This window comes from Dendropsophus ebraccatus, chromosome 4, assembly GCF_027789765.1.
Source record: "Dendropsophus ebraccatus isolate aDenEbr1 chromosome 4, aDenEbr1.pat, whole genome shotgun sequence".
NCBI classification, from domain to species: Eukaryota; Metazoa; Chordata; class Amphibia; order Anura; family Hylidae; genus Dendropsophus; species Dendropsophus ebraccatus.
Window position 1 is genome coordinate 110245704 of NC_091457.1, and position 58460 is coordinate 110304163.

The 58460-nt window shown below is 42.1% G+C and overlaps 2 protein-coding genes across 7 annotated transcripts; one reads left to right on the plus strand and one right to left on the minus strand.

Moving 5' to 3' along the window:
- The first annotated feature begins 4408 nt into the window (after window positions 1-4408).
- ALDH1L1 (aldehyde dehydrogenase 1 family member L1) lies at window positions 4409-26976 on the plus strand. 2 transcript variants are annotated; one of them, XM_069966717.1, is made up of 23 exons: window positions 4409-4483; window positions 12863-13013; window positions 13270-13504; window positions 13932-14097; window positions 14409-14510; window positions 14840-14929; window positions 15048-15185; window positions 15714-15839; window positions 15927-16018; window positions 16406-16553; window positions 16727-16846; window positions 17270-17397; window positions 18229-18379; window positions 18661-18731; window positions 19001-19106; window positions 20372-20459; window positions 20609-20702; window positions 21440-21539; window positions 21742-21840; window positions 22488-22653; window positions 25503-25608; window positions 26312-26511; window positions 26903-26976. In XM_069966717.1, exons 2-23 carry the CDS (start codon window positions 12884-12886, stop codon window positions 26956-26958), a joined length of 2712 nt encoding a protein of 903 aa, XP_069822818.1. In that variant the 5' UTR covers window positions 4409-4483; window positions 12863-12883; the 3' UTR covers window positions 26959-26976. The 2 variants fall into 2 exon arrangements, with proteins under 2 accessions (XP_069822818.1, XP_069822819.1); XM_069966718.1 differs by lacking the exon at window positions 4409-4483 and adding an exon at window positions 7937-7997.
- A 1462-nt stretch (window positions 26977-28438) lies between these two features.
- SLC41A3 (solute carrier family 41 member 3) lies at window positions 28439-55238 on the minus strand. Of its 5 annotated transcripts, none has more exons than XM_069966719.1 (11): window positions 55132-55238; window positions 43232-43560; window positions 34092-34199; window positions 33941-34012; window positions 31553-31697; window positions 31324-31470; window positions 31087-31231; window positions 30630-30709; window positions 30412-30546; window positions 30114-30262; window positions 28439-28647 (listed from the first exon to the last, which is right to left on the minus strand). In XM_069966719.1, exons 2-11 carry the CDS (start codon window positions 43526-43528, stop codon window positions 28462-28464), a joined length of 1464 nt encoding a protein of 487 aa, XP_069822820.1. In that variant the 5' UTR covers window positions 43529-43560; window positions 55132-55238; the 3' UTR covers window positions 28439-28461. The 5 variants fall into 5 exon arrangements, with proteins under 5 accessions (XP_069822820.1, XP_069822824.1, XP_069822821.1 ...); XM_069966723.1 differs by lacking the exon at window positions 55132-55238 and adding an exon at window positions 45244-45384; XM_069966720.1 differs by lacking the exon at window positions 55132-55238 and adding an exon at window positions 45231-45384.
- Between the last annotated feature and the right edge of the window lie 3222 nt (window positions 55239-58460).

The following is a 58460-nucleotide window of genomic DNA, read 5'->3' on the forward strand; positions in this document are numbered from 1 at the left end:
TTATACTCTTATTCTATTTATTAACCTCCCAAGGGGCTTGAACCCATGACTTCAGCTAGGCTCATTGGTCATAGGCCAGACACTTACCACTAGACCATTTAGACATTCTGCCTCCTGCAGCTGATATTGGTAATGATCTATGTTCAGCACTATAAAGCCATATGGGATAGAGATAGTGATCTTATAAGTCTGGAAAACAGCAGAGAAGCATTTCCACTAAATGTAAAGAACGCTTTTTATGAGGATGTGTATTTTTATTTTATTTTATTCAATCTCCGGTTGAAAGATATGTGTTTTTAGCCAAATGTTTGTTAGTATCAGTGTAATGTGGGATGATGATGTCAGAGGTCACTAGAGAGCAGAAAGCACTTCCGGGTCATCCATTACTGTTTTACTATAAAAGATTGTTGTTTGTTACCTGTATTATGCCTGATGAAGAGGGGATTGCACCCTCGAAACGCGTTGCATCAAATAAAAGCCTGAATTTGACTGTTGGTATGTAGTTATATATGCAATGTTCACTGCTGGTATATAGTTGTGTTTGCGGGGGAAGGGGCGCAGTTTCAATTTTCGCCTCAGGCAGCATAGAACCTAGAATCGGCCCTGTCCATAGCCCCGTTCATACAAGGGAGAAAGACATTGACACACAGAGAAGCTAATTGCTCATCACTCCTTTGTCTGTCAGAGTCAGTGTTTCACAGTCAGTTCAGAGAGCAGAGGGGCCCCCTATGAGTCATGGGCCCACGGGCAGCTGCCTAACCTGCTCAATGGAAAAGAAGGCTCTGCCCTATCCTTCTGTATTTAACCGATCTCCCAATCTCTTTGATCACCTCACAGAAGGTTGCAAACAGGACAGGGTTGCAATTATGAGGGAGGTTCCTGTGGCAGTGTGGGTAAGAAAAAGGGCAAACCATGGTAAATCAAGGTTCTTGCACACATTGAACACTACTACTCCACTACTGCAACATGTAAAGCCATGGTTTTACACAGCCATATAACAGACAACACATTTTTGTGTCTGGATTAGGGCTGCAAGTCCTGGCCTGATGGTTGGTCTGATGACCCAAAGTGACAGCAGTCATTTCAGGACATCAGACCTGTAGTCGTATACCCAAGTGAAACCGACTCCTTTCACTGCACCACCAACATACAGTTCCCTGTAAATAGCGTAACCTTCCCTCCTGTCAGGCTCGCCAACATACAGATCCATGTAATACAGTCCCATGTAAATAGCATCACCTTCCCTTCCTTAAGGCTCCAAAACATACAGTCCCATGTAAATAACTTTACTTCTCTCCCTATATGGTCCCAAACATACAGACCCATGGAAAAATATCATCACTTACTCTCCCTTCAGGGTCCTCTTGTGGTGTGTCCCAGCGCTGCTATTGCGGAGGTACGGCCGGTCACTTGCCAGATAGTAGAGAGTGACGCCACTCCTGTGGTGGTTGGTCGAGATGTAGCCAGACCCTAGGATGTTATGTCGTGACTCCAGTGTCGGTTGGGCACATAGGTATGATGGCACACCTGCTTTTATATTAAAGGGCCGGTTACACCATGTTCTCCTGTGGTTAGTGACCTGCCAGGCTGCTGAGGGGCCCTTGGGCTGTTATCTCTGAACACCGCAGATCAATGCAGCAGTGCAATCTGTGAGGCCCTATTCCTGATGTCATATTTACCAGGAGCTCCTACAGAGGACCTAATGGTGAGTGATCTTCCTTCTCAGCTGATCTGAGTGCAGGCCTTCCCTGAACATTAATTCATAAAGAAAACTCCAGACCACATATTCTATTTGCAATGATTTTCTTTGTTAAATAATAACAGAATTCCAGTAAATAATAAAGCAGTCACATCACCACAGTGCCGACACTACACAGAATCCGGTCTTCGCGCCAGAGCAGCGGTGCTCGTCAGCTCCTAGTGTCCATAGGAGGCTCTCACCCTCAGGAGACTGAATCAGAACGTGCTACGTCGCAACGTTTCAGGGATCCTACCCCTTTCTCAAGCGAGTGAACAGTGGCATATGTTTCACTTCCCTGAACATTGCAATTTCTGTACTACTCCGACAGAGAGACTGGCCCATCTGGCACTTGCCAGAAATGCCAGGTGGCTAGTCCAGCCCTGATATCAACTGTATATAATGTAGAGCTTGCTGGGAACTGACCACCTCAAAGCCAAAAGACAGGAAGAAAGGAGATCCTGCTTTAATTAGGAAGTGGAGGCTCTGTATCTTCTTCCTTTATTCAAAGGATAAAACAAACCACATAGCTTATCTCACTTTAGTACACTACCTGGTACCTAACTGCAGACTTAGAAGACACTAGGTGCAGTGAAACGTAGAACCTGAGCTCTGTGCTTTTCACTGCTGGATGAGCTGCCTTGGCCTCGGATAGGTGGAAGACTCTGGTTCTGATCATGATAATGATTACATAATTTTGCTTACTGTTTTTTTTTTTTTTTGGAGTGAGATGTAATATAGATTAATGTATAGCATCTTCTGTATACCTAGTGTATAATTCTTTAGTTATGTTGCAACTCACTTATACTATATAAATGGAAACAACACCACTTGGTATTTAAGGGTTTCATAGTTTTCTGTTTGTATTCTGCTCAATATCAAGTAGATTTTTTCATTTGAGCCACTATCTTAGGCATAGCTGACTCTGACAAATTATGTAACAGAGAAAGTTTAGTGACAATACCATCTGGATGAACACCAGCTGGTTTCAAAGGGGTATTATTTTTGAGACCAGAGATAAAAGCTCATTTGGCCTAAATATAAGCCCCAAAATTATTTTGTATCAAAGGGAAGGGATTGCACCTAAGGGAGTACACAGTGACATATAGACTGCAAATGCTAAGATATATGCATAATATAGATATTTATAAATTGCAATAATGCTATAGAAAAAAATGAGATTCTTAGCATACGATTTGATTAAATAGTGTGTAGCATCCCAGCATGGTAAGATGACCTTAGAAATGGGACAGACCCTACACTTTAGATATACCTCTCATGGGCTAGCACTAAGCCTACAAATTTTGGACATGTAGGATCCAGCTTTTCCCAGCTTAAATCACCCATAGAATATGGGTGGAGTACAAGATCCAAATGGGAACAGCCACTCCCCCACATTTGGATGTGCTGACCAATTTTCTATATTTCTATATTATATGTGGGGGATTGGCTAGTCCAATTTGGATTTTGCACTCCACTCCACAAGAAAAAAAAACATAATGAAGAAGTCATACCTACCCATCCCTGTGCCCTCTCAGTACAGTGTCACTGCTTACTACCTCCTGTAGCTCCTGGTCCTGCCACATCACGGCCCAGCTTAGAAATGCCTGCTCAGCCAGTGACTGAGAGACAGAACATCTTTGCAGTTACTGACTGGCTGAGCAGATACTTCCTGCTTCTCACGACACAAGAACATGAGAGGAACTGCAGACAGGAGGCTGAGATCAAGCTGGGAATGCTGCGTTGCAGGAGTGATAGAGATATATAAGTATAGCTTCTTTATTATGTTCTGACCGCCCCATGCCGACCCTGGATTTTTACTTTTCACTAGAGTGTTCCTTTAAGACCTCCTAGTGGGGTCATGGCATAAGGCAGGACTCCTGGCACAGATTTCATCCTACTCTTGCATCCTTCTCCAGGCACTTGCCAAACCCAAACATTTGGCAAGTTTGCTTAACACTAGCTGGAAGTCCAGAGTAATTCTTTAAGGCTAGGTTCCCATGGAAGATATTTTATTCTCTTGGAAAAAGTCTACTTGGAAATATTTACATAGAATATGTGAGAAAACTCAGATGCATACTCTCATGGTTTGGGGCGTGGATTAGCCCTATTCACAAGTCCAATCTACATTTTGGCAGCTCTATGCATTTGCCTACACAAAAAATGCATTAATCACATCTCACTTATTTTTCACCCTATTCATTTCAAATCCATGGTGGAAGGAATCTACAGTAAAAAGCATTGACAACAATAGATTTTGTATTACACAGAGAATATGCTTTGGAATATAGGTGAAAAAGAAGTAATGGGAGGATGTTGATCAGTGCTAGTGCCGCTGACCAATGGTGGCTTTGGTTGAATAGGCCAATCCTAGAGGCAAGGAACTGGAATTGCCCCCCCCCCCCCATGTTTAGGGTACCCCTTGTGTGCAGCAGCACCACTACTACTACTACTACTACTACTACAGCAGCTATTCTTATACTTTTCCATTTCTCTTCCTGATCTGTCAGTTCTATATATCTCCAACAAACCTTGCAGCCTTGAGTCATGAATATAGAGCCTGGTGCTCTGACCTCTCCATGCACTGCCCTGTGTGTTACAGTAATTATCAGTAAAACATCCCTGGATCTTGTCCTGCTACTAGACTCCTCCTCTGCTTCTCCACCTACTGCCTCTAAAAAATAGCTCCAAACTCTGCACTGAGAGTCTTAGCCTGCCAGAATCTTTGCTGTGTCCTGTCTCCAGGTAAGTTCTATGGGGGTCACCTGCCTAATTCTACATGGCTTCTACTTATGTGGGCTTTATTCTTATCCTTTGTGAATAGATTTCCGTTCTTATGTAAATAAAGCATAATCATTGTATAATGGAAAGTTCTGAAACTTTGTTATATTTTTTTGTATCTCTTCCTTATACTTTTTATGAGCTCTGCCTGTTGTCAGTAAATAGGAACTATCTTGTTTATACACACACAAGGCTGAAATCCAGACCTAGGACTGGTTTTACATGGCAGTATTTAGCGAAGTATTTTGCATTAGTACTTGTCAGCCAAAAACTAGACCTGGCTCCAAAACACAGAAGATTGTGGTATATATATATATATATATATATATATATATATATATATATATATATATATATATTGTATATATATACTGAGCCAAATACTGCTGTGTTAAACCTCTATTCAATGCATCCACCACAGAGTCTGTTCACTGAGCTGGATGGTCCATTGCACAACGGGCCCCCCATTGACTATAATGGCATTTGTCTAATTAGCTGGGGAACCAATTAGCTGATTTGGTTCCCTGCAGCACAGTAGAAATCTTCTGTGCAACTCGCCTGTAAAAGGTAGATGACTACCTGCCTGCCTCTGCCTACAGCGCGCCAGCGGATTAAAACCTAATTTTCTCCGGTTTAAAACTTCTGCTGCAGCCGCGTCCAGTACATGCCCCGAACTGCACGGAAGCTTTATACTGGGCTCCAGGGAAGCAAATTCAGACCAATTGGGCTGACTGATTCCCTTTAAGCAGAAAAAAATACTACTTGCAGCTTTTCTTTTGTCCGCTCAGGTCCTCTCCAAACAGAGATCCAATGCAGTTGTGAATTTGGGCGGGGTATGTTTGGCACCAGAGGGCGGAGCCTGGTGGTCAGTTCATTAATGGATGTTAACTGATACAGACCAATACCCAAGAGATCCCATTGACTTTAATGGGGTCCATCGGGTTTCCGTCTGGTGTCCATTTATTTTTCAGGATTTAAACAAACAAAAAATTACTGCTTGCGGTGTCAGTACAGTAGCACAAAGATTTAAACAGTTTTGGAGCTCCCAACATCATAATGATACAAGATACGGGGAGTACTAACAATGTACCTATTTCACAGACGATTGTAATGGCCAGATGCAATTGTAACAAATTCTCAGCTTAAGGCTGGGTTCACACTACGTATATTTCAGTCAGTATTGTGGTCCTCATATTGCAACCAAAACCAGGAGTGGATTAAAAACACAGAAAGGATCTGTTCACACAATGGTGAAATTGAGTGGATGGCCGCCATATAACAGTAAATAACTGCCATTATTTCAATATAACAGCCGTTGTTTTAAAATAACAGCAAATATTTGCCATTAAATGGCGGCCATCCACTCAATTTCAACATTGTGTGGACAGAGCCTTTCTGTGTTTTTAATCCACTCCTGGTTTTGGTTGCAATATGAGGACCACAATAATGACTGAAATATACTGTGTGTGAACCCAGCCTCAAGAAGTAATGGGTGTTTACAGGCTTTTAGACCCCCTCCCAAATATTAAATACAAAGGTTTCTATTCACTGACAGCAAGCCAGTATCAAATGATGCAGATACAGAAATTGAAGACTATGAGAAAGTTTCACAACTTTTTATTTTACAGTGATCAAGCTTTATATAAATTTTAGATTTGCAATTTCCTCACATAGACGCCTTCTGTAGCTCTGCACGTAACAAGTGAATAAGATATGTTCAGTTAATAAAGGTCAGCGAGTAAGAAGCTGCCAAACCTCACACAGAGCAGTCAGGGCAGAGCTAAGAGTAGGTGGTGCAAAAGACACTGTGGGTAAATGCACCTTAACTTGCACCTGTGCCTTCCTCCTATTTGTTTGCACAGTCATTGGGTTTCAAGTGCAAATAATTAGACACAACAAGCTAAAGTTTCTCAAACTTTAGAGAGATTTGTCATTTTGCATTAACTATAGGTTCTACTTAAAGGAGAAGTCCGGCGAAATTTTTTATTAAAGTGTTGTATGGCCCCCCCAAAAGTTATACAAATCACCAATATACACTTATTACGGGAAATGCTTATAAAGTGCTTTTTTCTCTGCACTTACTACTGCATCAAGGCTTCACTTCCTGGATAAAATGGTGATGTCACGACCCGACTCCCAGAGCTGTGAGGGCTGTGGCTGCTGGAGAGGATGATGGCAGGGGGATGCTCAGTGTCGCTCCAGTGCCCTGTGTCCCTCAGTGTCCCCCTGCCATTATCCTCTCCAGCAACCAAGCCCGCACAGCTCTGGGAGTCGGGTCGTGACATCACCATTTTATCCAGGAAGTGAAGCCTTGATGCAGTAGTAAGTGCAGGGGAAAAAAGCTGTAATTTCTGTAATAAGTGTATATTGGTGATTTGTATAACTTTTGGGGGGCAATACAGACTTCTCCTTTAAGGTTCTTGGGCAGAGAAAATGTTATACTATTTGTATGAATTATTGACTACTGCCAATGTCAATGTCTGTAAATGTCTGTAAATGTCAGGATCATTAACCGGGAGTAACCGGAGGTGTATTTACATGCTGGTCACTGATTGGGCAAGCCTCTCAGGAGGCTGGGATGGATCTCTCATCTGATTGGTGAACACAAGACAGCGCCCTGAACCACACGCCTCTGCAAATATCCTGTATGCAACATATTACCTGTATACAGTACTGCATCACTCCTGTAACAGAGAGAGGGGAAAGAGTTTTAGCCATTAATCCTTAGCTTTTTGGATTTGCTCTGAAAAAAAGCCAAAGACTGTGGTGTTGTACTGAAGGGATTGTACTTGATCTTAGCTAATATAAGTGAATTGGGCCAAGATGAGACTCACAAATGGCTGTGAAATCAGTACAGAAAACATCTCTATCAGGTCACAGTCACTTCTGAATGGCAACACAACCTCATTTAGTAAGATTAGCTGGGATGCTTGCAGTGTGACACAGCCATCCTTGGACATGTGGTCCATGTCACCGCTACAGTAACCCTAATGTTTTCCTGGGAGTGCAAGTCCATAGATGTGTGCAGGTCACCTATATAGCCTTGGTTTATTCCTTAATACTGCTGGTGCCTCATGTCTTATGGTAAAAGAGGACTGAAAGGTTTCTTTCTGATGTTTTGGTTGCACGTGTCTCCTAGGACAAGTAAGCTTCCAGCAGAAATCTCCAGGGCAGATGTAAATGAGACTGCTGTGCAGGAGACACATTTTTCCATCTTGGAATCCGCCCTTACCAACAGACATCACGGTTTCTATAGTGCTACCAGAGCCGTCCTATTTAGAAGAGGCCCCTCCAGCTACTCCCCATGTCTCATTGGAGACATCACATCTGACACTTGCTATACGCTGCTGATTTATTTCTGCATGGTGGCCATGTTCTCATGTAGCTGTGTCACATTATGTTGTGATTTTTAGCAAAGTGAGTAGAAAAAAGGCACAGCAGCTGAAACAATCTCCTGTGGATACTCTTGGGAGCGCAGGTTAGTGTAAGTGTAAATTTTGGCACAATGGGGGTGCTGGCCTCAATATGAAATCCCATTTATGACTATGTAGAGAACCTGTATGCAAGTGCTGATCTAGCGGCCTGCTTAAGTTGACCATATACATTAGATAGCAAATTATTCAGCCGGACAGATAATAATAATATTTATTTCTATAGCGCCAACAGATTCTGTAGTGCTTTTTTTTTTTTTTTTTTTACAGGGGTTTAAATACATGACAGCAAATATTATTGGTCGGGTGTCCATCCACTGAAGCCCCCCTTCCCCAACCACACACACACACACACACACACACAAAAATCTTTAAAATGGACACCCTAGTTTCTCCTTCTGGGAATTTATCTGTACAGAACAGGAAACAGGAAGTCGCAGCTTAGTTTTGAAGTGAACCAATCAGCACATTAAAGGGAACCAAGCGCACAGGGACACTGCACAGATCTTTTAGAAAGGTCTCATGTCAAGGGTTGCTCGCTCTGTAGCTTTACATTATGGTAAAACGTTGTGTAATCCGGCACAGGGGGAGAGCCATGAGCTAGTCATCTGGCTGGTGTCTGAGGCTCTAACAGGCCTCTTTGCCTGTTAATCACCCCTGTTAGTCACTAGTCATGGCCCGGACACTGCTCAGATCACCAGTTCACAGCTCTCCCTATATACCTGCTGGATTGAACAACATTTTACCGGAATATACTGAACAAGCAATACCAGACATGGTAGGAGACTTGCAAGATGTGTGTAGCGTCCCTGTGAGCGTAAACAGCACAGATGTGTTGGTTGGCTCCCTTTAAGCCCAATGGACAACAATAAAAACAGCAAGAATTGTTTTATGATCTAGATGGTAAAATGGAACATTTAAAAAATTAGCAAAAAATATGTATAAGATTGGGTTCACACTGGGTTTTTGCAATGTTTTTTTTCCCAACCATTTCATGCAATAAAAGGATTAAAAACTGATGCATTTGTGTGTATCCGTTTTTAATCCCTTTTTACATAGACTTAATTATATATATAAAATAAAAAGGATCAAAACACAGTGTACACAAAAACATGGTAGTTTTTTTATCCTCTTTTTTTAGTGGAGGTTAGTTTTTTCATGTTTATTCATCATTTTTGTTTTTGCATGAAACACAAGAAAAAACCATTGCAAAAACGCAGTGTGAATACAACCTTACATGATATCTTGATTCAACCCCTTCCCCCATCACACATTCTGACCTTAAAGGGGAACTCTAGGTAGAGGTTAAAAAAAAATGAAACTTCCGCAGAAGTATAACGCATTACTTACCTATCCCAGTTTTGAAACTACCAAAAATCCATTTTTTTTTGTAGGGGGAGGGGGGGGGGGTTGCTCTGTTTTGTGTTTCTGTTCTTCCTGGTTTGGCATTTCCCAGAATGCAATGCTTTCCCTCATGTGATCATCACAGCCCCCACCCCATTACAATCAGTAAAATTAGTGCAGCAGAAGTCCGTAGAAATTTTTTATTATTTAAGTATTGTATTGCCCCCCAAAAGTTATACAAATCACCAATACACACTTATTATGGGAAATGCTTATATAGTGCTATTTTCCCTGCACTTACTACTTCATCAAAGCTTTACTTCCTGGATAAAATGGTGATGTCACGACCCGACTCCCAGAGCTGTGCGGGCTGTGGCTGCTGGACAGGATGATGACAAGGGGACACTGAGGGACACAGGGCACTGTAGGGACACTGAGCATGCCCCTGCCATCATCCTCTCCAGCAGATGTGGACAGGTTTCATCCTTTGACTATTTTCACACAATATATCTTTTCTATTAATCGCGGTCATTGTTGCAAATTGCAACAACGGCCATTATTAATAGAAAAGATACATTGCATTGACGTCAGAGGGAATCCCGGACGGAGTGTATACACATAGTATACACTCCGACAAGGATTCCAAGCGGCTGCAGGAAAAGCTGACATGTCAGTTTACTACGGTGGCTATTTATTGAATAGCAGCTGCACAACACTGACAGTTCACAGAATGGAAAGTGTAGCTCCGACCACACTTTCCATTGTGTGCTATGGTTAACTGGGATGCGGGCGCACATGAATGCGCTCACATCCCAATTCAACAGAAATGAAGTTCATCCGGCCGGTACGACATTACCGGCCAGGATGAACCTCACTGACACCGGCCGTTCTTTGACTCACAGAATGGCCAGTGTTATACAGCGTGTGAATCCTTTTAGTGTATATGACTATGCTTCCTGTGAAGCACAACAGTATAAGTCTACATGCACACGGAGCAAATTAAACCAAATTTAGCTTGAGCATTACTCTTTATTAGGGGTGAGCAGACTTGCCGAAAGCATCCAACTTCTCCAGATGCTGGGAGTCAATTGCAGCGTGTTATGGTTCAGGCGAACACTGCCAAACCCAAACGTTCGGCAAGTTAGCTTATCACTAGCCAAGTGGACTTTTTCTGTGTGTCTCTAGGAAATATTGTCATATTGTTATTGAAGTTAACTGTTCAAAAAAAAAAAAAAAAACTCACACAACTGTTTCTAGGCATGTCATGTTGTTAATAAAGTCATGTCTAAAAAAAAAAAAAGCAAAGAAAAAAGCCCTCTGAGGAGACAAGGATGTATGTGCTGGTTCTCTAGAGACACTGCTAGACATGGTACTGAGGCACTGCTGTGGATAGGTTTAGTGCTGCTCCTCAATAAACTCTTACTTACCTGTTAGCTGGATTATGTTACCTGAATACCAGGTCACATGATGTGTATGGTGGGTCACATGACTCACCATGTTTAGTCTCTTCTGCTAGGCTAGTTTGTTACTGGAGCTAGCCATATACCCAGCTGGGAAGTGTCTGATGTTTTTGGTGCTAACCCAGGTCTTCTACTTGGTCTGTTTCTGTTTTGTTTTTTTTCTTTATAATTCTACTTTTTTATGCTTTTTTGTCTGTTCTTTCAGCTAAAAAGTGTTTTTTCCTTTACAGCTCAAAAATGCACCAAAATACTGTGTGTGAACATAGCCCTAGGGTTCCCAAGTCTTATGCTTTCACTATGCTGTAGACTAGTGGTAATGGATGCCGTGTTCACCTGTTTTCATCAATTTGTGCAAACAGTTTGTGAACATGGCCTTATTGTTTTGTATGGGGATCAGAACATGCACGGAAGGGATTTGTGCCCAGCTGTGCGGTATGGTGCTCCCAGCTCTGGTGCCCGGGAAGGCCCTGGGGCTGATTTCTGGCTTCATGTGTTTGTTGCTGAACATTCTAAGACACATAAGGGGAGATTTATCAAACATGGTGTAAAGTGAAACTGGCTCAGTTGCCCCTAGCAACCAATCAGATTCCACTTTTCATTCCTCACAGACTCTTTGGAAAATGAAAGGTGGAATCTGATTGGTCGCTAGGGGGCAACAGCCAGTTTCACTTTACACTATGTTTGATAAATCTCCCCCCTTGTTCCTTAACCATGTTGAGCAATCCTCTTTACTTGAGGTTTCCTGTAAAGGTTCCCATACACTGTAGACCAGGGGCTACATTTGAGGTAAATATTGGGATACTGGCCACAAAAGTAATTCCATGGTGGGACCTTTCACTTTAATACAGTGCTTCTCAAATTGTGAGGCGGGCCTCACCATTGCGGCGCCCCCTAGTTGCTGGTGAGGCCCAGTTGGGGAGGCAGTTCTCACAAAATGACTATGAGTTGCACAGTCCTTTCCCTGACTGCATCAATTTCTGCTTTAGGAACATTATTGACATAGTTTGTACTTTTTTATGTTATACAGAGATAAGGAGACAAATGGAGGGTATACTGAGCAATAGTTTCTATATTTGCATGGAGTTCTATCATAGATGGTGAGGCCCCAGCATCCTCCTGGTCAGTCTGGTGAGGCCCAGGCATCATTTTGTCTGCTGGGTGAGGCTCCAGTAGAAAAAGTTTGAGAAGCGCTGCTTTAATAGACCAATTAACTATTGATTATGATCGGTCTATATGTCAGCATACCTTTTTTTCTGTTATCCAGTTTACCTCTAAAAATAATTAAAAAAAAAAAAAGCCACTAAGTGTGATGTACATACTGTTCTGCTGTTGTTGTTTCACTTTATTGGTTCTGCTCCACAGGGAAAGGAGGCATTTGGATTGCTATTCCTTTACCACTCACGCATGTACCATGTTACCAGCAATCGGCAGTAAAAATAATAGTTTCAGTACTGGCTGGTTTACCCTAGTCATAGTCAATGGGCCAGAGGCTCTAATACTACAGTGTAAGCCTAGACCAGACCATCTAACAGTGAGCCAGACTTATTACAGTGGCTGGTTGATACATTTGTTGCACCAGAGTTTTATTAAACAGTGTTGCATTGTAATCCACTCCCCTCTTTCTGCTTAATCCAGGCTCTCTCACCAAAGTCACCCCCTTCCTTATTGGATGTGGAGTAAAACATAGTATAAATGTTAATTTGCATCTGTTGTTTGTGCAAATTTTGCCAGACTTCTGGTGCAATCGTAGTAGAAAATCTGCCTAAATGTTGACATATTATCAGCCAGGGGTGCATTTTAGGCAGTGGACTTATGTGTGCCTGTCACAGTGAGTCCATATATACAGTTATCCAGACATTTACTGGAGTTGAGTGTTAATGCCAACAGTTAGTCAAACAAAGTGCAGGGGTAGGGAGAAACGGGTAGGGGGGTTTGCATACATACTTTCTTTGTCTCAGATGTTGATACTGTATGCCTTATTGCGGACGGTCTGCGCACTTCCACTCACTGCAATGTGTTTTATATTGGTAAAATAATAATAAGTTTGAAAAAAAGAAAATGCAGGAAACTCCTAATAATATGTATTTTCGGTAATTTATTTTCCTCAGTCTGTCTCACCAGCTTCAGTCATGCGGATAGCAGTCATTGGGCAGAGTGTTTTTGGGAAAGAAGTATATAAGGAGCTTGTGAAAGAGGGACATCAAGTGGTGGGAGTATTCACTATTCCTGATAAAGCAGGAGGCAAGCCGGATCCACTAGGTAAGTGTTTCATCATCACCATCATCGTCATGTACTTTGTTTACTAAATAAACATGACTAGGATTAATTATCAGAAGGTTTCATTTGATGGGGTGAATGGTTTTATCCTGCTATGGGTTTTAGTCCTACTATCCATGGAGATCTCAATTGAGATCCCAAAACATTCAGGAATTAATATGAATTGTCCCTTTAACACTTTCACAGTCCTGGAGATTCTTCAGTCAAGTGAAACCTCAATCTTCCTTTGTACCTGTAGGAGCAGAAGCAGAGAACGATGGTGTACCTGTCTTCAAATTCTCACGATGGAGAGTAAAGGGTCAGGCTCTCCCGGAGGTTGTAGAGCAATACAAATCAGTGGGGGCCGAGCTAAATGTTCTTCCCTTCTGCTCTCAGTTTATCCCTATGGAAGTCATTGATGCTCCAAAACATGGATCTATTATCTATCATCCTTCCATCCTGCCACTACACAGGGGAGCCTCTGCCATTAACTGGTAAGTATTTGAGACTTAAAATTTTATAACATTGTATAGGTCAAACTTACATTCAGTGTAACTTTAGATACTTTGTATAACTTTGGTTGATGGTAACTTTAGTAACCTCCAGAGCTGCATTGAGAATTATGCTCACTTGGGAAAGGCAAATCTATAGGAGGGAGCAAACGCTACTGGGCACCAATGCAATTACACAAATAATCCATACACATTGGAAAGCAGGATTGAAAGATAGTTGTACAATAATGTAATTGTGCTATTATATACAAATTATTATACTTTATTATGTTATATAATGCGTATAGGTTTTATGTATTGACTGCCCTTGGTATGTTTGTGTAGGAAGACAGAAGGCCTAGGTATAGCCCAGGTATCCAAGCCAGCCCCTGAATTTACCTTTCATATCCACAAAAATTTCCTCTTGCAGGACACTGATGCAGGGAGACAAGAAAGGCGGCTTTACTATATTCTGGGCAGATGATGGTCTGGATACGGGAGACATTCTGCTTCAGAAGGAGTGTGAGGTCCTTCCAGATGACACAGTCAATTCAATATACAACAGATTTCTCTTTCCTGAGGGAGTTAAAGGCATGGTCAGTATATAATGTTTTAATTAAATTTCCAATATTAGAAATACATCGCTGCCTTACAGATCAGCTCATTTGCTGTGTAACCTTACATATAATGTGCGTAATTTTACAAATACCTTGATTTACTGACTTTGCACTGATCTTGAGTCCTTCCATGTTCCAATTTGGCTTGGAAGGCAGACATACTAAAACACAAAGTATATTAGAACATTAAAAAATATATTACTATACAACAGTGAATTTTATTACCTGGACCTACATTAATCATCCTTGCTCATTCCTTCTCTGTAGCTAATGAAAGGTGTCTCTTGCAGGTGGAAGCTGTCCGGCTCATTGCACAAGGCTCAGCTCCGAGAATCCCCCAACCAACTGAAGGAGCCTCATATGATCCAATACAAAAGAAGGAAAATGCAAAGGTCTGTAGAATGATCTGTTATCCTGGTTCTGCTCATTCTTGGTATGATCCACTATAGTGATGCAGAAACAAAGATTCTCCTATACAGATGAAATTGTTGAAATACCCTAACCTTGCAAAAAAAATTTGACCACAGACATATCGAAGCCACATTATCATGGAGCTGCAGCCTAATTTTATTCCAGTAGAAAGGACAGGCATATAGTGGAGTGCAGACCATGTCATTAAAGACCTATCCTTGAGATAGGTTATTTAGGGAAATGTAGCTATGACCAATTAGGTAATAGAATAGCTGGTCCTTACTCTGGTATTCTCTGTCCAAATGTGCAGATTAATTGGGATCAACCAGCCGAAGCAATTCACAATTTTATCAGAGGGAACGACAAGGTGCCCGGAGCCTGGACTGAGGTCAATGGAAATGTAAGTGCAAATCTATAACCCCCCAAAAAAAATATATATATATGTTGGTCGTGCAGTAAAATAATAATTCTTCAACCACACTGCATGTTATATCCCTACATTTTTTTCCCTCACCCAGAAATTTACCTTTTTTGGTTCCACCTTTACTTCTAATGGACCAAATCCTGATGGAGAACCTCTGGAAATTCCCGGGGTATCAAAACCGGCTGTGGTGACAAAGAATGGCCTGGTGCTTTATGGAAATGATGGGAAAACGGTGAGTGTGTTTCTTATTTTTATTTTGTATGCATTTTTTCTATAGTATTATAGTAAATAAATATATTGCTCCACTGTATCTTACCAAACTATAACAAGCCCCACAGCTGTGTCAGTCATACAGTTTTCTAAGTTACGTTGTGTAACAATTCCTTGTGGTTTGTCATGAGATGATCATACAGATGTATAACTCAAAGGCATGGCCTAAGCAGCAACATCTGATGTTTGCTGCTCTTTAGTAATGGTTGTGTCTGCAGACCATGTGGGGCCCAGGAAAAAGTTATACACAATATCCAGCATGATAAGCTAAACCATTTTCCACACACATTGTTATGGCTATGGTCAGTGTCCTTTATCCATTCACCAATGTTGCTTGTGATAGGTATATGTCTCTGCCGCACACTGGATCACATACACTGGGCTAGATGGCCTAACTTTTGCTCCAGTCTGTTCATAGACCCCTTGCCACTAGAGGACACACTGCTCTACCACAGGCCCATGTCTCACAGGTCTCTGTATTTGACCACAGCTGACTGTGAAGAACATTCAGTTTGAAGATGGTAAAATGATTCCAGCATCTCAGTACTTTAAGTCATCAGACAACACATCCCTACAGCTGTCAAAGGAGGAGCAAGCAATAGCGGATGAAATAAGGGTACGTCAATCCATTACCTTCTGACATGAATCTCCTATAGACCATTAAATAAACAGTATCTTAACCAATTTTATGCTTGTATCTCAGGCTGCATGGAAACGCATCCTCACTAATGTCCCTGAGATTGAAGACTCAACTGATTTCTTTAAGGCCGGTGCAGCATCTATGGATGTAGTAAGGTTGGTTGATGATGACAACATGTATATACTAAATTAGACATCCATATAACCTAGGATTGGTTATGGACTAACACTGGTATTATGTAGGCACTGTGGCCAGTAATAAATACTGTCTGGCCTTCAGCTAGTATAATATATGCACTATGATGTTAACTACACAGTATGGCTGGTATTATAAGTGGTAGGACAACATATGCGCTACAGTTGTCATTATATAAACTCTATTTATAATAATAATAATTATATATATAAATATATATATCATTATTTGTACACCTTAAAATCTCTCTTGGGGTAGGGAATGTTTTGACTTTTGCAATCGGGCCTTGTGATTTCTATGTACACCCCTGATGATCAGCTATACTCTTTGTGCTGTCATATCTCCAGGCTGGTGGAAGAAGTAAAGCTGAAGTGCAATGGGCTACAGCTTCAGAATGAAGAAGTCTACATGGCCACCAAGTTTGAGGAGTTCATTCAGCTGCTTGTGAGGAGGCTGAGAGGGGAAGGCGCAGAAGAGCAGTTAATCATAGATTATGTAAGGCACCATATCCAAGAAATAGTCAAATACTTAGTCAATATTTAATAAGAATTTTTGTAGCTTTCCTCAGTACCCATTCCCTCAATGGCCGTGAATCATGAAGCTGACATATAGGGAGCTGTCTGTTTCAGTCTTTACTTTCTGAAGCTGTTTTATCTGTCCCTGTACAGGTGGAAATGGACATTAATAACATGAAGATCAAGATTCCTCATCAACTTTTTACCAATGGACAATTTGTAGATGCTGAAGGGGGGAAAACCTATGAAACCATTAACCCCACAGATGGCAATGTAAGTGTTAATTAAAAACAGTAAGGCTGGGTTCACACTGTGTTATTGCAATCCTGCATTAGTGTGCATCCGTTTGGATCAAAACGAATCTGTTTTTTTACCGGACACAAAAGTAGTGTCAGCTACGTTTTTGTGTCCGACAAAAAAAACGGATCCGTTTCTTTTTACAATGGAAGTCAATGGAAAAACGGATCAAAATGGATGCACACAAATGCATCAGTTTTTTGCAAAAAACGGATAAAAAAAACGGATTGCAAAAACGCAGTGTGAACCCAGCCTTACTTAAAAACTTTCCTTCTTCCTCACTAAACTGCCTTTCCCACAATTATTACGCTGCTCTTTAATATGGAGCATCCTCCTATTTCAGAATAGTTGTCAGGAGTGGAACTCTCCCTGCATTCATCCATATTACCTTTTTCACAGGCTATTTGCAAAGTGTCTCTGGCCCAGGTGTCGGACATCGATAAAGCTGTTGCGGCTGCTAAGGAAGCCTTTGAAAATGGTGAATGGGGCAAAATGAATGCGAGAGATCGAGGCCGTTTGATATACAGGTACTCTGCCATATTCCTGTTATTACTTCTAGGAAATCAGGGCAGGTTTATTGACTATGTGCATGAGTCTTAGATTACACAGGTCACATCAGCTGCTACTGCTGATGGCAGCCCCATAGGTTACACTCATAGCCTGGGAACACTATAAGGCTGGGTTCACACACAGTATATTTCAGGCAGTATTTGGTCCTCATGTCAGGTCCTCATAGCAACCAAAACCAGGAGTGGATTAAAAACACAGGCTATGTTCACACACAGTTGAAATTGAGTGGATGACCTTATTATCTTAGGATAGATATATGTCTATCCCATAACATCCCTATAACAGCAAATATTTGCAGCAAACAGCAAATATAACAAAAATATAATAGCAAATATTTGCCATTAAATGACGGCCATCCACTCAATTACAACATTATGTGAACAGATCCTTTCTGTGTTTTTAATCCACTCCTGGTTTTGGTTGCTATGAGGACCAAATACTGCCTGAAATATACTGTATGTGAACCCAGCCTAAATCTTATAATAATTGTATGGCAGTATTATGTAGACTGTGTACGTCTCTATTATTTGACTACTTTAAGAACAGAGATGTTATTTGGTATGGTATGGTGGTATTTGGACACTGCATGTTTTCTGAGCACTGTACAGTATACTAATATTTTTGCAGTGTAAGGAAATAGCAGTGGCAGTCATGTGTAGCAGTAATAACTGGGCCCTTTATAGCATGATCTTTTTTTTTTTTTTTTTTTTCAAATACTGTAAATGGAGGAAGCTAACAAAAGAGATTACCCATACCCCATAATTTCTGATTTATTTGTCTTTTTCTAGGCTTGCAGACCTTATGGAGGAACACCAGGAAGAGCTGGCTACTATTGAATCCATAGACTCTGGCGCTGTGTATACTTTGGCTTTAAAGACTCATGTGGGGATGTCCATACAGACATTCCGATACTTTGCTGGCTGGTGCGATAAAATTCAGGTGATTGTCAGATGTCCCTAAAGCCTTGACCCTAAAACTACTAATATTGAGTATGTGTCAGCGAACTTGACTTGTAACATCTATAAACCATTGCCAATGTCAATATTGTGCAAACAGAAAATCGGGTAACAAAAGTGCAACCTATGAAGTCTTCTCAGTGTAAGTGATCAAAATATGCTTTAGTGATGCTTTTATCATAGAAAGCGCTATTCTTTCCCTGTTCTGATGCACAGAACTTTGGTTTCATGGAAACTAGAATAATATATGTATACGTCTTACAGGGCTGCACCATTCCAATAAACCAGGCTCGACCAAATCGGAATTTGACCTTTACCAAGAGAGAACCTATTGGGTAAGTGTTACATAAAGAGGTGAATTTAGTGCCCAAGCAAATCAAACACAAGGCTATTACAAGAAAAAACTTTCCTCGCTTGCATGTAGCTGAGGTGGTTAGAAGGTTGTGCTTTAGCATTTTGGCTCCTCAGTGAGTGGCCTTAATGTTTTCCAAATGGTATAGCAACTATATGTACACATATATTAGCATTATTAAACCACCATATTTCAGCCTGTGGGTTGGCATAATACAGAAAGTAACAACTGATGGTAACATTTTCAATTCAGAGTATGTGGTATTGTCATCCCCTGGAACTATCCACTCATGATGTTGGCGTGGAAAACAGCAGCTTGTCTTGCAGCAGGTAACACAGTGGTGCTGAAGCCGGCTCAGGTAAGATATATCTCACATTTCTCCCACAATGCTCAGTTCTGTGAGAACAGGATCAGGCTAAGGGTACATGCACACTACGGATTCCCAACAAAACATCCTTTGTGGATTCCGCAGCTTGCTGCCGCAGCTCGCAGCCAAGCACATTTCCGCCTGTGCCATAGACTCCATTCTATGCACACGCGGATTCTGCTGTCTGTCCAAAGAATAAACAGGTTCGTTCTTTGGATGGACAGCGAAATCTGCCCAACCATAGAATGGAGTCTATGGTTTTCCGTTGGGATTCCGTAGTGTGCATGTACCCTAAGAGAGCATATTGAGAGTTGCAGTTAATATGGAGCAATGACTGAAGTAACCTCAGCAAGAGCTTCATAGGTTGGCTTCTGTAGATGAGCAGCCGCAGCCTGGGATCACTATGTTCAATGCCAAGAGGTGGCCAGAATGGTGCAATGTGCAGCATAATCAGACACTCACTTTCTGGGTTGTTAAATTGTGCTTGTTGTAAGATGTATGGAGAGGAATAATACCTGTGGTATCTTAATATGTTAAATTAATATACATGAAAAATTTATTCACTTTGTAAACACTTTGCATTACTTTTATTGATCTTCAGTTCCAGCTGAAATATTGACTCTCTGCTGAAATATTGACTCACCAGCCTAGCCCCCCAAACCATTGGTACCGTTCTAATGCTGACAGTAAATCCATCCCGGCCATGTGACTCAAAATCTTCCTGGTGCCATGGTTGGGTTGAAAAATGTTCTTTTATTCATGAGCAGAGGCGTCAATAAGGCATGGCCTAGGGCATCCATGCCCTAGTCCTGAAACGCCTCCACTCCTCCCCTAGTCTTTAGTTCTGCCCCCGGCTGTATTTCTTCTATTCAGATCTAGTTATAATACTGCTCATGTGCCCGAACAATCGTAAGAGGCACAGGCGCACAAATCCAGACCAAGCTTCTTGTTCTAGGCTACCATGTCTATTGCGCCTGCACTGTCTTTAATAGCGTTCGGGATCTGTCATTTGTGAGGTGCAAGTGGAGCCTGTACCTCTCACAGTACTTGTGCGGCACAAATGACAGATCCTGAACACTAGTGAGAAGGGGGCTCAGGCAACGCAAGCTCAGTCCAGGATCAATAATGCAACATATTGTTGTGGGTTATAGCATTTTTACCATGTGTGATCATGAAGGACTGCTTTCTAATGCAGATACTATAGTGTCCTATGTATAAGCAATGAATTTAGATTTTATAGTTGTCATATTCTGCAGGTGACCCCATTAACAGCTCTGAAGTTTGCTGAATTAACAGTAAAGGCCGGATTTCCTAAAGGAGTTGTTAATATCCTGCCTGGAGCTGGTAGGTACACTAGTGAAATTTGCCACCCTGCCGACAACCCTCATCCCTAAAATAATAAAAATAACAAGACAAGTTGGGATTCTCCTTTCAAGGAGTATGTAGTAAGCAAGTTACAGGTCACAAGTTCAGTTTTTTTATGTTTTACATAGGATCTCTTATTGGACAACGTCTGTCTGATCATCCTGATGTCAGGAAAATAGGATTTACAGGATCCACACCCATAGGAAAGCATATTATGAAAAGGTAAATTGGTCGGATTCACACACTGCAATGTTTTAGCCATTTTAGTCTATTGCAGGTCAAAGAAACAGCATTAAAAACGTCTGTGTGCACATAGGAGGCAGTATTATACTAGATAGTCGTATTTTACGACTATAGTAGTATATACTACTATATTAGTTACTGTATATTCTTGCACTCAGGACCAGTGTTATGGTAGCTTTACTCATTGAAATAGGTGGTATTTTTTATAGTGGTCATATTCTTGTAATAGTAATTATAGTATTTTTAATTTTCTTTTAAGATGGTAGTAGCTTATCCATCCTTAACAGTAAAGCTACATTAACACGTCCAAAGTGCTGACCATAATTGTGCATCCATAGTTGTTCTCAAAGCACTGACCTTTTCATTAAAGTGTCACTGTTGTTATAACTTTCAAAATCTAAATCAGCAGTAGATGAGAAATAAAGCAAGGTTGCAATATACATTCATTATTTTTTGTTATCATGCTGTAAAACAAAGCTGAACTTGCCAGAAATCCAGGTCCAGTCTCCTGAAGGCAGATTTTCTGCTGATTAAAAAAATAGACTAAACACAGGAATTCCGGCCAGTACAGAGAGTCACCGCTCAATGTGTCCATCAGTCACATGACTGCCTTCTCTCTGTGAGCGCTCAGATGGCCTGGGATACACAGGACTTCCTGTTTTCTGACTGTTTCCTGTTTTTTGAGAAAAAAAGTCCTTTCCTGCTTTCTCTTGTAGTTGTGCACTGAGTAATGTAAAGAAGGTGTCATTGGAGCTGGGTGGCAAATCTCCTCTCATCATCTTTAAAGACTGTGACCTTGACAAAGCTGTACGGATGGTAAGCCTAATAATACAAATTAAAGGAACAAGGAGGAGCTAATAAAGTCAATGTAGTAGTGGTCTGATTATTCTACCTTTAGATAACTAGGCGAGCTCCTGAGTTTTATTGTGCAGCTTCCATTTTATTGCACTGGGATAAATGAGCAGGTGTGTTTTGATACGATGACATACTGCAGGTATATTTTTTTCTTGTCATGTAGGGGATGAGTGCAGTGTTCTTTAATAAAGGTGAAAACTGCATTGCTGCTGGGCGGCTGTTTGTGGAGGACTCCATTCATGATGAGTTTGTGAAGAGAGTGGTAAGTGACCAAATAAAGTGCATGAAGAGTTACGCCTTGTTGCCACATAGCAAATGAAGACATACTGTCGAAACAATATCAGGTGTGCATCATAGTGTGGCCAATGGTTTTGGTTTCATGCTTTTAGCACTATGTGGGATTGTGCACCTTTTGAAGCCCAAAACAGGTGTGGGTCATAATGAATAAAATAATATAAAGAACAGATGCTACTAGGAACACGTTCTCACATTTGCGGCCCTGAATATGACAACATTGTGCAGCTATTGGTGAAGAGATGGGGGTATAGTTTTGCCCCCCATTTGGACCGCAGCGTGATACTGACACTCCTTAAGTGGAATGGACTCAAAAATTTAAAAAAAAGTAGAGGTATATGAACACATTGGGGCATGTAACAATGTGTTTGCCCGTTTTTTTTTTTTTTTTCCTTTTTTTGTCTAATACTGAGTTTTTGCAGTGTTTCTTGCGCCAGGACAGGGCATGGTTTCAGATTAGCTACCTTTCTGGGCTGATTTATTATTATTATATATATATATATATATATATATATATATATATGTGATTTTTGTGCCAAATATTGAGCATGAATTATTAATGTATTTGTACAATAGTAAATTTTATCTCTAATGACCAAATTTTCTATTGTACAGGTGGAAGAGGTAAAAAAGATGAAGATAGGGGACCCACTTGACAGGTCCACAGATCATGGACCCCAGAACCACAAGGCCCACCTAGATAAACTAATTGAGTATTGCCAAACAGGTGTGAAGGAGGGGGCTACCCTGGTGTATGGTGGAAAACAAGTTCCAAGACCAGGTAAGCCCTGTATATTCCCAAAATGCAAGCCCTGAATGCCACATCAGAACCACAACTCCCAGCATACCCTGCCATTGTCTGGTTAATATGACAATACTGAGACTTGCAGTGCTTCAGCAATCATGCATCAGTAGTCACAATCTATCGACATTATTGATATAATTTGCAGGGTCAGTGACAGGAAATGTCTCTGGGTGGAGGTGACTTCAAGCATTGTATCTTTGAACATTTCTCCAGGCCTCACATCTAATATTCACTGATTCATAGTCTGGGTCAAGATTTTCTGCCAGTATGATTGTATCTGTGCTCCAGGCAGTGGGTATCCAGCCAGGAACCCCATGTGCAGCATTAATGTAGGAAGGGGAGAGAGTCACAGAGCAGCTGAGGACAGAACACAGGACGGCAGGAATGTACAATGAGCCGGGTGAGACCAGCGTGACACCAAAATCTGCTGTATCGTACTTCCATGTACTGCTGTGCCAACTGCTGCTGCCCTCCTTACAGTGGCATAATAATAGCATTATGGAGGAATACTGTCTGATTCCAAAGTAATTTCAGCTGTGACCTATTAGGAGCTGATATTTCATTTTTAAACACTCTGCTTGCTGTAAATCAGGTATGGGGAACCTTTTGGCCCTCCAGCTGTGGCAAAACTACAACTCCTATCATGCCTAGACAGCCTTTGGCTGTTCAGGCATTATAGTAATTGTAGTTTTGCAACAGCTGGATGGTCCAAGGTTCCCCATACCTGCTGTAAATGAATGGGAACATAATTCTTTATATTCAGTCTAAGGGTACTATTACACCAACAGATCTGACGAAAGATTATCTGCCAAAGATTTGAAGCCAAACCCAGGAACAGACTATAATCAGAGAACAGGTCATAAAGGAAAGACTGGATTTCTCCTCTTTTCAAATCCACTCCTGGGTTTGGCTTAAAATCTTTGGTAGATAATCTGTCGTCAGATCTGTTGGTGTAATAGTACCCTAAGGCTATGTTCACACTACGTATGAGACGGGCCGTTCCTTAAGTTCCGTGACCCCGGCCGTAGAGCCGGCCTCCCATAGCACACAGTGAAGCAAGCGGCCGGAGCCGCTCTCTTCACTGTGTGAGGCTATGTTCACACTACGTAAAGCAGCGGAACACAGCCTATTAAGCAATGGGATCCCGGCCGGAGCGTACACACATCGTATACGCTCTGGCCGGGATCTGTGCCTCCCCGCAAATAACTGACAGGTCAGTTTTCTGTGGCCGGAATTCAGTGAATTCCGGCCGCAGAAAGACCTGTCAGTTCACACAGTGAAGGGAGCGGCTCCGGCCGCTCGCTTCACTGTGTGCTATGGGAAGCTCTGATGCGGGCACACGCTGATGTGCCCGCTTCAGAGCTCTGCGGCTGGAAAGATCATTCGGCCGGTACTTAAGTAACGGCCGAGATGACCCGGCCAGGGACCGGCCGTTCCGTGACCCGGCCGGGGTCACTGAACGGCCGGTCTCATACGTAGTGTGAACATAGCCTGAACTGACAGGTCTTTCTGCGGCCGGAATTCACTGAATTCCGGCCGCAGAAAACTGACCTGTCAGTTATTTGTGGTGCCGCTCCTGGCCGGAGCGTATACGATGTGTGTACGCTCTGGCCAGGATCCTATTGCTTAATAGGCTGTGTTCCGCTGCACAAAAACTACGGCCGTTGTTGCCATCTGCAACAACGGCCGTAGTTTTACGTGGTGTGAACATAGCCTAAAACCTGCACTTGCCTCAAACTTCTCACAGCTTAACATAGATACACATAATATTCAGTCTGGACTCCAGACATTTTAGTTGCACTAATGCATTGTAAATCAAGAGAGGAAACAGATTTAACACAGATCTTTTTGTCATGTGGTCAATGTCAATGTGGTCTGAATGCGGGTGAGACCATGACTACATCTCTTACCAAAAGCCATGCGATGTTGATAATCCCGGTAGAGCTGTGTCGCTATAGGGGAGGAAACTGGGAGGGGTTTAACCACATAGAGAATGCATTCTAAAGGCAAAAGTGAAAACACAGCCTTACATAAGGTTATATGAGGTTGGATGTTACTGAAACAAACCCTCAGCTGTAAGAAGTGCTAAAGGCAGGTGGTGTTTATATGTTGCAATTGCATTGCAGTTCTGTCATGGTACTACAGCGGTTTACCTGTGATTTCTTAGTATACGTAGCAACATGTAAGCATAGCTTTAGGATGGGAAGCAGAATTAGAGCTGGGCTGGGTATACATTAAAAAGCTTCACCCATTCTATCTCCTGTCTATAGCCCCAGTCTTGTATGTAGTCTCTAATATCCTCTAGTAACACATACATGCCTATACATTACTCCCACTTAATGTCATCTAGTATATATTAAAGGAGAAGTCTGGAAAAAAATTTTATTAAAGTAAAAAAAAAAAAAAGTTATACAAATCCCCAATATACACTTATTATGGGAAATGCTTATAAAGTGCTTTTTTTTCCCTGCACTTACTAATGCATCAAGGCTTCACTTCCTGGATAACATGTGATGTCACGACCCGACTCCCTCAGTGTCCCTCCAGTGCCCTGTGTCCCTCAGTGTCCCCCTGTCATCATCTTCTCCAGCAGCCACAGCCCGCATACCTCTGGGAGTCGGGTCGTGACATCACCATTTTATCCAGGAAGTGAAGCCTTGATGCAGTAGTAAGTGCAGGGAAAAAAGCACTTTATAAGCATTTCTGTAATAAGTGTATATTGGGGATTTGTACAACTTTTGGGGGGCAATACAATACTTTAGTAAAAAATTTTGGCGGACTTCTCCTTTAACAGAATGATGAACCTCATTGTTTTATATTTTCAGGCTTTTTTTTTGAACCAACCATATTCACCGATGTAGAGGATCACATGTTCATCGCTAAAGAAGAGTCATTTGGTCCAGTCATGATTATCTCCAAATTTACAGACGGGTAGGACCTGCATGTGATCTGTAATCTGTAATAAGATTTCTTTCTGAATATTTACTCTTGTCCACATACAGACAGTAATGCTACCTGATGTAGAAACTATGGCAAGAACATGTATAACTAATCAGTTCTAGGTCCGTAGCACCCCCTAGGCAAGGCAAATGTTGGACGCTCTCCCCATTTTAAAGGAAATGAACAATAACATGACTGCCAAAATAATAGTACTATATAGATCATCTGAAAAAAAAAATAATAAAAAGCTAATTAACAGTACTATAAAATGCCCAAATGCTATTGCAGTATATAGGGCCTATCATATCATGCTATAACACCACCAAGTTAATAGTACTATGTATGTAAATAATACAAAGGCAAAGAAAGTTATCAAGTGATACCCAGCTAATAGTGCTATACAGTGCCGAAACAATATACAAGGAGGATTTCAATTCAATAATCCAGTCTTCAAGATGCCCTAATACAGGTAGATAATGGAGGCTGTTTTTAGCCCAGGTGAATAAGCGAGCCACCTTACTCCTGGGCAGAGGATGGAAAAAAAAAAGGCGGGGAGGGGGGAGTGCTTCTTTAAAAGGACACTGCTGTCTATTGCAAGAAGAAGGTTACTAGTGTCAGATGTCCTTTGAGACATTTTATATGGTAGTTGTAATAGTGGCAGTGGGTTTTCTTATGTTATTCCTCTATATTCCAGTGACATTGACGGGGTTCTGAAGAGGGCGAATGACACAGAGTTTGGCCTTGCATCTGGAGTATTTACGAAAGACATCAGTAAGGCTTTGTATGTGAGCGAGAAGCTCCAGGCCGGGACAGTCTTCATCAACACCTACAACAAAACCGACGTGGCTGCTCCATTCGGGGGCTTTAAACAGTCTGGCTTTGGGAAAGATTTAGGTGAGGATCAATGTCATCTTATATTGTTGTATTACATGTCTCATCTTTTCCTGGTGACAGCAAGGGTGGATACCATTAGTACTCTCATACAGTAGTTACCACCTGACTTTCTTGCCTAGTTATGCAGTGAGGGATCCTGCACCATACCTATGGTGTCTCTCGGGATCCTGTAAAAGCTGAGTAATAGGCCCTCTTGGTGCTTCAAGGTGGCCATATTAATCCTTTTTTTATACATTTTAGTATACTGTACATATCAAACATTGCGTTTCCCTTACAATGCACATACAGAAACATTAGTTATTCACTGCTGCCACCTCCTGGCTGTAATGAGATTTTTGTACCCTAAATCCACTTTTAAAACTTTAACACTTCTTTCTATTTGTTTTTTTAGGTGAAGAGGCGCTGAATGAATATTTAAAGACAAAAGCTGTTACTATTGAGTACTAGAAAAATGTATAGAAAAATGTACAGAATCATCTTAAAGTCCTGGACTGCGGCGATGAGCAAATCTCGAGCAAGCTCAGATTCAGAAAAACCTAAGCTTATGCCTAAGATTGGCTCATCTCTACTGGACTGAATTACTTACATTTTCTAGGTGTTCACAAAGATTACATTTAAAGAGAAACACTATACGAATGTAATCAATGATAATGAAAATACTGAGACTATGTCTATACACACTAAAATAAAAGCAAATTATGTCATTTTTTATATAATAGCACATTATTAGAGTTAAATTATGGCCACGTTTTATACCTATTTTACTGTGATATTTTGCTTTTATTTTACAGTGTGAACGTAGCCTAAAGGTAGTAAACAGGTCCAGTTCTTGGAAATCCCAATGCTCAGCTGTAATTGCTGGCAGACATGAAGACTGAGCATAAAACCCCCGCTTCAGCCAACAAGTAATACATGGATGGGCCGGGTCCACCAAAGCAGGGTCACTCTTATTTAGTGGAGGGGTCTCTTGATTATGAGGGCTAAATGTTTTAATAGGGCACAAGGTCAGGGGTTAAACTCCATTACCACGTTCTTCAAAAAGAGTAGCATCTAATCTGCCTATATTACACTTCTCACTGGTGTTGTCACCCAGCTTTGCTAGACTACTGAATCGCATATCAGCTTAGTTATCTATTGATGCATGTCATGCTGGAAAGATGTGCCATTCAGGACTTTGGGAAAGCTGGGTAATAAGGGAGCTATAATGGAGACTATACATAGCGGTCATTACCTACCTTTTCTAAGCCTGAGTTCACACTACATTTTTCCTTCTGTTTAACATATAATATTTATAGACCTGAAAAGTAAAAAAACGTGGATATTAACAGGTAATAGAAACGAATGCCATACAGCAGAATCTGTTTTCCACTGAAAATTTTTTTTTTTTTTTATAGTGTACACAAAAGTATGGTCAATTGTGTTTTTGTGTCAAAATTCTAAGTACTGAAACCGTATAAAGGACAGAAAAATGCAGTGTGAACCCAGCCTAACAGATATATTTGTTGAATTGAACTGTTTATTTACTAGGATTTGATGAGAATTTGTAAATAGAACATCCCTTTAAGGGCAGGGCATAAATGTCCACTGATGTGAGTATGAAATGTATGGTTTATGTAAGAGGGTAACTCTATAGTTTAAGCTGCACCCATTCCTAATAGATTCTCAACCTCACACAAACTCAATCAGAGCAAAAGGTTTTATTGTAAAGAAACAGCATCTGATTTCTATATAAATAAAAATAACTGGAGATTTTCCCTAAACATTAGCTGTTGTGCTTGTGATTTCCATCACTGATGATAAATATAATCAAATCCACTGAGTGGATAAATAGTCTGTTTGGTGTCATAGCTGGTAGAAAACATGTATTCTTCTATTGTTCCTTTCAAGTGCAAGTTTTGTAGCAAGAAAAAACAAAACAATATTTAAAAAAAAAAATTGGGATCAGTCTATTCAGTTTCCCAGGTCTGACTCTGTGCTAGCAAGGAGCCAGACGAGCCGGAAACAGATAGCGAGGAATCCAGTGCCCAGCAGGTCACCAAGAGCAGTGAGGTATGGGATGGAAAAGTTGTCTGGGTCCAGGCCTCTTCTCCACATGAAGCGCACAATGAGGTCAGCTATGTACAATAAAATGCAGACCTGCAATAGAGAAAAAAAAAAATCAATCAGTCTAAAGTAGCCTATGTTCTCTATACTTTGTGGTTCAGTAACTCCATTTAACTCCTTCCACTGCCTCAGTTTTCTTTTGTAACAAATCTTACCATTGGATGTAAATAAAGTGTACCTTTCAGTCTTGACCATTTTTTTTTTTTTTTTTTTTGTTTGTTTGGGGTGTGGCCTTGTTGAAGAAAACAAGTGACAAAAACATGGCATAACTACATTGTGTGAACACAGCCTTGTAATGCAGTTTTCTAAAGGGGATGGGGGAGCTCTTAAAAGTATAGTTTAATTCATGAGCTTGCCAAGCGTCAACAGGAGAAACACAAACTAAGGCCTCATTCACATGTGGCGCGATCCGGAGGAGGATCACGGCGTGGATTCCCTATCAGTGCAGCCACCTCGCCACCTTGCACGGATCTCCCCCCCTGGCCTGGACTACACTGCCAGGAGAAGAAGGCAGCCTAGTCCTGGCCACTTCTATTGAATAAGTAAGCCGCCCGGAACGGGGGAGTAGGTAAGTAGTCAGATGCAATGACAGGAGTGTGCATTATGCACTCCTGTCATCTCTGCTGCCGGGCGGTGCGGGGGGGGGGGGGATTTGGCTTCTGTGCCGCAATCCGCACCGCAAAAAAAATAGGACATGTCCTAGTGCAGGATTACGGCACAGAAGCCAAACTCCCCCCCCCCCCCCCGCGCCGCCCGGCAGCAGAGATGAGAGGAGTGCATAATGCATAAGGCGGCGCGGGGGAAAGGTTGGCTTCCGTGCTGCAATCCCGCACTATTTTTTCACGGTGTGGATTGCGGCACGGATCGTGTGAATGGCTGCATTCACTTTAATGGTTCCTAAAATTGTCCTAAACTGACAATTTTACAAGACATGTGACTGCAGCCTATAGCTCTCATACACTTTTTAGACTTCAGTCGGCTGAACCCGCAACTCACGGCAGATTTGGCCATCAATCTAAGGTATGCAGGGCTGACTAGAACAGAGGCGTCAAACTAAGGTCCTTCTGCTGTTGCAAAACTACAATTCCCATTATGCCTGAACAGCCAGGCATGATGGGAATTGTAGTTTTGTAACAGCTGGAGGGCCTGAGTTGAAAACCTGTGGTCAAGAACGAACCACTAACCAATGATGTCAGTGGTTATAGGGGTCTCGCTGCGCCATGCCAAACGTTCCTGTGTAAGGGGAGGACAGGCAGCAGATGTAGCTGATCGTGTATGGCCACTTTAAAATTCTTATAGTTAAACAATAGTGCTAATATAGTTTACACTGACTTAAAACATTGGTTTTAATAGCCTTTACCTCCATATTATAACATGACAATGCAAATATATACCATGTGCATATTGTGGGTAAAAGCTGGTCTGTTCACAACCTAAATATTCAGGTTTCCAGTGACAGAGAGACCGCCTCTATGTACAGACACTCCTCTGCTCCTTACCTGTAAGAGGGCTGCAACCAGGTAGAAGGTGATAAACATTGCAGTGAGTGAGGTGTGACCTCCCTGCAGTAAGTGGATGGTGTACAGGAAGACAAGATGTCCTGGCACCACCAGCAGAAATAACACTCTGGCTGATTTTGAATTAACACCTGCAAAATGAAATGGCAAGAGACAAATGTAGATGGTAGAGCAAAAAAAACGAATGCAAAGTATAATATACTGAGAGTCCCCTTCATGTCAGAGGAGCTTACTCCAGTGCACATTTTTATAAATGTTTTTGTGGTCTGTAGCCTCCTACCTGAGGAGAAGAATGTTGTGAAAGGGTTTGGCCAGTGTTGTCTCATTTTGTATGGTAAGACCCCAGGCATGCTCCAGAAATGGAGGAATGTAGAGATCCGACTTGCCTGAATAGCCACCAGATTCCCAGCAACCCCTGTGAGCCACAAATGGGAAAATAGGTAAATATTTATGCTAAATAAAATGTTCTCATTCAAAGTCAAAACAGAGTTAATGTACCGTTTATAACAGGTGTGAAAACCGCCATGCCCTCGAATTTGGGGTCTGTAACTGTCTTGTCTAAGATAAGTCCACCGATACTATAAAAGATCACAAGAAACATTGGAAATAAAAATAAATAACAGAAAAAAATCAGACTCCACCCATACACAGATCCCTTTAAATACACAATCATTGAATGCCTTAAGATACTGACCCCACTTCACCACAATTAAAGGAGGTCACAGAGCAGGTACCCATTTCAGTAGCTAAACTGGCGGGAGGGGTTGTCTTACTACCACAAACTAGAATACTTCGATATCAGTAAAGTAAAGGCTTCTTTTCTTCGATTGTTTTCAATGGCTACCTTGTACCCTACATAGCCAGCATTCATGGCATGGCTGTAGACTTTAGCTTAAAGAGGACAGGTGACCTCCACCATTTGCACTGTGGCGATTTCTTCACCAGTTTCCATTACCTGCTAATAGACATGGCCACAATAACTGGTTGCCATCCGGACTTCAGAACTTCAGCAATAGATGGGCTTTGTTTGGCTATGGCCACCCACAATGGGATCATAATGATGAACACGACACAAATTGATGGAGAAAGGTACTGAACATCTAGAAGGGGCAAACAAGGATTTACAATTAGACTGCAAGCACCAACCCAGCTCCATGTCCACATCTATCAGTCTAATGTCCCTGTCTCATACCTATGTAGCTGTACAAGGAACTGCTGATTCCTGCAAGCAATGACAGAGTGATGAGGTCCCCCAGGCTGGCTGCGATAGGAGTAGCCACGTTATCAGGGTTAATGCCCAGCTTCCTGGATGCAATGATGACCCCAACCATCACCAGACCTAATGGACAGAAGTGCAAGGCAAAATGAAAAAGCGCCATCAAGCCAACAGTGATTAGGACAGAAGTGAGCAAGGGTCTTACCCAAGGACAGGGCAGCGATGAATGCTGTGGTCACGCTACTGGCACAGAGGACAGCAGCCTGGTCCAGTTCCACATAACCTTTAGATAAAGCGCCCAAGATAACAGCAGCAACAGCAGCCAATAGGCCAACGACTGTGGCCTGAACCTGGAACACAGAATTATGTTGTATAAGGCCCTGTGTACATGGCTATCCCATCTACATGATTCCACCTGGTGGTGAGAGGACTACAATGCACTTTAGTCATGTGGACATACAAGCACAAAAAGACACCGCTTTTAAAATGATACTGTCACCCCCCCCCCCCCCCCTTACTCTCGTTTAATTTAATCAGTGGACAGTGTCACCTAGGCGGGGCTTCACAGCAGTTTGCACCGTCTGGAGACAGGGGGCCCAACTGTCATGAAGCCCCGCCTAGGTGACACTGTCCATATAGGATAGAGGGCCCAACTGTCTTGAAGCCCCGCCTAGGTGACACTGTCCACCGATGAAATTAAGCAATTTTAGAGCAGAAAAAAGACACAGACAAGTGTTATACAAAAGAGAAACAGAACAGCCAAAAGATAACACTGCCGGCTGCTAGTGAAAGCGCTCAATGTAGTGAAATCCTAGGTGCATTTCCCCCTGGGAAACATGAATATGCAAAAGAAGAGCCTGTGGAGCCTCACTGAAACTCTCGAAACACAGGACTAGCCAGATATCCCTCCGGGAAGGACCCAGCCACGGCCTGTCTCAGCTGACAGGCCACTCAGCCAATCACTGGCCGCGGCGGTCCCAGCCTGTGATTGGCTGAGCGGCCGTCAGCTAAGTCAGGAGGCTCTGAAGCTGCAGCGCGCGGGATCCGGGGAGAAGAGGAGCAGGAGGAGCCCTGGACCATGGATAGGTAATGTATTCTTTTGGAAATCGTTAGCCGCCGGAAGCACCATTATTACACGTAGCGGTGCGCGGTCGGTGGCCGACAATTATAGGTCTGAACCTATATTACTGATCAGCCGATTACAACGATCATCGGCTGATCGTTGTGTTTATTACACTGCACGATAATCAGCCGGATGGGGCCAATTATCGTTCCGTGTAATAGTACCCATAGAGTAAGGGTCAGTTCACACTGAGTAAATCAGGAGGAATCCCGCCAGCTTCCATGTTATACAGGCAGTCTATGGGAGGGCTTGAGCGCCTCCTCTCTCCGCGCCTCTCTGCTCGGAAGAACTGACAGTTTTACTCCGTGTGACCTGGCCCTAATGAGGAGTGACAGTATCACTTTAAAGATTTTAGCTGCACACAAAAGATGAGCAGCAGCCATAAAAAGGATTAGAAGGTGTGAGACAGTGACAGGGATTGTGGTTGGGAATCGCTATATCTCCCCGAGGTACCTGTCATATGTGAACACTAGGTTCCAGAAAGTCCATACCTCATCCAGGGAAAGCTGGGTGAAATATGGAGGAATCCAGGAAAGTTAAAACCCATAGCAAACTACTTGCTATGGGACTGTTTTTAGTTGCTGAAAAAGGGCCTGTCATTCCCTTTCTGGCCAGTCCAGGTTTTTCTATCTGGCCAAGTCAGCCCAGGTGCTGGAGGCCACTGATCACAGGTCTCATAAGTGGAGGCACAGAGTGTTCGAGCTGTGGCTGTGCATGGAGGTCTCTCCTGGCTGTGGAGAGGGTCAGGGCTGCTAAAGCTTCTGCTGGGACTTTGAGCCACACTGGTATTATACCAACTGATGTTGTTTTATGTTGGGTGACTGGTAGCAAGTCACCTGTATAGCTAGGATTTGCTGTGTTAGTTAGAGCTCAGACGAGCAGGATTTATTTTACTTTGTGCCTGTATGTAAGGCTGAATTTCTTTTGGTTTCAATAAACAAACAGGAGAATCTCTGTTTTATACAAGTTTGTGTCCCTGTCTCTGACTGCCAATCCTGCGGTCTGCCCTGCTCTACAGAGCTAATCTCCCACAAAGGGTAAAAATTCAACCAACCTAATGGAGCCAATAGGGTACATTTAAGCTGTTGGGGGATCCCATCACTACATGTAAATACCCATATACAGTATTTACCCATATATTGACATGTCAATTCTTTATATGGACAGGCGCAGAGAGCGGAGGCACGCAAGCCCTCCCATTCAAACACATTTAGGCCAGGATTCTGCGCCGAGTCCGAGTGGGGGATTTCCGCGCGGAATCTCTGTACCGATTCCGTTGTGTGAACGGGGCCTAATGTGAGGCTGCATGATGAATTTGGAGCAGACACATTCTGTCTGATATATTATTCTGAAACTTACAAGAGACAGCATTGACATAACGATTACAGAGCAGAAGTCATCATGGTTGTCCATAAGTTTTGTAGTTTGCAAACCAATATCTAACCAATGGAGGCAAGTACTAAGACAAACCTGGATTAAAGCCAAATTACTGATCGCCATCTTCCATCGCTCGCTGGGGTCGTCTAACTGTCCTGTGTTTGCCTATGAACAGGATAAATTAAGTGAGTGCACATGACATCAAATGGAAAGGTGCCATTGTGAAACTCAGACAAAAACTTACAGCTGTGGAGAGCCGAGAGGCCAATGTCATCTCCAAGTTCCCCTTGAGACCCACCAATGCTGGAACCAGAATAAAGACCTCTGTGATGGTCTTGAAGACATCCCAGTGCTGGAACAAAGGAGGGTAAAAGAAAGAAAGTAAGAAAAAGTGAGGTTCAAAGTAGAGCAAAATGACTTCTTCTGGGCTGTACTTCCATCAGGGAAGATTTTACTATTTCTAGCAGTTGAGGAACTTGTGTCCCTTCTTAAAGGATATGAATTATACATTTGGACATCATAGGTGAATACAACAAATATACAAAAAGATTGGTCATGTTGATACCACTCATAATTCCAGTAGTTTATACCTTATGATAACCCATATTATGCGTTATTCATATAATAACCGCAGTTGTTTTAAAATAATGGTCATTAAATGCCGTCCAATAAAAACTGCTGTCTTTTCCATGGTGTGTGACTTTCTAATCTAAGGCCCTTAGATTAGACTAAGGGCCATAAGACTAAGGGCCATAATAGATAGCCAGTGCCTGTCTGTAAATGAGCACCCATCTAGAACATTTGCAATTCAAACTGGCCAGGCTGGGGGCACTAATATTGATCTCATGTAAAGGGCCGAAGACCTACAGGCTATTCCTATGAATTTCAGCTGTAAAGTGGAATTTTAACTATTATGTCCTCTTGCTTATGAGGCTCATCATTCTAGTTACCTGACCAGCAGACAATCCCATACACCGCCTGCAGGGACATGACTTTCTACCATCCATTACACACATTATCTACCCTGCAGGAGAACCTTCCCAAGTCTATTCATTGTGATTGTAAAACAACAGAATCCAAATCATTGCAATTAACTAAATATCATCGCTTATTTTTTCTACCCTAAGGGTATGTGCTCACTGCATAATATGTGCAGAGACTGTCAATTCTTTGGGCAGATGGAGGAATTAGCCGGCAAAGATCATTGAGTCTATGGGATGGGCGGAACATCGAACGGAGGCTGTGCGACAGAATCTGCTTGCAGGGTCTGCGCGAATTCCATAGTGTACACATACCCTTAGCGTGGGGTCACATGTGGCAAATTTTCCCATTATTTTTATGCTGGTTTCACACAAGGAAGATTAAAAAAAAAACAAAAAAACAAACTGCTATTGCAGTTTTTGTGTTAAAACCAGAAGTGGATCTAACAGGAAAGAGAAGTACATGTCCTCCCTTCATATTTCCATCCCATTTGAATCCACTCCTTGTTCTAATGCGTTAAACCAGCATTAGACACATTTAAACCTTGTTTGGCGTGGGGAGTGACCTACCAGAAAATAGACATGACATTGCTGAAGGTGGGCATGGTTACATTAGTCAGTGTGCTAAAAATGCACCAAAATCTTGATACACTGCTTTGGCATAAATGTAAGCCAACTAATTAATAGCAGAAACTCAGTAGATAGTCTAAAGTTTCATTTGTCTAATTCACAGTTTGGTGCAGATTTTCTATTGTGGGTTTCAGTATAGGGTTAGGGTATGTACACACTACAGAATCCCGATGGAAAACCTGTCACAGATTCCGCAGTGTATGGCACAGGTGTAAATTGGGGTGGCCGCCAGAGTCCGCGAGCAGGTGCAAGCTGCGTAAATACGCGACAGGTTTTCCGTCGGGATTCTGTAGTGTGCACATACACATCAGTGTAGAAATCTGGGTCATTAGCATTATCACCCAGCTTTCCTAACTGTAATTGTCAAATCACGTGTAGAATGACATGACCAGAGGGTGAGGGTGCCTTTACACATAGAGATTTATCTCACAGATTTTTGAAGCCAAAGCTTCAAGGAATGGATTTGAAAAGAGAAGAAATCTTCATTTTTCCTTTATGACCTGTTTTCTGTTTATAGTCTGTTCCTGGCTTTGGCTAATCTGTCAGATAAATCTCTATGTGTAAAGGCACCCTTTGCTGTCCCTTTATAAGCTCACTATGATTTCAGGTTCAGCAGAACAAGTTGCTGAGAGTTATTGAAGGGAGAAAGATTCCAATCCTACATTGCATAAACGGTGTGTTAATGTTACACAAGGTAGGAAACCTGGGATACTGCCAAAGTCTAAACAAGGGCCAAAAAAACTCCTATGTTTATAACTTGCTTTAAAAACAAACTTTAAATACAATTTATCTGCAGCCTTGTTGGGTTATTTAGTTATTCTTTATGACCTGCTATAAAGAATAGAAGTGCCCTAGTTAATGAGTCCTAGAACCTGGTTAGGACGGTAAGCCTAAAAAATATGAATAAGGCCCCTTGGGGAGTACATACTTGAAAGATATCCATCAGTAGTCCAGCTGCCACCATACCCAACCCGGCCATCAGGAAGGGCAGCAGCACTTGGGCAGCAATGGAGAAGAACGTCTCTGGGAAAAACCCATGTGGAAATCTTGACAGCTTGCATTTGAATCCCCTCAACTTATTCCCATAATAGCAGAATTCCAATTCCAGATGAGTAATCACCATTTTTTTGCTTTAGGCCAGGGATTGCCAAAATTGTTTGAAATCGAGGAGCCTCCAGGATCTTCCAAAGAGCTGGGACAGAATTCCATCTATTGACAACCAAGTAAATTATTCCAAAAAGTTTGAAGACAGTCGTCACTTTTAGGCTTGTTCGAGCCTGGTTTCTAGAATAGGTCTTAACCCATTATAAGTCCATTAGGGGCTAATGACGCATAGGAGCTTTGAGGCCGGTAGTTGACCTGGTTTGATGTGCATGGTCCAGTCTTCAGATTAATTCAGAACCTCTTGTCAGTAATTCCAAAAGGATAAAAGGCCATAAAGTGAATTTGTAAAGTAATAAGAATCTTATAATTTTCTCTACAGAAATAAATCTTTGCCACTAACAGTCTAAAGTAAGGAACAAAGATTCTCACGCTGCTTTCTCCTGTGCTTTTGAACTACAAATGTCATGAAAGTAAGAAAAGAAAAAAAACTAGACTGACAAGCTGCAAGGACTACAGGTCCTTGGGCAATGAAAGTCTTAACAATAAACCATGTGGTTATCTCTGATAATATACATGTGCAATGGGCTAGCTCTATACACAGTCTGCATATCTCTCCAGCACAAGATCCAGGATTCTCTCACGTAGAGACCATCTTGCTCCACGCCTTCCGTCTATCAGTGGAATGTCAGCACACTTCTCTCCTTAAGTTAGTGAGAATAAGAAGCTTTTACAAAGAATACAAAAAGTGAAGCGGATAAGAAAGTCACTTTCTTGAAATGGAGATGTCACAAGGTAATGCCTGGAGAGTTTTAGTACGGCATCTGTGGACTGCGTTCCCCGGGAGCAGCCAATCATCAGCCAGAGATTCTTATCAGACGTCATCACTTTTTTGTCACTAGTTTATGAGAAGTTAGATAAAGATCCTGGCCGTAACTTTCTCCAAGGTAGCTGAACTTAGACTGAATACTGTATACTGGGGCAGGGTCATAAAATAGAAAAGAGAGCAGATCTGTGCACATAAACTAGTGCCAACAATAAAAGATGTAATTATTATAATAGCGCTAGCTATATAAAAGAAATGATATATTATAATATAACCCATATATGTATTCTCTAATACCACCTTCTATGTACAATAATATAACAAATAGGATATCACCCCTTACCTCAAAGAGTATACCTATTACAAGTACTCCTCCCTATATATAAGAATGTTACACCTATAATACTGTCTATGCATAAGAATATAGCTACGCTAATATTGTCCCCTTTGTACAAGAACATAACTACTATAATACTGCCTTCTATATACAAGAATATAACTACTATAATACTGCCTCCTATGTCCAAGAATATAACTACTATAATACTGCCCCCTATGTACAAGAATATAACTACTATAATACTACCCCCTATATGAAAGAATATAACTACTATAATACTGTCCCCTATGTACAAGAATATAACTACTATAATACAGCCTCCTATGTACAAGAATATAACTACTATAAAACTACCCCCTATATGAAAGAATATAACTACTATAATATATGCACAAGCCAAAAAGACAGAAAAGGCTGCACATCGCACCCATGGCTGACACGAAAGCTTATTTAGCTACATTTTTAAAACCAACATCAGAAGTTAGAATATAATTTGGCCTAACCATATTGCCTCATGTACCACGTGCAGGTCTTCTGATGCACATGAGTCCCTAACCAAAAAACATCACTGTGCCGGTCAGCGACCACAATCCCCACAAAACGTGCGCAAGCAGAGAAGGGGGGCCACGGAATGGCCCTGCAACCCCATTGGCACAGGACCAGACCCTAAAGGGCCCCCCCAGACCCCACAGGCGCCACCGGTGGAAAAAGTGGATGCCAAGCAACACAAGTGTGAACAAGCTCTTACCTCTCTCCATTCCTCTGCAGGTAGAATGGAAGAATACGTTTAGCGGGGATTGTGGTCGCTGACCGGCACAGTGATGTTTTTTGGTTAGGGACTCATGTGTATCAGAAGACCTGCACGTGGTACATGAGGCAATAAGGTCTGGCCAAATTATATACTAACTTCTGATGTTGGTTTTAAATGTAGCTGAATACGCTTTCGTGTCAGCCATTTCTGTCTTTTTGGCTTGTGCATATAACTACTATAATACTGCTCCTATATACAAGAATATAACTACTATAATACTGCTCCCTATGTACAAGAATATAACTACTATAATACTGTCCCCTATGTACAAGAATATAACTACTATAATACAGCCTCCTATGTACAAGAATATAACTACTATAATACTGCCCCCTATGTATAAGAATATAACTACTATAACACTGCCCCCTATGTACAAGAATATAACTACTATAATACAGCCTCCTATGTACAAGAATATAACTACTATAATACTGCCCCCTATGTATAAGAATATAACTACTATAACACTGCCCCCTATGTACAAGAATATAACTACTATAATACTGCTCCTATATACAAGAATATAACTACTATGTCTCCTTTTTTTGCCTTGGTCCAGCACTCCCACCCAGGTGATTTTAATTAGTAAATTAAAATAGAATAAGGAGAATATAACTCCTATAATACGGCTCCTATGTACAAGAATATATCTCTTATATGTGAATACTGATCCCCTTTGCCAAGAATTGACACTCTAGTGACAGATATACCCTACCTCCACGGGTTGCTGTGTCTAGGGCAGACTGGGGAGACCGGTACAACCTGCCAGGTATAAGCTGCCTCCTCGGTTGAACTATAGAGACAGGTATAAGCTGCCTTCACTGGTTATGACCTTAGGGATGCAGAGTACAGGTCAGAAAGTCTAAGCCCGGCAGCATGAAGAAAATCACAAGGCTGTCATACCCTGCTCAACTGCTCATGTACACTGTGCATATATGCCATAGGTCCCAGAAGTAAGGAAACACCCATAGAAAAAGAAAACCATTAGGCTGGTAGGGATCCAATTTTGGATCCAAGATGTGAGCGAACATTAAGAACAACAATTAAACAAGGTTGTTAGATGAAGACCTGTTTCCTTCTTTGCTGTTCTCTTCCAACAAGATGGCACCCGGACTGGCCATCACATTTTGGAGTCATGTGATGGCAGTTCCTTACTTGATGATGTACTCCTCCCCCGGGTACTCTATATAAGAAAACACAATACAAAGGGGTGTGGGGATAGGACTCTGATCTGTATAGCTATAGCTATATAGCTGTATATAGTGGTGCTTGGTCAGAACAGGGTTCGGAAATTGCAGGGTTTAGATCAGTGCTTCTCAATTCCAGTCCTCAGGCCTCACCAACAGGTCATGTTTTGAGGATTTCCTTAGTATTTCACAGGTGATATAATTATACTCAGTGCATCAGGTATTATCACAGGTGATCTTTGTATGGGATATTCTCAAAACATAAACATGACCTGTTGGTGAGGCCTGAGGAGTGGAATTGAGAAGCACTGGTTTAGATAGCCCAGCTTAGATAGCCCTGCAGTTTCCAACACAAACTTTGGTGGCAGCAGAGGGGCCTGTTTTGCCCCTTACTGCTCCCACTCAATGGAAATATATGTATAAAGAAAAAAAGGGTGCATTTATTTTAATGGGAAAAAAATAGTCTCTGGAGTCCAGTATAGCTATATATTAGCATCTGGATGGTGTCTCTAGTCAGAGCTCAGGTAATGCATCGTTGGGCTTAACATGGTTTTTAAGTAAAAGGCCAAGGGCACAACTGGAAAGATGATTCCTAGTATTCTGATTGGAAACTGAATACCTGGAGACTAATACAAGGAAATATAAGTGATAAAGTACATAGGGGAGCACCTCATGGATGATATGTCAGGCTTCACCTCTGCATGCCCCCCCAGTAAGTTCTATGGTCATTGAGGAAATATAGGGGCAGTGTGTATACTAGAGGTGGACACCATGCAGATTGCATCCTATGGGATCCCTGTTATAATAATACAACTCCTCTATCAATGGAAAACTCCATCAATGTATTATCTGTACCCTGTTACATATAATAATATGTAATTCAGATTTTATCATTTTGATAAGATTTTTTATGAGGTATCAGTCCTATTTACAGGCCATTCACCCAGCATTATGGAATATTGCTCAATACTAAGAGCTTATAAACTCATCTAGCTCCTAAGGAGGCATACCTTTGATTGCTTCTTCCTTGTTCATGTTTTTTCTCATATCTTAATCCAAAAGGAGTAAAAAAAAATGCTCTGTCATATGCAACAAGCTCCTTCACTGCAATGGGGACGAAGCAAGCTCCTTCCTTTTAGCTTAGTCTCTCCCTCTGTCTATGGCCACTGCAGCTAGGTGTCTGATCACGGGGGATCCATTGCTGGGATCCACACCAATCACAAGAACATAGGTCCTAGATTCCTCTGTTGAAATAAATTGAGTACTGTTGCTCTATTCAATCCGTTCAATCTCAGCTATCTTTGACAGTGCTATAGTATGTGAATATGTACATGCCACTATAAACAAGCAGAGGCACTTGGGATCCCCATTCTTGTGATCAATGTGGGCCCAGCGATAAGATTCCCACTGATCTGACACTTACTAAGGCATGGACACCTTATACACACATCACATTCACTCTGCTGTACAGATCCTGAGTTACATTCTGTATATATCACTGTATATATACAGTATATATATCACTTATCTTCTATTAAACCTGAGTGCCTGGTTTATACTCCAGAGCTGCAGTCATTATTCTGCTGGTGGACTCACTGTGTTCATCTATGCCAAATAGTTCTATATATTATAAGACAAGGTATATTCTATTTAAACAGCACCAATTTTTGGAGGGATTTAACAATGAAGATAAAGCCTCTTTATTAACCTATTATTACAATGTGTACAAAACCTCTACAGATCCTAACACTGTGACTGCGAAAGCTGATTAATGATACTAGTACAGTGACACAGCAGATAGGACTCTACGCACGGATCTAGAGCATTATCATCCAGAATGATTTGGCTGTTTTTGAATTTTTCTTTGTCTATTAAAGCAAAAATGATATGCACTCTGGGTACGGCAGTCAGGCAATGCTGCCAATCAATCCCGGCAACACTGCAAAGCTAGTAATGACCGCATGGGGGGGCGTGGTTTCGGTTATGTGACCGCAATGTGGTGATTTGTCTGTTTTAGGGAACCAAATAAATGGATTTATGTCTTTTGGCTTCTTGACTGGCAATTTGAGGGTCACATTTATTAGGTCCAATAAGTTATCTTATTGATGACCCAAAGTAAAGGAGTCTTTTCTGGTGATGGTGACTATTTGTCATAGTCTGTAAGCTCTTGCAAGCAGGGCCCTCACTCCTCATGTATGACTTGAGACAGACTCTTTAGCAGACCTATGAAGCCCATTTCCTGCAGACAGGAGACAAGGAAGGCAGCAAGCAGGAGAAAGAAGCAGTCAGGGCACAGGATCCATCTCCTCCATTCGCTCTCCAGGCCAAGCTCATCCGTATAATGCAGCCAGTTATCTCATTACGCCTGTTTTCCCATTATAACCAGCTATGTGTCGACTTTGCTAAGCTGACAAGTGGGAGGCATGAGCACACACTGTCCGCCAAGTCTTATCTGATAACAGAGAGTAGGGTGACCTGTTCTCTGTGCCAAACAGAATTAATGGACACCTAACATAAATTTTAGACCTAAACTATAGACTTTCATGAGTGGGGGCTCAAAATTAAAACATCCAACCTCACCTGCTCCTATTACTATTATACCCCTAATTACTATAAAACTACCCCTACTATTGAAAAAAAAGAAGTTCCTTAAAAGGAAAGCGAAAATCTTTTTCTTTCAAATCAACTGGTGTCAGAAAGTTATACAGATTTGTAATTTACTTCTATTAAAAATCTCAAGTCTTCCCATACTTATCAGCTGCTGTATGTCCTGCAGGAAATATTTTATTTTCAGTCTGACACAGTGTTCTCTGCTGACATCTCTGGCCAAGGCAGAAACTGTCCAGAGCAGGAGAGGTTTTCTATGGGGATTCATAGAAAACCAAGACAAAAAGGGAGATTTATCAAGCATGGTGTAAAGTGAAACTGGCTCAGTTTCCCCTAGCAAACCAATCAGATTCCACCTTTCATTCCTCACAGACTCTTTGGAAAATGAAAGCAGGAATCTGATTGGTTGCTAGGGGCAGTTGAGCCAGTTTCACTTTACACCATGTTTGATAAATTTCCCTCATAGTTCCTGTCTGGGCCAGAGATGTCAGCAGAGAGCAGTGTGTCAGACTGAAAATAAAACATTTCCTGCACGACATATAGTAGCTGATAGGTTTGGGAAGACTTGAGATTTTTTGATAGAAGTAAATTACAAATCTATATAACTTTCTGACACCAGTTATTTTGAAAGAAAAATATTTTCGCTGAATAACCCCTTTAAATCCACCTCCTGACTGGAACTTGGAACTCAATGAGCATGTATCTGTGATGTTTAGAGGTCTCTGCTCTATCTGGCTGAGGATTTTCTCATCACAGCAGTGGCAGCACATGGTATAGCCTACAGGAATACAATGGGCTGAGCACAATTGTCCGGCACCAATATTATTAATCAGAGGCATCAAAAAAGCTGGAGACCACAGGCAAAAACATTTAAAACATCAGTGTTTTTCTTCTCCTACCTGCACCATATCCAGAACCATGCCGGCTAGCACCATGCCCAGCCCTGCTGCCAGATATGGGAACAACACCTGCAGACCAATGGAAATAGAGGACTCATCTCCTGGTCTGGGCATGGGAGCCTTTTTCTCTGGTGGAGGACGCTTTTCTGGAATGAGTGGCACCTCCTCTTCCACGATCTCCTTGTGGGTGCTTCGGTTCTCATTCTGCTTGCCTTTGTTCTTTGCTCTGTGTTTGGAACGTTCTCCATTCTTGGCACGGCCTTCCTTCCTCCTCTGCCGGGTATCCTCACCCTTCATGGTGACCTGGCTGGACACGGCGACCTGTCACTCTGCAGAGATAATGCTATTTATATTTACTTTTGTCTTTAAAAAAGCTGACACACAAAAACAAAAAACAAGGACAACAAAAAAAACTATTTTTTTAACTGCAGTACCATTTATGACCTTTGGGTGATGATGCAGAGTAGAATAATTTATGAATAAATAATAATAATATGCATTACATTGGTATAAGACGTTTATATATTTAAAATTATTTACATTTATGAAAGAATTCAGGAGGCACAAAGAGCATGTGCCTGCGCCTTCCAGTCAGTCATGGGTAAAACCTTTAAGCAATCAGGGGACACCACAGCTAAACTTCAAAAAAACTTCCAGTACCTATCATCTGCTGCATGCAGCCTAACATTGATGCTCTCTGCTGCCATCTCTGTCAGTGACAGGAACTGTCCAGAGCAGTAGCAAATCCCCATACAAAACCTTTCCTGCTCTGTACAGTTCCTGACATGGACAGAGGTGGCAGCAGAGAGCACTGTGTCAGACTGGAAAGAAAACACCACTTCCTGTAGGCCATACAGCAGCTGATAAGTACTGGAAGACAGAACATTTTTAATATATTTACAAATCTGTATAACTTTCTGACACCAGTTGAACTGAAAACATTTTTTTTTCTGTGTAACTTTCTACTTTCGCCAATGGAATTAGCACTCAAGGAATTTTTACATTTACATGAACTTTTCCTCCCAGACCCTATGCCGCCTACTTGATGCCCTAATAGAAATGAGCTACAGGGGGCACATAGTATATTCAGTGAATGGTTCCGGAGCACCAGGATTGCCCATGTTATGGCCCTGCCATTGATAGTTAAATTTGGGTGAAAGGGTTGGAAGTATTTTTGGAAATGCACCGACCACCTTACATATGTTACTGCTGGTATATAGTGACTGACGCATTTATCCCTGATAAAATGAGATGCCTGGCTGCTTTTGTGAATGATCTCAGACAATGAATTACACTAGACTATGTCTACATGGTGGCACCAATGGAAATATCAGCCAGGACTCCTCTGCTGACATAGGCAGCCGCCCTACACTAGTGTCCCAGATCAAGATGTCAGTGTCCAGTCCTAAAGTAGCTCCTAACATGAGGTCAGGGATATAAATACAACTGCACCTGTTTATAAGCCAGGGCCTCCCTATAGCCTGCGCTACACGCCGCATGGAAACACATAGGATGGGGAGGTTGGGAGCCAATGACTGCTCTCATACAGATGACTGCCTGAGAGAGCAGCACTCTATACACAGAACAGGGCTCCTCAACAAGATCTCAGCTAGCAGTCAGGGAATGGAAACAGCTAAGGTGTTACTGGGATTGTAACCAGAGTAGCCATCCCAACACATCTGATAGAGGGCATACTGGGGGCAGGAGCCAGACTAGGTGAATGGCACCATGTCATACACTCCCCTCCCCCAGTGCCTCTGATGGTATAGGATACAGGACCTGGTTATATCAGCGCCCACTAGTGGGCGGAACCTGCCATTACAGCAGCCGGGGGGCTCTCCGGCCATTGTTAGGAGCTCAGCACTTGTATTCCTGCTCCTGCTGTGACCTGGGGGAGAAGCTGCACGGCCGGGAGCCCTGGACGGGGCATGTTGGGGGCCACGTGGCGCTTTGTGTTATGGGGAGGAGCAGGGGGGTGAGGCTGCCATGTTATCCCTACCTGGTGTACCCACCGACCTGCCTCCTGGGTATGCCTGGGTGGGGGGCGGTTGCATTTGTGCCCCCTCGGATGGCCGAGTTTAGGGGCGCTACCCGAGCAGGGTCCCGGGCCCCACATTACACGGGAGGGGGAGGAGGATCCCGGGGAGGAGGTGCACTGCCGGGATCCGCCTGCAGGAGGCGCTCACTGACCGCGGCCGGCGGGGCTGGAGCTGTGTCCGGGGGCTCAGAGCAGGAACGTGGGGGGCAGTGATGCTGGGCACGGGGGGTACAGGGCTGAGGGCACCCCCAAACCTGTGAGAGTATCGTACACATATATGGGTGTGCTATAAGCCATGCCCTGCACCAGAGCCCTCCTATACTATAGCATTGTCCTATGTTATATAGGATACATGTGCTCCCTGCTGTCTGCAGAGGGATGGTGGGCACTGCCCTATACCATGATATAAGCCCCCTCCCCACTGTAATGTCATGTGTGTCCATTATGATATAACCCCCCTCCCCACTGTAATATGTCATGTGTGTCCATTATTATATAACCCCCCTCCCCACTGTAATGTCATGTGTCCATTATGATATAATTCCCCTCCCCACTGTAATATGTCATGTGTCCATTATAATATAACCCCCCTCCCCACTGTAATATGTCATGTGTGTCCATTATAATATAACCCCCCTCCCCACTGTAATATGTCATGTGTCCATTATAAAATAACAGCCCTCCCCACTGTAATATGTCATGTGTCCATTATGATATAATCCCCCTCCCCACTGTAATATGTCATGTGTCCATTATAATATAACCCCCCTCCCCACTGTAATATGTCATGTGTCCATTATGATATAATCCCCCTCCCCACTGTAATATGTCATGTGTGTCCATTATAATATAAGCCCCCTCCCCACTGTAATATGTCATGTGTCCATTATAATATAAGCCCCCTCCCCACTGTAATATGTCATGTGTGTCCATTATAATATAACCCCCCTCCCCACTGTAATATGTCATGTGTCCATTATAATATAACCCCCCTCCCCACTGTAATATGTCATGTGTCCATTATTATATAATCCCCCTCCCCACTGTAATATGTCATGTGTCCATTATGATATAATCCCCCTCCCCACTGTAATATGTCATGTGTCCATTATAATATAAGCCCCCTCCCCACTGTAATATGTCATGTGTGTCCATTATAATATAACCCCCCTCCCCACTGTAATATGTCATGTGTCCATTATAATATAACCCCCCTCCCCACTGTAATGTCATGTGTCCATTATAATATAACCCCCCTCCCCACTGTAATATGTCATGTGTCCATTATGATATAAGCCCATTACCCACTGTAATATGTCATGTGTGTCCATTATGATATAATCCCCCTCCCCACTGTATAATGTCATGTGTCCATTATAATATAAGCCCCCTCCCCACTGTAATATGTCATGTGTCCATTATAATATAAGCCCCCTCCCCACTGTAATATGTCATGTGTCCATTATGATATAATCCCCCTCCCCACTGTAATATGTCATGTGTCCATTATTATATAATCCCCCTCCCCACTGTAATATGTCATGTGTCCATTATGATATAATCCCCCTCCCCACTGTAATATGTCATGTGTCCATTATAATATAAGACCCCTCCCCACTGTAATATGTCATGTGTCCATTATAATATAAGCCCCCTCCCCACTGTAATATGTCATGTGTGTCCATTATAATATAACCCCCCTCCCCACTGTAATATGTCATGTGTGTCCATTATGATATAATCCCCCTCCCCACTGTAAAATGTCATGTGTCCATTATAATATAAGCCCCCTCCCCACTGTAATATGTCATGTGTGTCCATTATAATATAAGCCCCCTCCCCACTGTAATATGTCATGTGTGTCCATTATAATATAAGCCCCCTCCCCACTGTAATATGTCATGTGTGTCCATTATGATATAATCCCCCTCCCACTGTAATATGTCATGTGTGTCCATTATGATATAATCCCCCTCCCCACTGTAATATGTCATGTGTCCATTATGATATAATCCCCCTCCCCACTGTAATATGTCATGTGTCCATTATAATATAATCCCCCTCCCCACTGTAATATGTCATGTGTCCATTATAATATAACCCCCCTCCCCACTGTAATATGTCATGTGTCCATTATTATATAATCCCCCTCCCCACTGTAATATGTCATGTGTCCATTATGATATAATCCCCCTCCCCACTGTAATATGTCATGTGTCCATTATAATATAAGCCCCCTCCCCACTGTAATATGTCATGTGTGTCCATTATAATATAACCCCCCTCCCCACTGTAATATGTCATGTGTCCATTATAATATAACCCCCCTCCCCACTGTAATGTCATGTGTCCATTATAATATAACCCCCCTCCCCACTGTAACATCACATGTGTGTCCATTATGATATAAGCCCATTACCCACTGTAATATGTCATGTGTGTCCATTATGATATAATCCCCCACCCCACTGTAAAATGTCATGTGTCCATTATAATATAAGCCCCCTCCCCACTGTAATATGTCATGTGTCCATTATAATATAAGCCCCCTCCCCACTGTAATATGTCATGTGTCCATTATGATATAATCCCCCTCCCCACTGTAATATGTCATGTGTCCATTATTATATAATCCCCCTCCCCACTGTAATATGTCATGTGTCCATTATGATATAATCCCCCTCCCCACTGTAATATGTCATGTGTCCATTATAATATAAGCCCCCTCCCCACTGTAATATGTCATGTGTCCATTATAATATAAGCCCCCTCCCCACTGTAATATGTCATGTGTGTCCATTATAATATAACCCCCCTCCCCACTGTAATATGTCATGTGTCCATTATAATATAACCCCCCTCCCCACTGTAATATGTCATGTGTCCATTATTATATAATCCCCCTCCCCACTGTAATATGTCATGTGTCCATTATGATATAATCCCCCTCCCCACTGTAATATGTCATGTGTCCATTATAATATAAGCCCCTCCCCACTGTAATATGTCATGTGTGTCCATTATAATATAACCCCCCTCCCCACTGTAATATGTCATGTGTCCATTATAATATAACCCCCCTCCCCACTGTAATGTCATGTGTCCATTATAATATAACCCCCCTCCCCACTGTAATATGTCATGTGTCCATTATGATATAAGCCCATTACCCACTGTAATATGTCATGTGTGTCCATTATGATATAATCCCCCTCCCCACTGTAAAATGTCATGTGTCCATTATAATATAAGCCCCCTCCCCACTGTAATATGTCATGTGTCCATTATAATATAAGCCCCCTCCCCACTGTAATATGTCATGTGTCCATTATGATATAATCCCCCTCCCCACTGTAATATGTCATGTGTCCATTATTATATAATCCCCCTCCCCACTGTAATATGTCATGTGTCCATTATGATATAATCCCCCTCCTCACTGTAATATGTCATGTGTCCATTATAATATAAGACCCCTCCCCACTGTAATATGTCATGTGTCCATTATAATATAAGCCCCCTCCCCACTGTAATATGTCATGTGTGTCCATTATAATATAACCCCCCTCCCCACTGTAATATGTCATGTGTGTCCATTATGATATAATCCCCCTCCCCACTGTAAAATGTCATGTGTCCATTATAATATAAGCCCCCTCCCCACTGTAATATGTCATGTGTGTCCATTATAATATAAGCCCCCTCCCCACTGTAATATGTCATGTGTGTCCATTATAATATAAGCCCCCTCCCCACTGTAATATGTCATGTGTGTCCATTATGATATAATCCCCCTCCCACTGTAATATGTCATGTGTGTCCATTATGATATAATCCCCCTCCCCACTGTAATATGTCATGTGTCCATTATGATATAATCCCCCTCCCCACTGTAATATGTCATGTGTCCATTATAATATAATCCCCCTCCCCACTGTAATATGTCATGTGTCCATTATAATATAACCCCCCTCCCCACTGTAATATGTCATGTGTCCATTATTATATAATCCCCCTCCCCACTGTAATATGTCATGTGTCCATTATGATATAATCCCCCTCCCCACTGTAATATGTCATGTGTCCATTATAATATAAGCCCCCTCCCCACTGTAATATGTCATGTGTGTCCATTATAATATAACCCCCCTCCCCACTGTAATATGTCATGTGTCCATTATAATATAACCCCCCTCCCCACTGTAATGTCATGTGTCCATTATAATATAACCCCCCTCCCCACTGTAACATCACATGTGTGTCCATTATGATATAAGCCCATTACCCACTGTAATATGTCATGTGTGTCCATTATGATATAATCCCCCTCCCCACTGTAAAATGTCATGTGTCCATTATAATATAAGCCCCCTCCCCACTGTAATATGTCATGTGTCCATTATAATATAAGCCCCCTCCCCACTGTAATATGTCATGTGTCCATTATGATATAATCCCCCTCCCCACTGTAATATGTCATGTGTCCATTATTATATAATCCCCCTCCCCACTGTAATATGTCATGTGTCCATTATGATATAATCCCCCTCCCCACTGTAATATGTCATGTGTCCATTATAATATAAGCCCCCTCCCCACTGTAATATGTCATGTGTCCATTATAATATAAGCCCCCTCCCCACTGTAATATGTCATGTGTGTCCATTATAATATAACCCCCCTCCCCACTGTAATATGTCATGTGTGTCCATTATGATATAATCCCCCTCCCCACTGTAAAATGTCATGTGTCCATTATAATATAAGCCCCCTCCCCACTGTAATATGTCATGTGTGTCCATTATAATATAAGCCCCCTCCCCACTGTAATATGTCATGTGTGTCCATTATAATATAAGCCCCCTCCCCACTGTAATATGTCATGTGTGTCCATTATGATATAATCCCCCTCCCACTGTAATATGTCATGTGTGTCCATTATGATATAATCCCCCTCCCCACTGTAATATGTCATGTGTCCATTATAATATAAGCCCCCTCCCCACTGTAATATGTCATGTGTCCATTATAATATAACAGCCCTCCCCACTGTAATATGTCATGTGTCCGTTATAATATAACCCCCCCCCCACTGTAATATGTCATGTGTGTCCATTATAATATAACAGCCCTCCCCACTGTAATATGTCATGTGTGTCCATTATAATATAACCCCCCTCCCCACTGTAATATGTCATGTGTGTCCATTATGATATAATTCCCCTCCCCACTGTAATATGTCATGTGTGTCCATTATAATATAACAGCCCTCCCCACTGTAATATGTCATGTGTCCATTATGATATAATCCCCCTCCCCACTGTAATATGTCATGTGTCCATTATAATATAATCCCCCTCCCCACTGTAATATGTCATGTGTGTCCATTATGATATAATCCCCCTCCCCACTGTAATATGTCATGTGTCCATTATGATATAATCCCCCTCCCCACTGTAATATGTCATGTGTCCATTATAATATAAGCCCCCTCCCCACTGTAATATGTCATGTGTGTCCATTATGATATAATCCCCCTCCCCACTGTAATATGTCATGTGTCCATTATAATATAATCCCCCTCCCCACTGTAATATGTCATGTGTGTCCATTATGATATAATCCCCCTCCCCACTGTAATATGTCATGTGTGTCCATTATGATATAATCCCCCTCCCCACTGTAATATGTCATGTGTGTCCATTATTATATAATCCCCCTCCCCACTGTAATATGTCATGTGTGTCCATTATGATATAATCCCCCTCCCCACTGTAATATGTCATGTGTCCATTATAATATAAGCCCCCTCCCCACTGTAATATGTCATGTGTCCATTATAATATAACCCCCCTCCCCACTGTAATGTCATGTGTCCATTATAATATAACCCCCCTCCCCACTGTAACATCACATGTGTGTCCATTATGATATAAGCCCACTCCCCACTGTAATATGTCATGTGTGTCCATTATAATATAACAGCCCTCCCCACTGTAATATGTCATGTGTCCATTATGATATAATCCCCCTCCCCACTGTAAAATGTCATGTGTCCATTATAATATAAGCCCCCTCCCCACTGTAATATGTCATGTGTGTCCATTATAATATAAGCCCCCTCCCCACTGTAATATGTCATGTGTGTCCATTATAATATAAGCCCCCTCCCCACTGTAATATGTCATGTGTGTCCATTATGATATAATCCCCCTCCCCACTGTAATGTCATGTGTCCATTATGATATAATCCCCCTCCCCACTGTAATATGTCATGTGTCCATTATGATATAATCCCCCTCCCCACTGTAATATGTCATGTGTCCATTATGATATAATCCCCCTCCCCACTGTAATATGTCATGTGTGTCCATTATGATATAATCCCCCTCCCCACTGTAATATGTCATGTGTCCATTATGATATAATCCCCCTCCCCACTGTAATATGTCATGTGTCCATTATAATATAAGCCCCCTCCCCACTGTAATATGTCATGTGTGTCCATTATGATATAATCCCCCTCCCCACTGTAATATGTCATGTGTCCATTATAATATAATCCCCCTCCCCACTGTAATATGTCATGTGTGTCCATTATGATATAATCCCCCTCCCCACTGTAATATGTCATGTGTGTCCATTATTATATAATCCCCCTCCCCACTGTAATATGTCATGTGTCCGTTATAATATAACCCCCCTCCCCACTGTAATATGTCATGTGTGTCCATTATAATATAACCCCCCTCCCCACTGTAATATGTCATGTGTGTCCATTATAATATAACCCCCCTCCCCACTGTAATATGTCATGTGTGTCCATTATAATATAACCCCTCTCCCCACTGTAATATGTCATGTGTGTCCATTATGATATAATCCCCCTCCCCACTGTAACATCACGTGTCCATTATAATATAACCCCCGTCCCCACTGTAATAATATGTCATGTGTCCGTTATGATATAATCCCCCTCCCCACTGTAATATGTCATGTGTCCATTATAATATAAGCCCCCTCCCCACTGTAATATGTCATGTGTGTCCATTATAATATTACCTCCCTCCCCACTGTAATATGTCATGTGTGTCCATTATAATTTAAGCCCCCTCCCCACTGTAATATGTCGTGTCCATTCTAATATAAGCCCCCTCCCCACTGTAATAATATGTCATGTGTCTGTTATGATATAATCCCCCTCCCCACTGTAATATGTCATGTGTCCATTATAATATAATCCCCCTCCCCACTGTAATAATATGTCATGTGTCTGTTATGATATAATCCCCCTCCCTACTGTAATATGTCATGTGTCCATTATAATATAATCCCCCTCCCCACTGTAATATGTCATGTGTCCATTATAATATAACCCCCCTCCCCACTGTAATATGTCATGTGTGTCCATTATGATATAATCCCCCTCCCCACTGTAATATGTCATGTGTCCATTATAATATAAGCCCCCTCCCCACTGTAATATGTCATGTGTGTCCATTATAATATAACAGCCCTCCCCACTGTAATATGTCATGTGTCCATTATGATATAATCCCCCTCCCCACTGTAATATGTCATGTGTCCATTATAATATAATCCCCCTCCCCACTGTAATATGTCATGTGTGTCCATTATGATATAATCCCCCTCCCCACTGTAATATGTCATGTGTGTCCATTATTATATAATCCCCCTCCCCACTGTAATATGTCATGTGTCCGTTATAATATAACCCCCCTCCCCAATGTAATATGTCATGTGTGTCCATTATAATATAACCCCCCTACCCACTGTAATATGTCATGTGTGTCCATTATAATATAACCCCCCTCCCCACTGTAATATGTCATGTGTGTCCATTATAATATAACCCCTCTCCCCACTGTAATATGTCATGTGTCCATTATAATATAACCCCCCTACCCACTGTAATATGTCATGTGTGTCCATTATAATATAACCCCCCTCCCCACTGTAATATGTCATGTGTGTCCATTATGATATAATCCCCCTCCCCACTGTAACATCACGTGTCCATTATAATATAACCCCCGTCCCCACTGTAATAATATGTCATGTGTCCGTTATGATATAATCCCCCTCCCCACTGTAATATGTCATGTGTGTCCATTATAATATTACCCCCCTCGTTACTGTAATATGTCATGTGTGTCCATTATAATTTAAGCCCCCTCCCCACTGTAATATGTCATGTGTCCATTCTAATATAACCCCCCTCCCCACTGTAATAATATGTCATGTGTCCGTTATGATATAATCCCCCTCCCCACTGTAATATGTCATGTGTGTCCGTTATGATATAATCCCCCTCCCCACTGTAATATGTCATGTGTGTCCGTTATGATATAATCCCCCTCCCCACTGTAATATGTCATGTGTCCATTATGATATAATCCCCCTCCCCACTGTAATATGTAATGTGTCCGTTATGATATAATCCCCCTCCCCACTGTAATGTCATGTGTGTCCATTATAATATAACCCCCCTCCCCACTGTAATATGTCATGTGTGTCCATTATGATATAATCCCCCTCCCCACTGTAACATCACGTGTCCGTTATGATATAACCCCCCTCCCCACTGTAATGTCATGTGTGTCCATTATAAAATAACCCCCCTCCCCACTGTATCATCACATGTGTGTCCATTATGATATAATCCCCCTCCCCACTGTAATATGTCATGTGTCCATTATAATATAACCCCCTTCCCCACTGTAATATGTCATGTGTCCATTATAATATAACCCCCTTCCCCACTGTATCATCACATGTGTCCATTATAATATAACCCGCTTCCCCACTGTATCATCACATGTGTCCATTATAATATAAGCCCCTTCCCCACTGTATCATCACATGTGTCCATTATGATATAAGCCCCTTTCCCACTGTATCATTACAGGTGTCCATTATGATATAGGTGCCCACTGGGGTATGAGCACCCCCACGCAGTCACTTGTGATATAATTGTCCATTATTATATACAGTAAATCCCCCTACCCACTGTCACATGTGATAAAGTGCCCACTGGGGTTTGGGCCCTCCCCCCACTTAACTCATTGTGCCTCATATCTGACTCCTGTAGGGTGCTGGGGGCCATGTGCTTGCTGGGAGGAGGCAAGACAGGACCCCATTAGGGGCCATACAATATTTCCGGCAAAAGAGACCATATCATATAACAGTTACTGTATATTATTAGCAGTGCGGCCTATACAATAGTACCAGCATTAGGCCCTATAGAGTAGTACCATTGATAGCGGGCATATATAGTGATAATTATCAGCCATAGGGCCAGTACAACATGATACAATATTATGAGCATATTATCATCCATGAGGCCTATACAATATTACCAGTGATACATATAACATCAGCCACAGAGCCCACACAGTAGTATCATATATAGTAACCAAGCTGTAGTAGCAGACAGATGAACCTCCCCATGAACTTCAGCTTTTGATAAGAGCAGAGAGACTTCTTTTAGCATCATGGTAAAATTTGCTCCAATATTAAAAAAAAGTTATTCTCACATAAGTGACTGGATTGCAGCAAACCTTCCCCATGAGAAGTATTGAATCCGCACAGAATTTCGGCCTCTAAATGATAACACATTGCGTTCACTGACAGCAAGCAGAGATCTTAAAGATGTTTAGAAGTTGAGGCACATAGTATATTAGAAAGTTTCAGAACTTTTCATTGTACAGCAGAAAGCCCTTACACCCCCACACTCCATTTGTGCCAGGGACTTAGATCTTGTGTCCAGCTTTATCATTGGATACTGCGCAGGCTCGTGCCCGGCTCCCATACACAATAGCATTAGATAGAGATCCATTACCTGGAGATAATTAAGGCTTCATACACTGCGGCTGTAGTGAGCTGGTGGAATGAGCCCTGGTCGTGGGCGGCTGCAGTTTGTGCTGGTGGCTCTGTGACAGTGACGGCTCTACAGCTGTTACTTGCTGGGGCCACATTCTCAGCGTCACGGCTAACATAGCCGGGTTCAATTTCTGTCGGCTCAGCTTTACTCTTCTTACACAAGCAAGTGAGATTCAGAGAGGGTATGGGCGGTGGTGGGGTGTAGGAGGAGGAATGGACGACAGATATATCCCTCAAGAGGTCACCCCACATCACCGGATTATGTTACATGAGAAAAAAAAATCCTCTGTCTGGAAGACCAGTAATGGAAGTTACTATGAGGCTGTGTTCACATCGTGTGTTTGCCATACAGTTATGGCTTTTTTTTTTGAAGGGTGACCCTCAGGTCATTGAGGTACTGGGGTACAGAGTAACAAGCCTCTAAACTGACTTATCCCATTGGTTTTCTATGGGATTCAGGTCTGGCCATTTGAGGTTCCCCCATCTCCAGCGACCGTGATGAGCTGGAGAATTATTGTACATGAAGATGAATTCATGTAGAGGCACAATGACTGGATTAATGATGTTATTCAAGTAGTATGGGCTTATACTGTACCTTTCCCAAAGTGAAGGGCAGTTCTGTATTGACTAGACGCACCTGCCCAAACTGCAACCCCATCACCGCCACCAAAGGCTGATGCATAGCGCTCTCCTTGACATCTCATTTCTGCTCATTGACTTTCATCAGCCCTGAGGCCACTCATCCCTCGTCCACATAGAGGCAGAGCGTTATGCATCAGCCACTGGGTCACTTGGAAGTAATGATTAAAAAAAAAGGACCAACACATACATGTTTTAATACAGAACAAAAAGTAGTCACAAGACCGTCAAAAAAGTACAAAAATGTAAACCGGTAAAAGCAGAAGCAAATGTTTACAAACCTGGTAAACGATAATTTAATTAAACCTATGAATCTGCTGAAGCATACGCTTTCCTATGTGCTAAACTATATACCACCAACAAATGGCTCAAACATGGTGTGGGTCCAGCCCGAGACACCTCTTTTCTACCTGTGGGTAGGATATTGAGGTTTCCTCTGTGGTTGGCACAGCAGTACATGGAAGTACGATACAGCAGATTTTGGTGTCACGCTGGTCTCACCCGGCTCATTGTACATTCCTGCCGTCCTGTGTTCTGTCCTCAGCTGCTCTGTGACTCTCTCCCCTTCCTACATTAATGCTGCACATGGGGTTCCTGGCTGGATACCCACTGCCTGGGGCACAGATACAATCATACTGGCAGAAAATCTTGACCCAGACTATGAATCAGTGAATATTAGATGTGAGGCCTGGAGCAATGTAAAAGGGAAGAGGCAAGGGGGACTTCCACCCAGAGACATCACAGGCATGGAAATTTACTGTTTATATCTAATTAAGCTACGTGTCCAATGGATTAGGGCAGTGTTCTTCAACAAAACTACAACTCCCAGCATGCCCTGACATCTTATAATAAAATGACTGATTACTGAGACACATGGAGAGGTTCGGGTTATCCAGGCTTATAAAAATATGTCCGCTTTCTTCCACAAACAGCAGCATTCTTGTCCTCAGTTGTGTAGTTTGTGTAGTGATGTAGTTTTACAGCTCAGCTCCATTAAACTAAACAGAGCTAAACTGTAATACCACACACAAACTAGGGACAGGGGTGGTGCTGTTTTTGCAAGAAGGTAGCTGTATTTTTTAAAATCCTGGATAACCCCTTTAAAGTCAGGAATGCAGTCGACTGCACTTATTGTACAGCAGTGGTCCCCAACTAGTGGCTCACCATAGGAGCCCTCCATTATGTCATATGCACTGGTTACAATCCAGTCTGACAATATTATAGACCTGTCCTAACCAGTAAACATTGTCAGGTGAGATGGCTGAAAATCCCATATGACAAATTTCATATTAAAATACTTGATTGAATGTTAATGATTCCTTTTTCTGCCCATATTTTATATTGCCTACGTTTTTCTAATAGAGAGGAGGAGGTGGCTGAACAATGCACCTACCTCCCTGAATCCAGCGCTGGGGTCCGCTGTCCTAACTCCGGTTCCAGGGTCCCCTGGCCGCTTCCTGGTCTGATCTGGATTGCCACATGTCAAACCCCGCTCAGCCAGTCAGTGGCCATAGCGGGGTCCTGCCTCGGCCACTGACCATCATGACTCGGGTCCCTGCTCAAACTGGGAAGCTGATCGGGATCTGGAGTGGGGGCATCGGACCCCAGCGCTGGAGCCAGGAAAGTAGGTGCATGTTGTTATATTCAGCCACCTCCTTCCTGGCTCTTCCGAAAAAATGTCAGACCCTGGACCTCCCCTTTAAATGTTAATCACAAGGTACAAATGGGGGACGTCTGTCATACAGTATATCAATAGTTTTCCTTAAAGGGGATTCATGAAGTAATGTAACTTGTATCCTCATAGTGATTGGGAATGTTGTGAGCAAAATCATTCAAACAATATCTGAGAATAGTATAACAAAACCATGTTTGTGTAGCTGTAGTGCCTCCCAAAGGGGTTTAAAGCCAATCTGTGCTGGTATGTAGCCGCCTCCAAACAGTCGGTAACATGTTGTAGAAGTCCTCACAATGCGTCTGGCCTTTTTCCTGGTGCTGGTATTATGAAGAAAAACTACTTTTATTGCAGTGGCGTGGCGGGGAGTCAATCTGGCTTGGCCTACAGCATCCGTGCCCTAGGCCTATGGTGCCCCTCTCCCCACGCAGGCTTTTGGGGGTGGCTATGTGCTGGATCAGATGAGCTTTATTTGTGCAGCAGCCTACTTAGCAGAAAAATAACAAATGTCCAAAAATACAAGAAAAACTGCAGAAAATTTTATCAATTTAGTAGATCTAAACTGTGCAGCTGGGGACCATACAGTGCAATCTTGCTCATTGGTTCCCTTTAAGTGTATGATAAGCAAAGTATTTACAGAGGTACTCAACTATGTATGTTGATATATTATTTTAAATATTTATATCAGAGATGGTAACAATCACATTGCCAGAATTACTCACATGGTGATTTATAGCCAGAGTAAATAAAGTCATAACCACCCTTCACCAGCAGGTGTCAGAGTTTCACATTTCTCTAGTAGGATGCTGCTGTGCAATAATAACAGCCTTTTGTAGTTGTACCCTTCAAATTACATTTCGGGAGAGAGAGAGACATCAGCTGCAATCCTATGGGGGAGAAGTCCCAGACAGGCCATAGTAATGTTTGAACTATAGCCCAGGCCTGAGAAGATAGAGGCTTTGGGTGGGCTTTTCTGG

Excerpts from the sequence above, each read along its gene's own strand:
- ALDH1L1 (XM_069966717.1), top strand. The coding sequence starts at position 12,884 with ATGCGGATAGCAGTCATTGGGCAGAGTGTTTTTGGGAAAGAAGTATAT. Across the intron at positions 19,107-20,371 it reads TGGTGCTGAAGCCGGCTCAG|GTGACCCCATTAACAGCTCT; the intron begins GTAAGATATATC and ends CATATTCTGCAG. Across the intron at positions 22,654-25,502 it reads AAAACAAGTTCCAAGACCAG|GCTTTTTTTTTGAACCAACC; the intron begins GTAAGCCCTGTA and ends TTATATTTTCAG.
- SLC41A3 (XM_069966719.1), bottom strand. The coding sequence starts at position 43,528 with ATGAAGGGTGAGGATACCCGGCAGAGGAGGAAGGAAGGCCGTGCCAAG. Across the intron at positions 34,013-34,091 it reads CCTCTCGGCTCTCCACAGCT|GCAAACACAGGACAGTTAGA; the intron begins GTAAGTTTTTGT and ends TCCTGTTCATAG. Across the intron at positions 30,547-30,629 it reads TTTCACACCTGTTATAAACG|GGGTTGCTGGGAATCTGGTG; the intron begins GTACATTAACTC and ends TGTGGCTCACAG.